Consider the following 72,089-nt stretch of genomic DNA (forward strand, 5'->3'; position numbering starts at 1 on the left):
TAATGCAGCCGGGTTTCTCCATTTTACTGGATACGAGGACGGGGAAGATAGTTGGGCGTGACACTGAACATCGAGGGCTCTGCTATGTGGATGGAGTGGCTCAACACGGTACTGCGAGGCTGACTCAAGGACGGATAGAGGAGCAGACCTGGCTTGGCATCGGCGGTTAGGACACCCATCTTTGGGATATTTACGGTTAATTTATCTAAACTTAGTTCATTCACACCCTCTAAATTGTGAGGCATGTTTCTGGCCAAAAGCCATCGTCACTCATTTAAACTCAATAATACTCGTGTGAAGTCTGTTTTCTCCTTGATTCACTCTGATGTTTGGGGCCCGGCCCCGGTTACTGGTGAAAATGGGTTTAGGTATTTCTTATTGTTTGTTGATGATTGATCTAGAATGACATGGGTATATTTTTTGAAATCCAAACCCGAAGTTTTTGAAAAATTCACCCAATTCTATATCCTAGTACAAACACAATACAAACAATCTATCCAAATCCTTAGATTTGATAACGGGGGAGAATATGTGAACTCCAAACTGTAAAACTTCTTCACCGAAAAAGGCCTCATCCACCAAACCTCTTGCCCTTACACTCCCGAGCAAAATGGGGTAGCTGAACAAAAAAACAGGATCACCTTGGAAATGACTCGAGCCATTATCATTGACTCACATATTCCCAAATCATTCTGGCCTGAAGCCGTTGCTACATTTGTCTACCTCCTAAATCGACTTCCCACTCATATCCTAAACTTCAAACCACCACTCGAAATCCTAGCCACCCACTCAGAAGTACCTTCATCCCTTACCCTTGAACCCAGAGTTTTTGAATGCACAGTCTATGTTCATATCCCGAAGTAAACCCGTACAAAATTCTCACCAAATGCTGTAAAGTGTGTGTCTTGGGGTACGAAAAAAACAAAAAGGTTACATATGCTATGACCCCAAAGCTAACCATCTCCACACTACTTTAAATTGTGGCTTTGTTGAAACAGAATATTTCTTCCACCAACTTGGGAGTCAGGGGGAGGAGAAGAATAACGACTCCCTAAGTTGTCTTCATACACCATCCTCCATCCTAATACCCTCACCTTTAGCCGAAACTCATATACCATCCTCACCTCCGAAGCCAAGGCCAGACCCTGCACCAGACGTCGGACTAACAGAGGAGGTTAGCATAACCACCGAGCCATCCACCTCACATGGTCAGGCCGAAGTGTTCGGTAACTCAACCCAGTTATCTTATCCATCTTCGAATCCAGGGGTAAGTCATCTCAATAATTATCAAGTTAGTACTAACAATGAGAGACAAGGTGATGGAGACAGTGAAACAGATACTGAAGGGGGGTGCAAACGAAGAAAGTGAGCATACTAAGTCAGATGTGGCCACGGAGAAGTATCCATTGCCTCTCCGAACTACAAGGGGTAAACCACCAAAGCGATACTGTCCAGATTGGCGGGGACGAAAGACCAAGTACTCAATAGCTAATACTACCCAAGGACAACTCACAGAGATGGCCCGTTCCTTTGAAGCAGCCTTATATGAAAAAGAGGACATACCTCAGACAGTGGAGGAGGCAAGGAGATATAAACACTAGAGGGATGTCATGAAGAAAGAGATGGATGCCCTAATAAAAAATGGGACATGGGAAAAATGTCTATTACCAGAAGGGAAGAGGCCAGTAGGATGCAAATGGGTGTTCACAATCAAACGACGAACAAATGGTTCAATCGAGAGATATAAAACAAGGTTGGTTGCAAAGGGATACACTCAGACCTACGGGATAGATTATGAAGAGACATTCTCACCAGTGGCCAAGATGAGTACAGTAAGGACATCGCTTACGGTAGCAGCATGCAAAGAGTGGCCTTTGCATCAGTTCGACGTGACTAACGCCTTCCTACATGGAGAACTAAAGAAAAAATTAAGAAGTATACATGGAAGTTCCTCCAGGTTATTCTGAAGAGTTCGGAGAAGGACTAGTGTGCAAGCTAAAGAAAACTTTTTATGGATTGAAGCAGTCGCCTAGAGTATGGTTCGGGAGATTATGCCAGGCCATGTCAAAATACGGCTACAAACAGAGTACTGCTGATCACACATTATTTCTGAAGAAGAGAGGACAAAAAATAACATGTTTAATCATCTATGTTGATGACATGATTATCACATAGGATGATGTTGAAGGAATCGAAAGTCTGAAGAAAAATTTATTCCTGGAATTTGAGATGAAAGACCTTGGAGATTTGAAGTACTTCCTTGGAATTGAAATCCTAAGGTCCAAAAGGGGTATATATCTGAGACAAAGAAAGTATTTCCTAGATTTGTTAGCAGAGACTGGGTTACTTGAGTGCAAGCCAGGGGAAACACCAATTGTGCTGAATCATGAACTGAAGATTGTTGAAGGAGCTGATCTGACAGATCAAGGAAAATATCAGCACCTTGTTGGGAAACTCATTTACCTTTCCCATACAAGGTCGGACATCGCATATGCTGTCGGAGTAGTAAGCCAGTTTATGCACAAACCTCAGAAGGATCATATGGAGGAAGCCTTGAGAATTGTGCGATATTTAAAGGGAACAACTGGGTATGGTGTATTACTTGAAAAGAAGGAGGATTTGGAAGTTGATGGGTATACTAATGCAGATTGGGCAAGTAACCCAAACGATAGGAAATCTATAGCAGGCTACTTCACATTTGTTGGAGGAAACTTAGTAACATGAAGGAGTAAAAAACAGAAAGTGGTGGCCTTGTCAAGTGCAGAGGCAGAGTTCAGAGGAACGAAAAGTGGGATAACTAAATCTTATGGCTTCGGAGGTTGCTCACAGAAATCGGTTTGCCTCCTACAAAAGGAAGTAGACTCTTTTGTGACAACAAGGCTGGAATTAGTATATCAGAGAATCCAGTCCAACACAACAGGACTAAGCACGTGGAAGTTGATTGTCATTTTATCAAGGAGAAGATTGATGGAGGAATTATCGAGCTTCCATTTGTGCGATCCGAGGAACAATTGGCCGATATACTAACCAAAGCAGTGAACACCAAAGTCTTTCAAGAAGTTTTGGACAAGTTAAGTATCGGAGATGCTGTCACTTAACTTGAGAGGGAGTATCAAGAATATGCAAAGGAATAAAATCAATCACTGGGATTAAGGAGTCTATAAACAAGGAAGGAGGATCACTAAATATACGGAAGGGATTTGATATAGAATTAAATAGAAATATATTTTTTCCTTATTGAGCTTGTATCCCTGTCCTATATAAAAGGACGTAATGTATATAAAATATACACACTGAAATCAAAACTCAATTATCTCATACGCTTGTTTACAATGTCTTCAATACCAATCTCGCTTCTCTCGATTACCATCTTTAAGAAAATTTACCTCTCTCTTTGGAGATGCTCTAAACGAACGGAGATACTAATCAATTTCGACAAATATATCCCTGAAGTCATATAGTCAAAAGTTATAGTATTAAGATGTCAAATATATAAAGGCGACGTGACGAATATTACATGATATATCCAGATACGAAGCATAGCGTAATACTGTGATATGTAATAAAATATTACTATTCGTTAATCTGGAAACAGCAGGATATTCTAATTCCAAGAATAATAGATGGTGATATTTGATTGCTTGCAGCTGCAATATATTTTTCTGCAGTCCAAAGGCAAAAGCAGTCAAAAATATGGGGCACTCCTTATCTGTATCTGTATATGCATGCAGCTTCCACGTGTCGTTACCCCACATGAAAACCACCTCATCAAGTAAAATTAAATAACAAAATCCTGCTAGATTAGTGAGTATATTTCATCAACTATGTAATTCATCAAATCAGAGGAAATTAATTAATCTAAGTTACTGGGTTAGCATAATTAGAATCACAATTCCAGATCGTCCAAATTTTGAAATTTTAGAGAAAGAGAGGAAGAGAGAGAGAGATAGGTGACCTAAAATTAAAGAGACAGTAGGTGTAATACCCGAAAATTTGTGGAATTTTATTCTTTTAATTAAGGATGAAATTTTTATGTTTTTGTGTTTAAAATATGGTGTGGAAAATATTATTTGTGTTTATTTGATTGTTGTGGATGTGGTATTTTTCTACCTAGGCAAATTAAAATGGAATTAAGTAATTAAGCTATGAATAAAAACTCCTAATTAACAAATTAAATCCCTCCCTCCCCAATTCTCTCTTCTTTTTCGAAAAAAAAACCTCCCCCATCACCCCATGATTCTCTCAACCGCCCCCACTCCCTCATAACCGATTTCCCTCCCCCTCTTTTCCATTCGTTCTCTCTTCTCGGTCTCTCTCTCTCTCTCTCTCTCTCGCTCTCTAGCTCTCATCTCTCTCGAAGTGTGCTCTCACGGTAAGCTCTCGCCCCTCTCTCTCTCGGTTTACCTTTCCCCATTCATCCCCTTCTCATCATCATCTTGGCTTCTTCAAGGTGTTACGCTCGTACGTTGTAAATCGGTGTAGGGAAAGCTTCGAATTTACGTTTGAACTATCCAAGAAAGGTAACCAAACCCTAACCCTTGTTTAATTCGAAAACTCATGCATATAGGACGTTTTGGATGGTTTAGATGCTGAATAGGGTTTGTGGCTTTGTGATATGGTTGAGCATGTTTTTGGTAGTAACTGGCAGTGGGTTCCGACCCCTTTTTATCTAAGCAAACGATCTCCGTTGGGTACGAATTTTGAACTGTATAAAGGTTAATGTGGCTTCTGTGTGGTGTGTAATTTTCAGCCTCTTTGGATGTCGTATGATTTTATTATGATTTTTGCAAGTAGACTGCGCAGTTTCGCGAGTTGTATGTTTTTGGGAGATGTTTTCATGTGCTTTGGGTGTGTTTCTGAGTGCTATGTTTTTGTGATGAATGTGGGTGTGTTTGACCAAGAGATGGCTCGGGAAAATCAGTGTTTGGTTCGAGGGTTTCGTGTGTGTTGGCCGAGAGTTGTAGGGTTCGGCCTAGGGCAGTGTTGTGGAGAGTTTTGAAGGGATGATCCCAGGTGTCTGGGTGTGTTTTGGGACGGAGAATGTGTGGTGTGAATGTTGTATAGGGTTTGAGAATCGGAAGTTGGAGGAAAGTGAGTGTGCACGGGACGAGCCAGGCGGCCGAGGTGCCGAGCCAGCGGCCGAGGTGCCGAGCAGGCGGCCGAGGTGCCGAGCAGGCGGCCGAGGTGCCGAGCAGGCGGCCGAGGTGCCGAGCCAGCGGCCGAGGTGCCGAACAGGTGGCCGAGGTGCCGAGCCAGCGGCCGAGACACCGAGCCATGTCGAGACGCCGATCCTTTTTCCGAGTTTTTTCCGAACCTTTTCCGAGCCAAGTGAGCCGTTTGCACAGTAAGGGTATGCCAGGACTTGGAGTGCTGTGTTCGTGTGTCGTGTGCGCGTTTTGGGTACGTCGTTTGCGTGCGGGGTGTGTTTCGAACGTGTGACTTTGTGTGTTTGTTTTGTAACATGTTGTTAAGTGTATGTACGTGTAACGTGCTAGATGTTGAAGTCGTCCACGTAGGAATCATGCATTGTCGTTTAAAGTCTCGTCTCTTCTGACTCTAATCATGATACAATTTATCTTTCAAAAGGGTGATCGTTTACGAGGAAAGTGTGGTTGAAGAAGGGAATTATTTTAAAAGCTAAGCAATCGAGGTGGGCTTTTCTACCCTACTTTTACGTGGGTTGTTTTTAATACGGACTCTGTTCCGGAATTGTTTATGGAGGTGAACTGTTTGTCTTGCCAAATGTTTTGATTTGAAACCTATCTGAAGTGGTTTACCACATATGTTTAATCGAATTCGGGTCTGTTGGGCTGCGAACCCTCAGGCTAGTGTACACGAGACTGGGTGCCATCTGAGAGCAAGTTGGCCGGTCTAGATGACCTGGGGTGTGGCCACGCCCCTTGTCACCGTTTGGATCAGATAGTGTATGATTGAGGGAATAAGGGTGGCAATATCGGAAAATGACTGCGCAGTCGAATTTATGAAATATATTTTGGTGTACTTGGGTTATTTTCATTACACTCAAAACCCCAATGTTACACTGTTATGGCATGACAAACTATGATTTTGGCGTGTGTCCACTGAGTGCAATAAGTACTCAGCCCTGCATGTTGTTTTCTTAATGTGCAGGTTGAGCGGCGATGGGGAGGACGGATGTTGAGCAGTTAAAGTCAAAATGCGTTTCACTTTGTTTTGGATAATGTCGTGTCGTCATACCCGGCATTATCTGTCTCTTGATCTTTTTCCGCTGCTTGTAATCCGAAACAATGTTTTCATTTAAACTCTGGTTACTTAAACTTTTGAAATGTCGCTACAGTACCTTGTTTTAAAATGAATTTCCTTTTATTAAATGTCTTTGGGTCAAATATTCTTGTTTTTCCCCTTTCTTCCCCGCTTCTTTACGCCTCCCCTAGTCGCGGTCCACCGTACTTCCTATCCTTAGGAAATGCGGGCGTGACAGAGTGGTATCAGAGCCTAGGTTTTCTCTTTCTGCTCTGGACCCAAAAAATTCTTTTTCTGACTGGAGTAAGTTTTCAAAAGTGTCATTGGCTCAACATCCGACTCATCGCACTCAACCTGAAATGAGGTAATGAAAATTTCGAAATTTTGGAAAGTATATGGAAGTGGAGGAAATTGTGATTTTGGTGTTGAAAATGATTTTTATGTAAAGTTTAAGTAAATGTTGAGACATGTGGAAGGGTACAAAGTGATGTGGAAAAGTTGGAAATTATTTGAGTTATGAACTGTTATGGTGTTATGAACTGTTGATGTATGATGAACTTATATGAAAGCATGTGGCTGATGTGTGATGATATGATGACGTGAATGTTGATGTGAGCTTTTATGTGAGTATGTGTTGGCCTTTTGAATGTTTGAACTTAGACGTGATAGAATTTCACTAGTGCTTCTTGGACCTATGATAGATAAGAGCTTTTGGCCTTTGAACACCAGCGGGTTTGGGTTAGAACAGCGATACGTGCATACACTCTCTCTCTCTTCTTCGGTTATGTACTCTGTTTTTATACGCGAGGCGGTTGTTTCTGTTTTTCTATAGATGGCGCGTATGTTCCGAACCGCGCGACGGAGTGATCGCGATAGACTTAGGGCACAGAGGGTGCTCAGGGATTATAGAGTGTACCGGAAGAAGGATCACGTACCGTTGATCGAGTTCGTGGCACACTTCGACACCCTCTGGAGGGCAGCTCAGGAGTTCGGAGTGACAGAGCATGACGGCATTGAGAAGCTAATAGATTTGCTTCCCGATAGCTGGAAGGAGTGGGCCGAAAGAACGGCGAGGAGGTACACGTGGCATGAGCCCGCTACCGATGACATGGTGGGTGACATGGCTGGCTTTCGGAAAGCCGTGTATTGTGCACTGGTGGACTCTCGAGAGGAGCAGCCCCCACAGGAGGTGGAAGAGAGGGTCGTGTATCAGGACAAGTATGTGAGCATGTACGAGGGTGAACAAGGGTATGAAGATGATTATGAGGAGGCTCTGCCAGGGAACTCCGAGGAGGACGACGACGAAGACCCGGAGGAAGGGCCTATGGATGAGGATGATAGAGTCGTAGTCGAGAATTAGAATAGTTCGTTGTCTTTTCAGTTTTTGCTTTCAGTACGATCTACTCTTGGGAACAATGTTGGCCTTCTTTCTTTTAATGAGAATTTGATTTTGATTTATATCCTATGTGTTGCATCTTATACTACATGAAGGTTTTATAAGAATTTTTGAGAAAGTGGTAATCTTGGATGAGAATTAAAGTAACACTTATGGGTATTGAATCAGAATGCCGCCAAGACGGGGACGTCAACCACGACAAGGACCCAACGTGGAGGCACCACCACCGCCACCACCACCTCCACCCCCGCCTCAACAAGAAAGATTCATAGTTACGTTCTCAAGGCAGAATCCCCCAAAATTTGACGGACAAGGAGACCCATCCAAAGCGGAAGAGTGGATACGCGGCCTCGAGCGTATCTTCAGGGTCATGGAGTGCACAGATAGGGAGCGCATTGCTGGCGCTACCTTTCAACTGTCAGGTGCTGCCGATTACTGGTGGGAGACTCGGCAAAGAACTATGAATCCTGCCCGCCTGGAGGCGCTAACATGGGAGGAGTTTAAGGTGGAGATTGACAACAAGTATGTCCCAAAGACGTACAGACGGGCCAAGGTGGTAGAGTTCCACACGCTAAGCCAAGGCCGAATGACTGTGACCGAGTATGACCGAGCCCTCGCGCAGATGGCACGATATGCGCCCGAGTTGATGGACACCGATGAGAAATGGGCGGTGAAGTTCCGGGCCGGGGTCAGAGATGAGATAAAGGCCGCGTTGGCCTGTCGAGGAGAACTCTCCTACTCGGAGATCTTGACTTGTGCACTGGACGTGGAAGATGCACTCCCTAAGCCAAGAGTTGTGGCAACAACAAACGCGACACCCCTACAAGCTCAGTCAGGCCACCAAGAGAAGAGGAGGTGGGATGGTGACCAGGCTCAGTATGGTGGTAAGAGGCCACAACACATGAGGAACCCACCCTACAATGGCGGGAGACAGAATACTTTCCAACCGAGGGCAAACTTTCCGCCGAGGAACCCTCAATGTGGAAGGTGCTTCAAGTACCACGCCGGGGAGTGTCGAGACCCTAGGTGCTTCAACTGTGGTGGAAGTGGCCATTACTTCCGAAGCTGCCCAAATAAGAACATGGGAACGGGAACGAGACAGAACCAGCTAGGTTTCCGTCCACAACCCCAGGCTTTACCTGCACCTCCACCACAGCAACGCCGCCAAGGATTGCCATCGCAAGCAAGGGCCTACGCCTTGAAGGGGAAACAGCCGGCAAACGGGAAAGAAACCTTTGAGCAAGGAAACTTGGCAGGTATGGGCACACTTCTCAATATGCCTATAGTTGTCTTGTTTGATACGGGTGCGTCGCATTCCTTTATATCAACGTCTTGTGTGGATACTTTGGGATTACATACTGTTAAGACCGAACCCACTATGAGTGTGACCTCACCGGTAGGCGGGACTATAGATATATCCCGATCTTGTGCATGTGTGAACTTTGGAATAGGTGAACTCAGTTTAGTGGCTTATAATTTGCAAGTAATGACGATGGGTAGCGTAGACATAATCTTGGGTATGGATTGGTTAGCGGAGAACCACGTTACCCTTCATTGTAGAGAAAGGGAAATCTCGTTTGAAACCCCCGGAAAGGAGCCGACGAAGTTTCACGGAGTCCCAATGAGCCGACGCAAGTCCATTATCTCTGCGCTGCAAGCCACTACAATGATGAGGAAGGGATGTCCAGCGTACCTTGTTTATTTGAATGGGGAGGAGAAGAAAGACAGGAAGATAGAAGATGTGGCGATAGTGAGTGAATATCCCGATGTCTTCCCCGATGCATTGCCGGGACCCCCACCCGACAGGCAGGTAGAATTCACGATCGATCTGGAGCCCGGATCGGCACCAATATCCAAGGCACCTTATAGAATGGCGCCAAAAGAGTTGGAGGAGCTTAAGGTGCAACTGCAAGAGCTACTGGAATTGGGATTCATTAGACCTAGCGTGTCACCATGGGGAGCACCAGTGTTGTTTGTAAAGAAGAAGGATGGAACGATGAGGATGTGCATCGACTATCGGGAGCTAAACAAACTAACGCTAAAGAACAAGTATCCACTACCAAGGATAGACGACTTGTTTGACCAACTTCGAGGGCAGGAGTCTTCTCTAAGATGGATTTGAGGTCTGGGTACCATCAGTTGAGGGTTCGGCGAGAAGATGTACCCAAGACGGCGTTCCGAACAAGATATGGTCATTATGAGTTCGTTGTAATGCCTTTTGGACTGACGAACGCCCCGGCAGTGTTCATGGACCTTATGAACCGCGTGTTCCATCCATTTCTGGATCGGTTTGTCCTGGTTTTCATCGATGACGTGCTCGTTTACTCAAAGAACGAAGAGGAGCACAAAGAGCACTTGAGAACCGTCTTAGCAACTCTAAGGGACGAGAAACTATATGCCAAGTTCAGTAAATGCGAGTTTTGGCTCAAGGAAGTGAACTTTCTTGGACATGTAGTAACCTCAGATGGAATTCGTGTAGACCCGGCCAAGGTGGAAGCAGTGCAGGAATGGAAGCCACCTTCTACACAAAATGAAATCCGAAGCTTTTTAGGACTGGCGGGCTATTATCGAAGATTCATCGAGGGATTCTCGAAGATAGCAAGGCCAATGACGCAACAACTGAAAAAGGGAGTCAAGATGATTTGGACGCCAGAATGTGAGGCGAGCTTTCAGTTGTTGAAGGAGAAATTGACCACCGCACCAATCCTAGCTGTGCCGGAGCCAGAGACTGACTATGCGGTATATACGGATGCGTCGAAGGTGGGACTGGGATGTGTGCTTATGCAGAAGGGGAAAGTGATTGCATATGCATCGAGACAATTGAAGCCCCATGAGTTGAATTATCCGACGCATGACTTGGAACTGGCAGCCGTGGTACATGCTTTGAAGATCTGGAGACACCATCTCTATGGAGTCCGTTGTGAGATATACACGGACCATAAGAGTCTAAAGTACTTCTTTGAGCAAAAGGAGCTGAATATGCGCCAACGTAGGTGGCTCGAGTTGGTGAAGGACTACGATTGTGGTATAAATTACCATCCGGGAAAAGCAAACGTAGTGGCCGATGCTCTTAGTAGGAAGTCTCAATCTCAGCTGGCCACCTTTCTTACTATCGAGGAGAGTATAATCCAAGAGTTCAGTAAGATGCGCTTGGAAGTGGTGAGAATGCCCGAGACTGTGGAAGGGATAGTAGCCACGTTGGTGATGGAACCCGACTTAAGAGCCAGAATTGTGGAAGCTCAACGGCGAGATACGCTACTAGAAAGGATTCGCTCAGAAGTGAGGACGGGTGAACCCGGAAGTTTCCGTGAGGCAGCGGATAACGGTCTCACCTACAAGGGAAGGTTGTGTGTGCCCAAGGATGAAGGCTTGAGGATGGAAATCATGAGAGAAGCACATGAAACCCCATACGCTGCTCATCCAGGGAGCACCAAAATGTATCAAGACTTGAAAAGACAGTTTTGGTGGAACGGTATGAAAAAGCATGTTGCAGCTTTTGTGGAGAGATGCCTAGCGTGTCAACAAGTAAAGGCGCTACACCAACGGCCCTATGGGAAATTGCAACCCCTCGAGATTCCGGAATGGAAGTGGGAACATATTGCAATGGACTTTGTGATAGGACTGCCAAAATCCCAGCGAGGGAACACGGTGATTTGGGTGATTATAGATCGTCTCACCAAATCTGCCCACTTTGTACCGGTTCGCGCTACTTATGGATCCGACCAGTTGGCTAAGGTATATGTACGGGAGATTATACGCTTGCATGGAGTTCCAGCGACAATCACATCTGATCGTGATGCTAAATTCACTTCTAGATTTTGGACAAGCCTGCAACGCGAGTTGGGGACTAAGTTGAATTTCAGTACAGCTTTCCACCCTCAAACCGACGGGCAGTCGGAGAGAACGATACAAGCCGTGGAGGACATGCTACGAGCCGTGGTGCTTGATCGAGGCTGGGGTTGGGAAGAAGTGTTGCCATTGGTTGAATTCGCGTACAACAATAGTTACCAGGCGACTATCAAGATGGCCCCATATGAGGCCTTGTATGGAAAGAAGTGTAGATCGCCACTTTATTGGGATGAAGTGGGTGAGAGAAGAATTCTCGGACCAGACTCTGTAGAAGAGATGATAGAGATTGTCCAACAAATCCGTGGGAGGATCAAGGAGGCACAAGATCGACAGAAATCTTATGCGGATGTTCGAAGGACCGAGTTACAGTTCGAGGTCGGGGAAAAGGTCTTTCTGAAAGTTTCCCCTTCTAAGGGAATAACTCGTTTTGGAGTGAAGGGAAAGCTGAGACCCCGATTTATTGGTCCATACGAGATTTTGGATAGAGTCGGCGTGGAAGCATACAGGTTGGCTCTACCACCAAGCTTTGGAAATGTGCACAACGTCTTCCATGTGTCACAATTGAGGAAGTACGTGTTTGACCCCACCCACATAGTTCACCAAGAAGAGATGATGGTCCTAAATCCCGATCTAAGCTATGAGGAGAAGCCCGAGGCCATTTTGGATCGAAGAGTGCAAGAATTGAGGAATAAGTCAATTGCTTCGGTGAAAGTACGGTGGAGGAATCATGGAACCGAAGAGGCAACATGGGAATCAGAAGATGAGATGAGAGAGAAGTTTCCAGAGCTGTTTGAGTAATCTAACAAATTTCGAGACGAAATTTTGTTAAGGTGGGAGGAATGTAATACCCGAAAATTTGTGGAATTTTATTCTTTTAATTAAGGATGAAATTTTTATGTTTTTGTGTTTAAAATATGGTGTGGAAAATATTATTTGTGTTTATTTGATTGTTGTGGATGTGGTATTTTTCTACCTAGGCAAATTAAAATGGAATTAAGTAATTAAGCTATGAATAAAAACTCCTAATTAACAAATTAAATCCCTCCCTCCCCAATTCTCTCTTCTTTTTCGAAAAAAAAACCTCCCCCATCACCCCATGATTCTCTCAACCGCCCCCACTCCCTCATAACCGATTTCCCTCCCCCTCTTTTCCATTCGTTCTCTCTTCTCGGTCTCTCTCTCTCGCTCTCTAGCTCTCATCTCTCTCGAAGTGTGCTCTCACGGTAAGCTCTCGCCCCTCTCTCTCTCGGTTTACCTTTCCCCATTCATCCCCTTCTCATCATCATCTTGGCTTCTTCAAGGTGTTACGCTCGTACGTTGTAAATCGGTGTAGGGAAAGCTTCGAATTTACGTTTGAACTATCCAAGAAAGGTAACCAAACCCTAACCCTTGTTTAATTCGAAAACTCATGCATATAGGACGTTTTGGATGGTTTAGATGCTGAATAGGGTTTGTGGCTTTGTGATATGGTTGAGCATGTTTTTGGTAGTAACTGGCAGTGGGTTCCGACCCCTTTTTATCTAAGCAAACGATCTCCGTTGGGTACGAATTTTGAACTGTATAAAGGTTAATGTGGCTTCTGTGTGGTGTGTAATTTTCAGCCTCTTTGAATGTCGTATGATTTTATTATGATTTTTGCAAGTAGACTGCGCAGTTTCGCGAGTTGTATGTTTTTGGGAGATGTTTTCATGTGCTTTGGGTGTGTTTCTGAGTGCTATGTTTTTGTGATGAATGTGGGTGTGTTTGACCAAGAGATGGCTCGGGAAAATCAGTGTTTGGTTCGAGGGTTTCGTGTGTGTTGGCCGAGAGTTGTAGGGTTCGGCCTAGGGCAGTGTTGTGGAGAGTTTTGAAGGGATGATCCCAGGTGTCTGGGTGTGTTTTGGGACGGAGAATGTGTGGTGTGAATGTTGTATAGGGTTTGAGAATCGGAAGTTGGAGGAAAGTGAGTGTGCACGGGACGAGCCAGGCGGCCGAGGTGCCGAGCCAGCGGCCGAGGTGCCGAGCAGGCGGCCGAGGTGCCGAGCCAGCGGCCGAGGTGCCGAGCAGGCGGCCGAGGTGCCGAGCAGGCGGCCGAGGTGCCGAGCCAGCGGCCGAGGTGCCGAACAGGTGGCCGAGGTGCCGAGCCAGCGGCCGAGACACCGAGCCATGTCGAGACGCCGATCCTTTTTCCGAGTTTTTCCGAACCTTTTCCGAGCCAAGTGAGCCGTTTGCACAGTAAGGGTATGCCAGGACTTGGAGTGCTGTGTTCGTGTGTCGTGTGCGCGTTTTGGGTACGTCGTTTGCGTGCGGGGTGTGTTTCGAACGTGTGACTTTGTGTGTTTGTTTTGTAACATGTTGTTAAGTGTATGTACGTGTAACGTGCTAGATGTTGAAGTCGTCCACGTAGGAATCATGCATTGTCGTTTAAAGTCTCGTCTCTTCTGACTCTAATCATGATACAATTTATCTTTCAAAAGGGTGATCGTTTACGAGGAAAGTGTGGTTGAAGAAGGGAATTATTTTAAAAGCTAAGCAATCGAGGTGGGCTTTTCTACCCTACTTTTACGTGGGTTGTTTTTAATACGGACTCTGTTCCGGAATTGTTTATGGAGGTGAACTGTTTGTCTTGCCAAATGTTTTGATTTGAAACCTATCTGAAGTGGTTTACCACATATGTTTAATCGAATTCGGGTCTGTTGGGCTGCGAACCCTCAGGCTAGTGTACACGAGACTGGGTGCCATCTGAGAGCAAGTTGGCCGGTCTAGATGACCTGGGGTGTGGCCACGCCCCTTGTCACCGTTTGGATCAGATAGTGTATGATTGAGGGAATAAGGGTGGCAATATCGGAAAATGACTGCGCAGTCGAATTTATGAAATATATTTTGGTGTACTTGGGTTATTTTCATTACACTCAAAACCCCAATGTTACACTGTTATGGCATGACAAACTATGATTTTGGCGTGTGTCCACTGAGTGCAATAAGTACTCAGCCCTGCATGTTGTTTTCTTAATGTGCAGGTTGAGCGGCGATGGGGAGGACGGATGTTGAGCAGTTAAAGTCAAAATGCGTTTCACTTTGTTTTGGATAATGTCGTGTCGTCATACCCGGCATTATCTGTCTCTTGATCTTTTTCCGCTGCTTGTAATCCGAAACAATGTTTTCATTTAAACTCTGGTTACTTAAACTTTTGAAATGTCGCTACAGTACCTTGTTTTAAAATGAATTTCCTTTTATTAAATGTCTTTGGGTCAAATATTCTTGTTTTTCCCCTTTCTTCCCCGCTTCTTTACGCCTCCCCTAGTCGCGGTCCACCGTACTTCCTATCCTTAGGAAATGCGGGCGTGACAGTAGGTTGTCTCATTCTTTCATTCATGCCCCTTCTGCCAAATAGCCCATTCTACTAAAGTGCCTTTTATCTCTCACAACCCTACTTTCATCATGTTCGTTATAATTTAGGGTGTATTAATTTTGCTTTTTGTAGTACTATAAATTATTAAAATTATCTGTACTATTCTGTTTTGTAGTATTATAATGTACTTCATGTGATTCTAAAGATTAGGTCAACTTATACATAAAGCTACATCTACAAGTTTATGTCAAAATTGGTGAATATATTATGAATGTTCATCTTAAAATTATTATTAGTAACGAATATAAGTTCATTAGGATCATTCAAATTATGGCTCAATATGCTATTAAAAAACTTCAACTAGATGGATTGATCTCCCAAAATAGATCAATTTGTCACTTGAGCTAAACGTCATTGATAATTATGCAGTTTTTAAATTTTTTTTTATCAAAGTACCCTTTAGGGTTAATATAAAACGATTAGACTACGCATTCAAACATCATTATATATCATTGATTTATCTGAAGAACACTATGAAAATTTGTTAATTTTTCATTTTATCTCTCTTCAGTGTAGCATTTGTGTATTTATATTTGATTTGTTTAATATTTTACGGATGCTTGCCGATAGAAAATTGAATTATGCTGTTTTAGACACTAGCAGAATAAATTCTATATTACCCATAATGTTATCAAGAATCTCTTTAATTTGAAGGGAGATATTGTTCGGATTGTTGACTGCAATAGCAGTTTGATATTGTTCGGATTGTTGACTGCAATAGCAGTTTGGTCACTCTCAAAAGACCTCAAATTAACTGGGATTGGACAAAAATTATATACACCTTTCAACTTTCCTTAGACTTCCGATATGGGATGAGTTTGTACTCAACAAACATGATTGATTGGTGTAATGATTCTTGGCCTGACATTAGACATACCAAGAATTCAAATCAAATTGAAATCAATACGATGGAGCTCGAATTCTAGCTACTTGATTGTCCAAAATTACGCCATCTATTATTAAGATTAATTAAATGATTAGAACACATATGTATACGTATTATCATGATTGAAAACAGAAAGAGAGATGTGTTAATCTGGCAAGTTTGAATGATGATGCTAGATGGTGAAAGGGGACAAGAGGGATAGGGTGAAGACATGTGGAGGATATGATGAGAGTGAGATTGCTAATTCGGAGGTAAAAGATAAAGACATTTGTGATGGGGAGACTCATTATTCTGTCCATGGTTTTAGGGCCACTTGCAATTTGCTTTCCCTACCTAGTTCTATTTTTATTTCTTTTCATGTTTGTGGATAATTAATGAATCCAATCCTTGAGTTATGCTTGATATAATTAATGGAGTATATGACGATTGTAATTATATGGTGAGATCATACTTGGTTAATTTGTTGGAATATGAAAATGAAATGGCGATTTATGCATGTCTGTTTTCAATTCTTTTTCTTAAATTGTGGGTTTTTATTCAAAATTATTAAAGTAATGAGACGGAAAAAAAATAGAATAGTGTTAGTTGAATGTGGATAAATAGGTAAAAAATATGAGAGGAAAAGTGGCGAGTCTTATTATTAAAAGGGAAAATAATTAATTTTTATAGGAAAAACGAAACAGAAAAAAGTGACAGAGAATGAAAATACTATTATACTACTTATTTTGTATTATATATTATTATTTTATATAATTATCTGTTAAAAATTAAAATTAATTAAGACAAAAAAATGGAATCGTAAGATATTGTTGGATTGATCAGTAAAAATCATATTTAGTCACTGGGAAAAACTGATCCCTTCAATTTCCTTGAGTTTGTATCTACTAAATTTGAAATACATGATTTCAAACTATCGATTTTTTTATTCCATTTTATATTACTTCTCCAAAGTGCCTCTTAGATCACTGTCAATTAGCCGTCTTGTTAGTTTTTTGCATTTAAAATGTTAGATACTTTCAACACACCAAAAATGGTTCATTTTAGGAAAAAAATCATATGATCAATGGGAGGCTTTAGAACTCTTTTTGTTTGCACTTAATTTCAGTCTAGTATATACTATATAATTACAGCTGCTACACCTTCGTCCAAAAGTATTGGTATATAATTAATTATGTTTGCCCTAGCTAGTTCTTTTTTAATTTTAATGGGGCAACAGCAACCCCGATTCTTCTTTTCAGTAATAATTTTATAAAAGGGGAAGCATTATTGGACTTGAATGGATGCATAATGGCCAATGGCTTTCAAGAAAAATAAATATTTCTAAGTCAGAATGAGGGCATGTTAAAACTGCTACACTGCTACCTGCCAACTAAACATGAATTCAAATTTTAATACTGAATTAGTTAGTTAATTATGTCCTTCAATTTTGATAATCTAAATCTCCACTTACCAGCGACTTGTTTGTTTCATTGCTGTGCAACAGTTCTTCAAATTGTATGGTACTAGAGCAAGGTTCAATTTTCCAAAATATCATAAATGCTAGCTTCCATAAAATAGACAGGCTTGCCAGACTAGCAGCAAATATAAATATAGACATGTTAATAAAGTGGAAGGCTAAATTTTTATCATGATAGAATTTTCTAACTCTAATTCTAAATATTTGGATTTAGGGCTAATTAAAATAACCAATAATGATGAAAATGACACGATCTCTCTAATATCTAATAATAAAAATTACTCATATTTATAGAACATAAAATATTTAATTAGATCAAAATCCTTAAAATTCAGATATAATAAATATCAGTAGTATAAGAAATTAATATAACTTGTGATAAATTCCTAGTTAGTGAAAGATTTAAATAGATTATGATGGATGTTGACATTTAATAAAAAGAAAAACTTGATTTAAGATTACTAAAGTTAATGTCACGCAAAAACACATTTTTTCCAATTTTTTTCTATTATGATATTATACTAGTAAAAATCTAATTTGTATGCACGTTAGATATAAATGGGACTTATTTAATATTTTGTATGGTTATTTATATATTTTGTTAAAATTAATTCGAGCAAGTTTACAAAATAATTCAAAGAATTCTAGAAACACAAACTATCAATGTCCTTAGCAATCCTTCTTTGTAGGAGTAGTTTTTAGTACAAAAATGTAAATTTGAAAATAATATAACCAGATTAGTCTTAACCTAAGACCAGACAACCAATATTAGAGCAGACCCAGATCAAAATTAAAGCACTATTTGACTAAGTTCAAACCCTCACATGTATACACTCCACATAACAATTTGGTCAACTGTGCTCAATCACAACCTTCCATCTGCAAAGAAAATTATTCTTCACAACTTAGGCTCTTATTCTCAAATCTACCGCTGAGAATTTCAATTTATTAAAATATTCGTCAAACCCTATAACCTCACTTCTCTTCAAATCTCTTAATCAGCAAATTCACCTCATCATATTGGTAATCATGATTAACAAACATAGTATGCCAATAAAAGCAAAAACTAGATCTGCTTCATTTATTCACAGTCACTATAAATAGAGGGACTGGAGAAGGCCTCAAATCATACAATCTGAGTCTCAGTTAACACTCACCCATTCCCCCCTCTCCCTCTACCTCTCTTCTTCTTTAATTTCAGCGATTATGTGTGTGTAAAATCTAGAGTGAAAGAAAGTAGGGTGAGACGATATTGGTGATGAGTTGACAGAAGATAGAGAGCACAAATGATGAAAATACAAAAAATATGTATATCAATCTTTGTGCTCTCTATTCTTCTGTCATCACCTTCTTTTCCTTCACCTTGTTTTCTTACATCTCTTAATTTCCCATTAGTACTGATAAAAAAAGAAATTTAATATTAAACCATACCAAATTTTGAATATTGCATCTCTTTCTGATCTAAAAATCTTGGGAAGCATAGTAGTAATGAAAGTATGCTGAAATGCATATAAATTTGTGTTAGATAGAGGTTTGGGGTTTAGTTGTTGTTGACAGAAGATAGAGAGCATAGATGATGAAGTTGCAAGTTATGCATCTCAGTCCTTTGTACTCCCTATACTTCTGTCATCACCCTAAAAAACCCTCCATTAACTATAGAATAAAGTTGTCTTGATGATTTTTGGGTTTTGGTGTGTGTGTGTTTAAAAGATATGGAACTGGGCTACTTCACCACCCAATATTTGTTGAAGAAACATTCTCCCCCCGTCTACCATTTAAAGAGCCATTTTGACTCGTTACGGATTTTAAGAAATTGTTTTATGAAGAAAAAGTAAATGGGGAAAGTGAAAGTTATTTATAGAATTAGTTTTATAATGAATTGTGATTACAAAAAATTAATGAAACGTGAAGTACGTATATTAAAAATAGTAAAGTAAATGGTTATATATATGGTGGATAACCTAAAATGCCAAAAATGTTCCTTTAAATGGTTGCCATAAGTATATCTTTAAATTAAACAGACACAACAGAATTGAAAATACCCTATTTTAGTTTGTTTAGTTTGCTCTTAATGTTTGTCCCTTTTTTCTTCTCTGATTTAGGTAGGCTGTAATTACCATTTTTAGAATTAACTCTTGTGGGAGGTCTCCTATTTTCTTTCTCTTTTCTTCATTTTAAATTGAATTAGGCGATAAATCTTATTTCATTCGTCCCACAAGAATATGTACTGTTTCCTTTTTAGTTCATCACATAAGAATATACACTTTTTCATTTTGGAAACTCTTTTACATGTGAGACTCATTCTACACTAACAATAGTTTAATTAGTATTTATTTCTACCTCTTTCTTACTTTATCAATTTTGCATTAAACTGTTGGTTTTCAGTGATTACTGTGATACAAAGATACACTAATCGGGCGTAATATAACCCAAGTGAAGAATGAAGATAAAAGTACAATAAACTGAATAGAAATAATCAAAACAATAATTGAAACTGTAAACCGTAGATGTAAGCCGAGTCGAGGAGTCCTCTTTCTGCAAGACGAGATAAGCCCCAGTAGTACTCTCGGATTGACGTGTCGTTCCCAAAGATAAAACGGCTTCGTCTTGTTCATTGCAGCACCGCAAACATAACAAGCTCCGGCAAATTGGATGATGTTGAGGGCAGAGTTTCGACGGAACACTATGAAAAGAGAGGGAGAGAGCTATGCACATGATATGCTAAGTTTGCTTGTGGTTATGTAGGGAATGCAAGGGATGCATGCCTATTTATAGGCCAAGTCCACTCATTTGAATTGATGGAGTCAACACTCATTATGAGTGTCATGATGGCTTGATTGTAACCGCCGGGGATTACAAGCCGTTACGGGACCTGGAGAGGTTGATCCTGGACGAACGTATCGAGACACGCTGTGCGTCTAGGTTCGTTCACGACGTGGACTTCATCACGTGTCAGCCACGTTAGCTTTACCGCGTCATACTGACGAGGTGTCATCCCACTTAGCTCGCTGACGTGGAAACGTCGGTGTTTTAAAAAGAACTAGACCAAGTCCAAGGACACGAGCACGGGCTCGAGGCTCAAGGCACGCGGCTCGCGGTAACGGCGGCGCACGCGTGTGGGCTCTACATCCCATCTTAGTCCACTATAATTATTACATGTAATAATTCATCTTGTTAAATATATGTTTAACAAGGTTCTCTCCACCAATGAGTGATAATTAACACTTTTAATTAATCCATTGGTTTTATATCATAGCTCCTTTATAGCTCACAATTGTGACAAACTTTAATTTATAATTTCTCACTCACCGAGAATCGGTTTAGAGAAAATGAATATATTAGGGTCATCTACTCCAAAAGTAGATCATCGCTATTGCATTTAATTTTATAAAATTAAATGTCCCATCATATTTATTATTGGTCAAAGTTCATTGACTAAATACTATTCCAACAATCCCCCACATGAGGGAAAATTGCTAAATGCATATGTATGCAGACACAAGCCCAACCCTCAAGAGGTATATATGCATAAGGATAGGTAGTTGTTGGCTTTGAACCATCCATAGTCAACACCATCGGATACAGAGGCAGCCTAGTAGCGCGATGCTTTGAACTATTCCTCCACGGCGTGCACCAAGACAATGATGTTAACACTTAAATACCTCAACCTCATCCGTTTTCACGTTTTGTGTTCATTGCGGCCTTGGACACCACTTTGGATTCATAAGTGTGTTATATGAAGCGACCACACTTCCCACTTACATAGGCGATTCTTAGTCGAGTATCTTGTCATACTCGGTCTCCTTGAGAACTCAATCTCCTAGAGATCCTTTGGGAATCATTACAAGTCATAGACTTAACCACACCAATAGGCAAGTTTTTCAACATTCTATTGCTCTTTAGAGAATAGATATAGATGAGTGTTTCACACGAACTCTCATAGCTTAGTTTTCCCATTGAACCAAGTTCTTGGGATCTCCAGTCATCATGGTTGGATTACCACTATAACAATTCTTTATGTTGTGGATTTTAAACGCATCCCCTCTAGCAAATTATTCATTTGATCACGATTTAACCATTTGGTGAGCGGATCCGCTAGATTACACAATGACTTCACATAGTCAAATGTAATCACCTCTGTTGTGATCAAATGTCTCATAGTATTATGTCGTCGACGAATATGTCGAGACTTACCATTGTAAAAGCCATTATTTGCCCTTCCTATAGCAGCTTAGCTCTCACAGTTAATTAACACTGGAAGCACTGGCTTAGACCATCATGGAATATCTTCAAGCAAGTTCTTAAGACACTTGGCTTCCTCACTAGCTTTATCTAAAGCTATGAATTCCGATTCCATGGTTGATCGGGCTATACATGTCTGTTTCATGGTTTTCCACGAGACAACACCACCCCCAATAGTAAAGACATATTCACTTCTTTAAAGGGAATCTTTGTTATCAGATATCCAGTTCGCATCACATTACCCTTCAAGTACCGGGGGGTATCTCGAAAATTGTAGCCCATGATTTTGAGTATACTTTAAGTACCTCAAAACTCTTACAAGAGCTTTCCAATGCTCCTTACTTGGATTGATCGTGTAACGACTCAACTTTTTCACAATGCAAGCAATGTCAAGTCTAGTGCAATTAGTCAAATACATACTGCACCCAACGACCCGTGCATAATCTTCTGGTGTAACGGGCTCGCCCTTGTTTTTGCTCAAGTGAACATTGAGCTCTATAGGCATCTTAGTCGACATGCCATCATTGGCGTTGAATCTCTTTAGTACTTTCTCACCATAATGAGATTGTGTCAAGATGATTCCTTCAAGTTTTCTTAGAATCTTCATTCCAAAAAACCACATCAGCTAGACTCATATCCTTCATGTCAAAATTTCTCTTTAACATGGTTTTCGTATAGTTAGTCACTTGGGTGTTACAACCCATGATTAACATGTCATCAACGTAGAGACACACTATAACGTATCCATTATCAGTGTTCTTAATGTAGACACATTTGTAACAATCGTTGATTTTAGATTCACTTGATAACATCACACTATCAAATTTCAAGCAACGATGCTCGTTTCAATCCATAGAGGGACTTAACCAGTTTGCAAACCTCTTTCTCTTGTCCAGGTACTACAAAACCATCAGCCTGTTCCATATACATTTCATCTTAAATTACCATTTAGAAACACCGTTTTAACATCTACTTGATGAATCTCAAGATTGTGCACAACAGCAATCGCGAGAAGCACTCGAATTGATGTAATCCTCGTTACAGGTGAATAGGTATCGAACAAATTGTACCCTTCTTTTTCCTTAAAGCCTTTGACAACCAGTAAGACTCTATACATATCAACTGTTCCATCGTCCTTAAACTTCCTTTTAAAGACCCATTTCTATCCTAAAGGTTTAGCCAATTTAGGTAGATCAACCAACACCCAAGTGTGGTTTAGCAAAATTGAATCGATTTCGCTTTGAACAGTTTTTCTCCAATGCAACTCGTCAGGGCTAGCAAAGGCTACTTTTATTGATGTTGGTTTTTCATCCAACATAAAAACAATGTAGTCAGGACCAAAGGTCTTTGGTGTTCTTACCATACTACGACGTCTTAGTACTGTATCGTTGGATCACACCTTGTTCGCTTGTGCGATTTTGGCGCTTCATCCGCTGATTCAGAACTAATGACTTCATCCTAAATTCTCGTCTCAGAATTGGATGCAACATTTTCCTTGTCTTTGTGAGGAAATGTATTTTTCAAGAAATACTACATTCTTAACTCGATTGTTGTTCCTACGGTCGCAGTCTGTAATTCAGACTTGTAGACAACAAATCGATATGCAATACTATTAATTGCATACCCAATAAAGATGCAATCAACCGTTTTAAGACCGATTGTAACTTCTTTCGACGGAGGAACCATCACCTTTGCCAAATATCCCCGCACTCTGAGGTATTTGTAGGATGGATTCATTCTCTTTCACAACTCATAAGGAGTGATATCCTTACTATTGTTGCATAATTCCTCAAACGGGGCCACATATTCGCCTTCTCTATCATTTTGATTTACTATCCAAGTTGATTCCTGACTTCGTTCTTATAATTTTTGAACACTTCAATTGCTTCATCTTTACTTCTTAAACATAAAGATAGCAACATCTTGTGCAATCATCTATGAATGTGATAGAGTATATTATACCACTTCTAGTTTGCGTGAATTTTAAATCACATACAACAATGTGAATTTTAAAGGGGTTTCATGTTACGTTCAACATAATGAAACAGTAACTTAGTCATTTACGCCTCAAGACAAATCTCACATTTGTTTGGGTATTGACTTTATTTATCTTTAATAAATCTAAGTTTACTAACCGTTTTATAGCATTAGGATTCACATGTCCTAATCTATAATGCCACAAATAAGAGGAAGTATTGGCACTTTCATTACTAGCCAATGACTTTTCAACAAGGCGAATAGCCGATACACTTTGTTTAAAAAGACCCTCGGTTACATAACATTTCCCGATAAGTTTTCCAAACTAAATACACATAGAAATTATCAGACTCAAATACAAGTTTAAACCCTTATTTACAAGTATTGATCCAAAACTAGGTTCTTGTGTATGTCCGGGACATGTAGCACTTCCTTCAGAGTGATTGTCATGTCGGACGTAATCTTGAAGACCACATCTCCAACGCCGACAACTTCCGATTAGGCTTGGTTCCCCATGTTGAGCTTCCTCCCCTCAACAGTCTTGTAAGTATAGAACTTATTTCTATCGGCACACACACGGGCAGTGACGCCCGTGTCGATATACCAACCACCTTTAATCTCGACGTGGTTGACTTCTTCAGTTACTACGGCGGCTATGTTGCCTTTGGCATGTTTGATAAAGTTGGCTCCACCAAGCTTCTTGGTTGGTGGCTTCATCTTTCTCCTGACATCTGGACGGATGCCAAATGTCTCCCGACATCTCCCATGGAATTGGTGGGTGCCTAATGTCTCCCAACATTTTTTCAAGACACAGACGAGTGTCAAACTTCTCCCGATATTTTCTAAGGGACCAACGTGTGCCAAATGTCTCCCGACATTTGCTAAGGCGAACGGGAGCCAAATGTCTCCCCATGTATCCCGACGAACGGGAGACCGACTGGTGTAAAATTTGCTCTCGGCATCTCCTAAGAGACGGATGGTTGCAAAATGTCTACTGACATTTCCTAAGGGACTAGCGTGTGCCAAATGTCTCCCGGCATATTCTAAGGCACTAACGGGAGCGAAATGTCTCCCCATGTCTCCCGACATTTTGAAGACACTGACGGGTAAGAAATGTCTCCCGACATTTCCCATGCCAAAGACGGGAGTCGAATGTCCCTCATGTCTCCGACGAACGGGACACGCCCAACGACCCTATCCATGGGGATGACGGGAGACGCCTCGTTGGACTTCCCGACCATTGACTATTTACAAGGTCTCTCCCCCACATTGGAGTCAGTCGTGTTGATTGCAAAGCCATCAACTCTCGTGTTGGACCCGACGGTCCTAACACTCTATCCATTAGAGGATTCTATGGAGCCACCAAACGTGGAACCATTAGTTCTCGTGTTGGCCCCCTAAGGCCCCAACACACGTGTTAACCTTGAAGGCCTCAACACTTGATCCATTGGAGGATCTCACGGAACCACTAATAGTGGAACCGTCAGTTTGTGTGTTAACCTCGAATGCCCCAACACTCATGGCAATCCCAAAGGACTCAACACACGATCCATTGAAAGATCTCGCGGAACCACTAACAGTGGAATCTTCATTTTACGTGTTGGCCCCGAAGGCCCCAACACCATGTTGACCCCCAAGGGTCCAACACTCGATCCTATTAAGGATCTCATGGAACCACTTAATGTGGAACCATCGGAACCACCCAAGGGGGATGCACCAGCGACCCGAATGGTTAGAAAGCGCCCATGGCGCTTGGTTAATCAAGGGTAATGATGTGGACTTGATGGGAGTCGCGGTCACAACGGGGACCGACGGGGAACATTGGGCATGGCGGGGACCCGATAGAGACCCAGCGGGGGAACATTGGACACGGCAGGGACCAGACAGGGACCCAACGGGGGAATAGTGGGCACGTCGATGTTGGAGTCGGAGAAAGCGGCAACGGGGAACGCAGCGACGGGATCCATCTCCAAGCTATGGTATTAGTTTCGAAAGTTTTAGATTCAATTTAAAGTTTAAACTCCTTCTTCAACGGGGCGTATCTCGTCTTGCGATTGTTGGTTTTCAGTGATTACTGTGATACAAAGATACACTAATCGGGCGTAATACAACCCAAGTGAAGAATGAAGATAAAAGTACAATAAACTGAATAGAAATAATCAAAACAATAATTGAAACTCTAAACCGTAGACGTAAGCCGAGTCGAGGAGTCCAGTGCTCTCGGATTGGCGTGTCGTCCCTAAAGATAAAACGGCTTCGTCTTGTTTGTTTCAGCACCGCAAACATAACAAACTCCGGCTAACTGGATGATGGCGACGGTAGAGCTTCGACGGAAGACTATGCAAAGAGAGGGAGAGTGCTATGCAAATGATATGCTAAGTTTGTTTGTGGTTATATAGGGAATGCATACCTATTTATAGGCCAGTCCACTCATTTGAATTGATGGAGTCAACACTCATTATGAGTGTCATAATGGTTTGACTGTAACCGCCGGGGGTTACAAGCCGTTACGGGAGCTGGAGAGGCTGATCCTGGACGAACGTATCGGGACACGCTGTGCATCTAGGTTCGTTCACGACGTGGACTTCATCACGTGTCAGCCACGTTGGCTTTACCGCGTCATACTAACGAAGTGTCATCCCACTTGGCTCCCTGACGTGGAAACGTTAGTGTTCTAAAAAGAACTAGACCAAGTCCAAGGACACGAGCATGAGCTCGAGGCTCGAGGCACGCGGCAACGGCAGCACGCGTGTGTGGGCTCTACATCCCATCTTAGTCCACTATAATTATTACATGTAATAATTCATCTTGTTAAATATATGTTTAACAAGGTCTCTCCACCAATGTGGGTATTTAACACTTTTAATTAATCCATTGGTTTTATCTCATAGCTCCTTTATAGCTCACAATTGTGACAAATTTTAATTCATAATTTCTCACTTACCGGGAATCGGTTTAGAGAAAATGAATATACCACGATCATTTACTCCGAAAGTAGATCGTCGCTATTGCATTTAATTTTACAAAATTAAATGTCTCGTCACATTTATTATTGGTCAAATTCCATTGACCAAATATAATTCCAACATAAACTTAGGTCGATTCGAAGCGTATATTCTTTTAGGATAGAGGAATATTAAACTATAAGTGCAACTAACTGTATTCGGCTCCTTATTTTTTTTTAAATAAAAAATGTCGCTTTGTATATCGAGTTAATCTCTTTCATTCCAGAGGAAGTTACATTAATTCATAAGTACATTAATATCATTTTTCCTCTAAAGATTTAGCAATGAAGTATATTAGTAGCATTTTATATTTTTTCGCCTGTCTAGCTCTTTAATAAGGAACTCTCCTTACAGATTATATTTCTGCAGGTTTAGCAATGTCCATCTGAGAATAACTTATAAGTAATACTCCCTGCGTTCCATTAAATATAAAATATTTGTTTTCAAAACTGGATTTTTTGTAGTATTGTTTTGTGAATTAATGAAGAGAGAGTAAAGTAAGAGAGGAAAAAAAGTAGAGAGAGTGTAGTTTCTATTTCTGGAAATGTTTCATTTTTAATGAGACAACCCAAAAAGTAAAAGGTTCCATTTGTAGTGGGACAAAGGGAGTACATTTTATGGTATAATTTGAATGGATAAAGATTTAGTAACTCATGGATCATTTAGCTTGATATTTGGTTCAAATGAGCTGAACAAAAGTATTTAATTGTATAAAATGAGCTGAACTTTGAACAAAAGTATTTAAATGTATAAAATGAGCTGAACAAAGGTTATTAATTGTACTCCCTCCTCCTAACTAAGTTGATACAAAACTTTTGGACACGGAGATTAAGAAATTGTGTTGAAAAGTATGAGAGAATGACTAAAATAGAAGAGATAAAGAGAGAGTAAAGTAGGTAACAGAATAAAGTAAGATTGGTTGGATATTTTGTTTTTTATAAAAGGAAATGACTCACCTTAGTTGGGACATTCCAAAAATAAATACGAATCAACTTAGTTGGGACGGAGTGAGTAGTATAATAAAACTTGGCACACTAGATTATTTTTTAAAAAGTCATCAAAATGATGATAACTTAACAATTTTAAATGTTTAAATAATCTTACATAATTACTATCTTCCACCAATTACATGCATATATTATGTAACTCATAAATTATGATAGTTCAAGTGCGGATGCAATTGTATCTGATAACCTCATATCAATTGTTGCCATTTTCGTTTGAACAATATTTCCTGCTGCATATTGATTACTTCCTCCGTCTCTGAAAATTTGTCACATTTCATTTTCTGCATTCGTTTTAGAAAAATAATACTACCTCCGTCCCATATTAATAATTACATTTACTTTTTTGCACTCGTTTTAGAAAAATAATACTACCTCCGTCCCATATTATGAATTTTCTAAGAGGACTGCCCTGTTTCTGGCCGGTTCTGGAAAAATGTCCATAAATATAAACCAGATAGGAATTTCAAGCTAAAAAATAAATCCTCATAAACTAGACTTTTCTTCTTATCTTTTACAATTGGTTTCGTTGGTTTCCGACTTATGAGTCGAGCAGAATGATTTTTCAAAGTTAGCGCTTTCTGCCGTGAATAGTAACTAATAATAGTGAAAGTGATTTTGTTAATTTTATTTGAGTAACCTATTGGGGTGAGATGATTATGAACTTGAGATATACTTTAAATAATGATGGACGGAAGATGTGTGCTTTTTCTTGGAATTGTTTAATACCGTTTTCGTATTGTTTTTATGAATTATTTCCGGTAGATCATCTAGTAGTAAGTGTGACAGCATTTGCCAGATGATTTGTTACGGTTGAATGTTAGATAAAATCCCATGAATCATATGGTGAATGTCTGCTTTGACTGATGCTTACTTGTTTAAGTAACTTGTGTTGCATGTTAATGAGATTGGTTAGATCGTATAGATGTTAAAGCCTATGTTGACTAATGTCTCTTCTTTTCTCTTCTTTATTTTATAATTTATTATTATTTAAAGTTTAATTAATCTATAATCTTAATTCAAGCATGGGAAGGCAACATCTATATTGGATGTGAGAAACATAATATTTCTCACCCGTGCTACACCACATATTGAATTTTTTGGAAAAAATATATATAATATCTAATTACTATGTGTCAAATATTTAAAAAAAATCAGCTTTTCAAATTTGTTGACACTGGTTAGAATATGTTGGATATCAAATAAAAAAAAGTATAAACACACATCATCAACATGTGATAAAGCATATAGTTCAACTGTGAGCATGATTATTAGTAACCTACAACAGGAATGTACCTGCAGAGAGGGGGGGATCAAATAAACTTAAGGATTGGATTTTACTCGAAGTTCACAGGAGAAATTGTGATAGTGTTGTTTGCATCAAATGTTATGGTTCCTTTTACTGCCAGCTCATTTCTCCTGACCCTGAAGATGAAAGAAACAAAGACAAAATCAATAAAAGCACTTACCAATAAAGCAAAAGTAAGTACTGAAATATGATATGGCTTCTTACTTGTATTCCGTATTCCCGGAAATAACAAAATATTCATTCATAAGTTTTGGAAAACTTCCTTGTAAACAACATTAAAAGTAGAATACATTGACTCAGAAACTTCATCATTACAAACCAAAATTTTCAATCCCTCATGACTTGTGACTCTAGACACAGCAACATACAATTGGCCGTGGCTAAAGACAGGTTTTTTTAAAATAATCCCACAATCGCAAGAGATTGACCTTGGCTCTTGTTAATTTTCATAGCATACGACACCGACAAAGGAAATTTTCGACGTTGAAACATGAAAGGCAACCTAGGATCAGAAGGTGTTAATGGCATCCGAGGAATCAACACTTTATGGCCTTGATTATTAGCATTCAAGACTTTAGCTTCTAAAACATGATCACCTAAACGCGTAATGATCAATCGTGTCCCATTACACAATCCGTTAGCATGATCTATGTTTCTTAATAGCATAACAGGAGTAGCAACCTTCAACAACAACTTATGATTTGGTGTACCAGAGCACTTAAGATTATTAAAAAATTCTACCGAATCTATCTCCGCGAAACCATTAGAACTTTGATCAGACTTAGATATGCTATCTGAGCTCAAATAAACACGGTCGTCTGATTGATCCAAAGAAATCATATATTGATCAACCAAGTCAACCACATCTAATGTTGGAGCAAGTATAGCTCGATCATGCGAATGACAACTCAAATCTTGATTGTTCATATATGAAGAATTAATAGATGTAACAATGTTCTATAGAGGATCACCACTATCGGGCAATACAATATCAGTAGGAAGATCAACACTGACTTCACCATCATTTGGACTACCAATAACTCCATCTCCAATAGATGCAATCCACTTAGAAAATGCCTTCAATTTCGATACATCCTCGCCAGATTTAATACCAAGAACTCGCATATTTTTAGTCAACCTCAAAACTTTGCAACTACTCCAAAGATATGATGAGTTAATAGTAGTGTTCACAATATCTTGTCAGCTACCTTTAGGCACAACTGGTAAAATCTGTCTAAAATCACCGCCCAAAACAACAGTTTTCCCACCAAATGGCATCTCCATGCTCAACTCATCGCATACTCTCATAAGGTCACGCAAACTCCGATCAACAGCTTCCACACAGTGTTTGTGAACCATAGGAGCTTCGTCCCATATAATAAGTTTTGCTCTCACAATCAACTCGGCTAATGCACTACCTTGTTTTATATTGTAGATTGAATCTTCATTAGGATTGATAGGAATCTTAAACCGAGAATGCGTTGTTCTCCCACTGGAAGCCACGTTCAAAATAATATCACCTTTTGAACGAATAGCCGCTGACAATGTCTTCCACATGAAAGTTGTTCATCAGTGAACTTCGAGACAAATATTACATGCACTCTTGCCAAGGCTTCCCGGTCATAACATAGCTCATCAGTAATCAATCTATTATTAGAACTTGGCAACGATTGTGTCATTGGATATGGCATCGAATGAAATTCATGCAAAGTTCTTCCACCGTTAACTAACAATTTCTCAATCTCAAGCAATCCTAAATTTTGAATCTCATCGTCCCCCAACAACAAATATACATTAATTTTAAAAGTCCATGTAGTTTAAAAAAACAAAAAAACATTATTATGAACGCATATAAAAGCTACGCTTATAAAAAATAAAATACCTGGATGATGTAAGATTTTGCGTTGTTTATGGACAACATCTTCGCATAAATATTTCCAACAGCTTGTCCACACAATATTTGGCCGTGCAATGGTTTCTGATAGTAACAAACTTACAAACAACAATCGTATTGAATGAGCCGAAGCCCAAAAAGAAGCTTTGGTAATGCCATCAATGTATTCTTTATCATCGTCCAACAACCCCAATGCATAGCAAACATCTCGAAATGTAGCATACTGAATACCATTAACACACTTAATATCTTCATAAGATGTAGCACCACGAACGACATTCAGTAAACATCTCAAGTAATACATATCACCAGAACCAGGAGGAACATAGAACAATCTTACGATAGAATACCTTTGTTTTTGAAGTTTCCAATGATCAGTGTTCCATACAAACTTCGTGGGGAATTCTGCATAAGTGAGATCTCTTCCTTCCACAAATTTCTTATTTGCTTCCATCCAAGCCAAAAATTGGCTTTCACGAACTGAATTGCAATTCACGACGCATTCCAATGGCTCAGAATCTTCAAAAACCACATATTGTTCATTTGGTTGATGAAAACTCAATCTTTCAACAGCCGGATCCTTATATTGAATGTCATATCCTAATATTCTCCAAGCGGCTTCACAGGATGATATGTATCTACACTCATAAAACAAACTAACATCATCCACAATTTTTTCTACACGGTTTGAAAATTTGGGTTTCTTTGCTTTAGACGGTTTGCCCAATCATTCTTCATACCAAAAATATGCACCACAAAATGAACATAGAAATGAAGCATCACCAATATCCCAGAATTCTACAAAACTTTAAACTAAAGTGAGCCAACAAAAAAAATAATTTAGACATCACAATAAAATGTATCACGCGGCGGTATGTCCACCCAAACAACTACTTTAATTTTAAAAGCATTGTAATTATAATTGCAGGAACTAAGCAATTAATCCAGCATAGAGACAACACAAACAATAACCAATTTGAAACTAATACACACTAACAAATTCGAAACTGATACATTTAATTCTGTGAAAATATGAATTAATCGTTTTGCATTTAAAATTGATAAATGAATCATTTAAACTCTCTATATATTACTCTATTTTTTCAAAAAAACGGTTGTTTTTAGTTTAAGTTTTAATATGGCCCGCTTAGGAAAAACAAACGAAGGAAGTTAGGATTAAGCTAAAATAAAAATACGTGGAAAATAATACGTACATTTTTATAAAATGGAAAAATGACTCTGGCCGTGAGACTAATAAATAAAGTAAATTTACATCACACAAAACTAAAAAAAAACTAAAGAATGTATAATTACCACTTCTCCTAATGAGATTTAAGATATTGTTTATCAAAAGCTATAATTTAAGATTGCACTGATGAGACACTTCCTAGTCGAGTTTCATTTCATTGCAATATAATGACCCTATACACTAAAAACCCAAGCCTTGAAACCTAGATCTTAAACCCTTAACTCTAAAATATACTCATCATGACCAATAAATGAACCAAATATCAATAAAATTCTCCTTCTGTCTTAGTTCAATTTTACTTTGTTGATCACTGATAAGGCTAATTTCATGCATCGGTCTAGGGGTTCATTTCATAAAATTCCTGGGTCTAACGCATTGAATTAAGTCAGGTATGTGAAGTTTTTCGCCAGATCCAGGAAAAGAAGAGGACGCTTGCATGGTCCTAGGAAACTGGCGAAAGGGTGAACAATTGGAAGAAAATTGCTAGACGGAGGAAGTCTCGGAGTTGAAGGGTAGAATAGGTATTTCTACGAAAACTCTAGAAGGCTATGTCCGCATCTATAAAAGGGAGAAGCATGCAGGCTGGAGGGACCTTATCGGGTGGAGGCCTCACTAACAGCCCCTTGCTCGATTCACCATTTCCACACACTTGACTCCAAATTCGCGAGAGATTCCAGTTAGCACTTGGCTGGGGTTCACGTTTTAGCTTTCCGAGAGTGGTTCGAGGGTTGTAACACCGTCCTAGTTCAAGGGCGAAGAAACAATTTACATTTCCGTTGCTATTTACACTGATTCCGCCGAGCTTCGCTGTTCGAAGCTCGGTTTTCTTTTGACAACCAATATTTCCGGTTTTATTCCAGATTTTACTTTCGCTTATGTCTATTGTGTTCATTTCTGGTTTGCTGGTTGAGTTCGATTGATTTCGAGTTAGGATTGTCGGAGTTAGTCATTTTTGCAGTTGGTTCTGATTTATTGTCGATACTTGTTGTTTGGATCTGAAGAATGGTTCTGCTTTTTGGATGAATCGGAGGTTGGGTTTTGCTGGAGTTTGTGATTTGTTTGCAGATTGTTCATGATTGATTGAGATTGGAGTAGATCTGTGAAAATCGGAGTTATGGCGTTGGTTTTGCTGTTTGTTGGGTTCGGATGGCTTGGATCTGGAGTGGATTAAGCGTCCGACGTAATCTGAGAAGGAGTACTTGATTTCCATGCCTAGTTTACGTATTTACATTTCATTTCGCCTAGTTTACGTAGATCTGTCGTATCTTCGAGTTATTGTAAGTTTCCGTCGACCAAATCTGTTTATTATGTTTGAATCTGGGCATTTCCTCTGTTTTCTCCATTTGCGAATCTGAATTAGTTAGAAAAGTGCATGAAGATTGTTAGCTGCAGCTTTACCGTACGTTGTCAGGCTTGGATTTCATGGTCCCCACTTTTTATTTCCTTTGTCTAGTGGTTATCGGTAGTTATGTACTCGGTCTAGGAATTGTTTAAACTTTTCTGCCTGTTACTTGGTTTAAGAGTCCTTTGTTCTTCGGTCTAGTATTTACGTTTTGTGCCTACGTCTAGTAGTAGTTAAAATCTCAACCCCTTTTGCGTGGCAGCAGCCATTTTGTCCAAATTCTCTCAATACTAGCCTACGAATCCATCTCTGTGGGATCGACTCCACTTCCCTATACTAATCCATAGTATTCGGGTTGAGGAAATTTAATTGTTGAAGGAGAGTCGTGAGTGCCCAACGACCGAAGCGCCATTCGATCCCTCGAGTTACTGGACCCTGTGATTCAGTTAATTCGGAGAAGCGTGGTGTCTCGACCTAGCAGTTGCTTAGATCGAATTTTGCAAGCGCATAACTCATACGACACACTCACCCGCACGTCCTTCAAATGGCGCCGTTGCCGGGGATGGATGGCGTGCTTAGTGCTAGTGTTCAGAGTCTGTGGTGTAAATAGTTTTGATTTGTTTTCTTTCTCTTTTTGTTTGCAGTTTATGAGCAGAGGCTCAAGGTCTACCTACTGGAGCAACTCATCTGGGTGGACACACGGCCAGTTTGGTTGGCGGGTTAAGGATACAGTCTCTACTGTGACCACCAGATCAGGGTTCACCACGGGAGGCCCGTTTCCGAGTGAATTTACTAGCGCCGAATCTTGGACGTCATCAGGACGCGAAGATCCAGAATCACCACCCGAATCAGAAACAGAGTCAGAAACAGGGGAAGCAGAGGAATTAGTCATGGCGCAGGTGGTAGACCCAGATCCAGAAATCGGCTCTCTCACTGCCCATTTAGATGGAGAACCAGCTCAAGCTATAGTAATGAATCCACGCCAGAGGACTATCGAGATCAAGACAAACGTACTCGGCATCTTGCCGACGTTCTCTGGGCGTAGAAATGAGTGTCCGTATGAGTTCTTAAATGAATTCAGTAAGTTATGTGGTATTCAGAAGAGGCCGAATGATGCAACAGAGGAGGATTATCGCTTACGAGCGATTCCGTTTACCTTGAAGGGGGAAGCTAATACGTGGCTATTGAGGTTGCCTCCGGATTCTATCCGCACGTGGAGGGACTTCAAGTTGGAATTCTTAGATTATTTCTTCCCATCCAACAAGACGAATGCACTTAAGAAAGAAATACTAGAGTGTAAGCAAGATTACGATGAATCGTTGAGTCAGTACTGGTCGAGATTTAAGGGGTTGTTGGATGCATGCCCGAATCACCGGATGATAGAGGCAGAGACCTACTCTCTGTTTTACGAAGGAGCCACTCCCGAGTCAAAGGACTTAATGAACTCCTCGAGTGGGGGAAATTTCACAAGAAAAAGGGGAAGTGAGGCAAGAGAGATCCTAGGGAAGTTGATTGACGCTAAGAAGGCGTACGATAACCCTAGGAATGCAGTGAAAAGAGGATCGGTGCATGCTGGGAGAGAACAAGAAGATAACAAAGTCGAAGCGAGGATTGATAGGCTCGAGAAGGCTCTTTTGAACGCGATTGAAAAGACGATTCCACTGGCTTCACAAGGGAAGGAGAAATCTCCTGGTCCAGGAGATAATCAAATGCAACAATATTACGGGACCCAGGAAGGAGATTATCAGGCCCAGGTCAATGCAATGGGAAGTTGGAATCCCGATGGGAGCTGGAATCCAGGGAGACAGAGAGATGCGCCTTGGAGAAACCATCTGAATTTCAGATGGACTGACAACGAACAGAATCAGCCGGCACCACAACAAAGTCAGCAGTTTGCACCTCAGCCCGAAAGACAAGGTAACTGGTCAGGAAGGAATCAAGAGGGGCAGGGCAACTGGATTAATCGGAACCAAGGAGACCACTCGAGCTGGGGAAACAGGAATCAGAATAATCAAGGGAACCCTTATGTACCACCGCACCAAAGGAATTTCCAAAACAATTACCAGGGCCAAGGAAATCAATACAATAACTCTTCAGGCGGTCAAGGAAACGCTCGTCAGAATCAAGCAAGTGGACCGACTCTGAGTATAGGGCCGGGACCCAGTCAACCACCAAAGTTAACAAAGAATATCGATGATATGGTGCAAGACCTCGTCAGTTCTCAGCAACATATGCAAAACAACCTGCAATCGAACAATGACGTAGTGCACAAGCTGCAAGATGCTCAACAGGAGCAGAAAGCAGCCATGGATATGTTGGCTAAGCAATTGTCCCAAATAGCCACTTCTTTGAGTGACATGCGGGGAAACGAAGGAAAAATTCCGGCCTCAGTAAGGCCACCTGATAGAGCTAATATAAGTCAGATTACCTTGAGGTCCGGGAAAGGATATGAAGGACCGGTGGTGAGAACAAAGGAGGGGACAGATCCTAAGGAAGGCAAGAAGAAAGAGGATACAACTCCCAGACCCAGACACTTGGAGGGAGGAAGTCCCTTGGTCAAGGATGACCTAGAGGAGAAAGATTTGGAAAAACAATTGCCTAGACCGACCGAACCATTCTTCCTCGATCCAGAGCCGGAGTTGGAAGATGAGGCAGTGGGAAAAGAAACTGGAGAGTTATCAGCTGAAAGTTCTACCGGAGCAGGGAAGCGACTGAAACCCTTTCCGAGTCGGGGGGAAGCCAAGAAACAGAAGGAAGAACCGGTAGACTTCATGGACATTTTTGGGAAGTTGGAAATCAATCTGCCATTTTTACAGGCCCTGAAGATGCCAGTATTTAGCAAGTTCATCAAGGAATTTATAGCTGGGAAGGCTAGGCCCAGTGGGAAAATTCTGATAGGCGAGAATGTCTCCGCAGTAATTCAGAAAAGGAAGATGCCTTCAAAATGCAATGACCCAGGTATGTTCACCTTACCCATCTCTATTGGTAATGTGAAAATCGAGCATGCTATGTGTGATTTAGGTGCGTCGATAAACGTGTTACCACTTTCCATATACAAGAAGTTAGTTGGGGTAGGCATGGTAGATACGAAAGTTGTGATTCAATTGCATCTGTCCTGAAGGGGTGCTTGAGAATGTGATAGTCAGGGTACATGACTTCTTGTACCCTGCTGATTTCCATGTGATTAAGATGAGTGATAATGAGTCTGCTGAGTCGGGCGGAGTACTTTTAGGGAGACCCTTCCTACGAACCGCTAAGACTATCATTGATGTTTTTGATGGAATAATTTGCCTTGATTACAATGGGGAGAAATATACATTCAGCATTGATGAGGCAATGAAGAAACCTCTTGACGTTGAAAATTTGCATGCTATAGATGTTATTAACCCTTTGGTCCAGGAATATCTTGAGACGGAATTAATGCAGGCACAGATTGAGAACTCCGAGATGAGTCTTGACATTGATAGAGAGGTAGCCAGTTGGTGTCAAGCAATGAACACAAGTGAGTTATCTGATGAGGAGTTAGCTGAAGCAATTCTGGAATTCTGTGCAAATCCGGAGCTAGCCAGGTCAAGGAATACACCTTATGTGGCGAGTGTGGAAGGTTCTGCTGGGTCAAGGAAGGGAATGACTACGGAAGTAACAGAGAAAAATCCCTTGCCCCAGGAAAAAGATGTTCCCAAGAAAGAGCTGAAAACACTTCCACCAGGCCTAAAGTATGCTTATCTAGAGGAGAACGAAACTTTCCCTATTATTATCAACAGCAGCTTGACCGAGTGACAAGAAGAGGAACTGCTGAAGGTAATCCGAAGAAACAAGAAGGCTATTGGGTGGACACTCTCTGACCTGGTAGGAATTAGTCCAGATTTGTGCATGCATCACATCCGCTTGGAGGAAGGAGCAAAAGCCTGCAGAGACCCTCAACGCAAATTGAATCCTAACATGAGGGAGGAAGTGCTGAAGGAAGTATTGAAACTACTCTCCCTAGGAATCATTTATTCCATACCAGACAGTGAATGGGTGAGTCCAGTCCATATGGTACCCAAGAAGTCAGGAATACAGGTGGTCAAGAACGACAAGAATGAATTGGTGCCCACCAGACTAGTCACTGGGTGCAGGATGTGCATCGATTATAGGAAGTTAAATGAAGCGACCAAGAAAGATCATTTCCCTCTACCCTTCATTGACCAGATGCTGGAGAGGCTCGCGGGCAAGCAATACTTCTGTTTCCTAGACGGGTATAGTGGGTATTTTCAAATCTATGTGGATCCCGAGGACCAGGAGAAGACAACTTTCACGTGTCCTTTCGGCACGTATGCTTACAGGAGGATGCCGTTTGGACTGTGCAATGCGCCAGGCACTTTTCAGCGGTGTATGATGAGTATCTTCTCGGATCTTTTGGAGGACTGCATCGAGATTTTTATGGACGACTTCACTGTGTACGGGAATTCATTTGACTCATGTTTGGCTAGTCTGGATAAAGTATTGAGAAGATGCCAGGAAAAACATTTGGTTTTGAACTTCGAGAAATGCCACTTTATGGTCCCTAAGGGAATTGTCCTAGGGCACGTAGTCTCGGAAAAAGGTATACAGGTAGACCAGGCAAAGATTGAGGTGATATCAAAACTGCCTTACCCGATGAACCAGAAGGAGGTAAGAGGATTCCTAGGGCACGCAGGATTTTATAGAAGATTCATTAAGGATTTTGCGAAGATTGCTCAGCCACTCACTCATTTGCTGCACAATGATGTTGAGTTTGTTTTCAATGAGGAGTGCATAAAGGCTTTTCAACTACTGAAAGATAGACTAGTATCGGCTCCCATTATCCGAGCGCCCGATTGGAGTTTGCCATTTGAAATAATGTGCGACGCGAGTGACTATGCAGTAGGGGCGGTGCTAGGTCAAAGAGTTGACGGAAAAAGTTACGTAATTTTCTATGCGTCAAAAACGCTCAACCAGGCCCAGAAAAACTATGACACCACGGAGAAGGAAATGTTGGCAATCGTGTACTCTTTTGAAAAATTCCGACCATATTTGCTTGGGTCGAGGGTGATAGTCTTCACTGATCACGCTGCGATAAAGTACTTGCTGGCGAAGAAAGAATCCAAGCCGAGATTAATCCGTTGGGTGTTGCTTTTGCAAGAATTCGATTGGGAAGTTAGAGATAAAAAGGGAACTGAAAATAAAGTAGCCGATCATCTGAGCAGGATATTTCAAGGGGAGACCGAGGAAGCAATACCGGACGCATTCCCTGAGGAACATTTGTACTACGTGAAAAAATTTCCTCGACCTACCAGCTGGGAGGAGGTTATGGAGTTAACAGGTCCAGGGGATGACGAAAAAGGGAAAAGCCATCAAAACGCTGAGCCATGGTTCGCAGATCTGGCAAATTACTTAGTCACTGGAGAAGTGCCCAGTTCGCAAGTAATCTCCCGGGCCTAGAAGATGAAATTGAAGAGCGAGGCCAAGTACTATTTCTGGGATGACCCGTATTTGTGGCGAATGGGAGCCGACCAAGTAATCCGGAGGTGTATCCCGGAGTGGGAACAGAGGGATGTGCTGAATCATTGCCATGCCCTAGCTTGTGGAGGTCACTTTGGACCTAGGAAGACAACAAGGAAGGTGTTAGATAGTGGTTTTTACTGGCCTACGTTGCATAAGGATGCGTTCGAGTTTTGTCAGAATTGTGAGAGGTGTCAACAGACCGGGGGAATATCCAGGAGGGATGAGATGCCGCAAGTCCCAGTGATTGTGTGTGAGATCTTCGATGTTTGGGGGATGGACTTCATGGGTCCATTTCCGTCTTCATACGGGAACACCTACATACTTGTGGCAGTGGATTATGTGTCAAAATGGATAGAGGCAAAAGCAACCACCTCGTGTGAAGCTAAGGAGGTAGCAAAGTTTCTTAGAGCTAACATTTTCAACAGGTACGGAGTGCCCAGAGCTATAATATCTGACAATGGGACACACTTCCGCAACCGGACTATTGAAGCTCTGATGAGAAAATATGGCGTCCATCACAGACTGTCTACACCTTATCATCCTCAATCCAACGGCCAGGCGGAAATATCCAACAGAGAAATAAAGGCGATACTGGAAAAGACGGTTAATCCGTCCAGGAAAGACTGGAGTAAGAGGCTTGGAGACGCACTATGGGCTTACCGGACGGCATACAAGACGCCTATTGGGATGTCACCATATAGGCTTGTGTTCGGCAAAATGTGTCACTTGCCCATGGGAGTAGAACACCGAGCATATTGGGCGGTCAAGGAAATAAACATGAGACCCGAATCCTGCGAGGAAGAGAGGAATTTCAGCTGCAGGAGTTGGAGGAGCTAAGGCTGGAGTCATATGAATCGGCGATGTGGTACAAAGAGAAAACAAGACTCTGGCATGACAAGAACCTCCGGGTCAAGGAATTGCAAGTCGGGCAGAAGGTTCTCCTATTCCAATCCCGGCTCAAGCTAATGCCGGGTAAGTTAAAGTCCAAATGGATTGGGCCATACACTGTTGTGAGTTTGCGTGCAAATGGAGCTGTAGAAATCCAGGGAAGTTCTTCAAACTCTACTCCTTTTCTTGTTAACGGTCATAGGGTAAAGGTATTTAGGGATAGCTCGGAGATGTGTGTAGTGGACGAAATGCCACTACGCGCACTCCACGATATCGCCTAATAGATCTGGGAAGTGAGTGTTCTTAGAAATTTCCTAGGTCCAGCATCCAAGAAGTTTTAGCATGACCTGACCTAGGGAATCTTGAGAACACTTGAACATAAATTGTAAATATTCAATCGCTTTCTTTAAATCAAGAAAAACCCAAACAAATCAGAAAAAAATAATCTTCCAAAAATATTTTCGAAATACCAGACTCCTTAAGGAATTTTTTTGATACCGTCATACCCTAGACCCGGGGAGTCTGGCGTTTCAATTTTTAGTTTAATGTTTTTCTCTAAGTGTGAATTTGCAGAAGGAATTCACAAGGGCAAGGAGTTGTGGAGTAAAAATTTTGGAGGGAGTTGGCACAGGTTCGGATTTCAAAAGGAACGTTATGGGGAGGCGTACGGTCGCAAGCGTCATCACCTGCAACCGCCTGCCAAAAAACGTCATCTCTCATGCCTACAGTATAATCGGTTTTGCCTTCTTATTTTCATTACCTATTCTCTCTCCAATATTCACAAACACAAAAAATCCCCAATTTCCTCTCCCATTTTTCTCTCTCTCTAACCCTAATCTGCAAATTCCGCCCCAAATTCTTTACAAAAATTCCACAGAACATCCATGGAAAACAAACAAGGAACCGGAAGCACCTCAGGGTCCGTCGACTCTGGGGCGGCGGCGTTTATGGCCGAGCTATTCCAGAAATTTGGGGGTGCGGAGAAGGCGATGGAGGCATTCGCCATGTTTGCAACCGCAATGGGTAAATCCGTACAGGCTGCTCCGTTTTCTAGTGTACCACAACCGGAGGCCGTCTCAGAACCCGTCGCCGAACCTGAAGCCGTTCAAGAAGCCATCGCCCAGGAACCCACTGCCGTACCAGAGGAGACAGTTGTTCCAGAGACCACCACACAACCAGAGGACATTCAAGAATCCATGACCACTAGCCCGGAACCAACCACCGCAGGGAATCGTGAAGACGACTCAGATTTGGTCACAGGGTTGGAATTGTTGGCTATGTGCGAACCAAGGGTAGACTCTGCAACTGAGGGGGAAATATGTTGAGAGAGATGTTCTGGAACCATCTGGGGAAGTCAAAGATTTTGTTGCTGATGTTAGTATTTCTGAGGGGGAAACCCCTGTTTTGGAAAAATCTGTGGGGGGGGAGGCCCCTATAGTTGGTGAAGATGGGGGCGACGAGGCCCTAATTTCTGAACAAAATGTGGAGGGGGATACCCCTGAGAAACCGGTGGGTACTGAGGCCCACGTCGGGGAAAGATTTGAGGGGGTAGAGACCCCTGTTTACATCTCGGGGGCAACCCCATTGTTGTCCAAGGAGGGAGAAGCCCTCGTTTCTGAAATTAGCCAGGAACCCGCTGACGCCGGGGTGAAGTTGATTGTGGATCTGACCGAGATCCCAGAGGAAACCGACTCGCCGGTCAACCCCAGAGATGCTAGGAGGCGGGCTCGCCGGAGCCTCATTGATGAGATTGATGAAACAGTGGAGCCGACGGAGGAAGAATCGCTGGGTCCAGAGACCGCAGCATCTGAACAGGTGAACTCTCCCAGACCTGGCAGGGGGGAGAGTGATGAGGAGAAGCGTCGCCAAGCGGCTGAGAAGAAAAGGAAGGGGAAACAAATTGCTCCTTCCTCGACCAAGAAGGCGATAGGGAACTCTACTGAATCCACACTTCCGCCGGCAGCTAAGGTACCATATGCCGCAGAAACCGAGAGCCCTTCTGAGTCTAGCAACTCGGAAGAAGAACAGGAAGAGGAATTCAACTTTGAGCCAACCGAAGTGTGGATAACAAACAGCTTGCTAGATAAAATGAGGACGTTTGACGACCCAAAGCGCACGGCCATTTATAAGGAGAAGAGTACTGAGGGGAAGGTCGCTAAGTCAGGAAAGATGTATAGCTCATCGGAGCTCAAAACGATTGCTTGCAACGATGAATTCCGGACTTATATCGACGCAATAGGCTTCGATTGGTTGCTCAAGCACAGTACTACCGAGGTCCCGATTGACCTGGCCCGAGAATTCTTTTCCACCTTCCGATTTAAGTCCACTACCGATTTGGATGCCGAATCCATTAATTTCAGACTTTTCAGTGAGGAACATACGATGAGCATCCGGGAATGGACCTTGCGGATGGGTTTGCAGACGCGAACGGAGGACGATGAGGGCCTGTGGAACGAGAGGATGATTGGTCCACCGAAAATGACGTCGGGATTCAAAGCGCAAAGCGCCTGGGAGTTCTTGACTCACCCGAGGGTGGGTCAGTTTAAAACAAGCTTTTCGAAGGCACACCACATCGAAAATAGGGTCCTGCGATTTGCCCAGACTTTTATTAGTTACAATTTAATGGGAACAGCCAACAACGCCCTGACTACCGCCGATCTATACTTCACATGTTGCATGGCTACGGGGGTAAGAGTTCACTTGGGCTATTGGATAGCCCAAGCCTGCCATCAAGTGACTGCAAATCCTTCCCGGCACCTATACACATGCCACCTGCTCGGAGCCTATCTGCAGAGGAATGTAATCATGAAGATCCATAAGGCATGCCGAGAGGTAAAGACATGTTCGCCCCCAGAGGTTTTTAACATGGATTATTTTTTCAATAAAGGGTTGCTGATCGCACGCGGAAGGGAAGTATGCTTTTACGAGGTAGGGCAGTCAGAGGCTCAGGTGAAACAGGACCCCGATGTGGTGGAAGTGAAGGATACTGCTGACATAGAAGCAGGAGCCAGGATAGAGGTAGAGGAAGTGCGAAAGGAGGTTGGTTGGATGAGGTCAGAAATGAAGATGGTTCGGGAAGAGATTGTGTCCCTGCGGGGAAAAAGTAAGAATAGTACTGAGAGTGTCAGGAAAGATGTCGCTGGAGTACGAACGGAACTGGAAGAAATAAGGACGGAAGTTCGGAAGGTTAGGGAGGAAATGGTGGCCCTCAAGGGGCGCATATCTGATCTTGTGGCGACATCGACCAGATGTACTGGGAAGATGACGGAAGGAGTTGAGTTGATGATGGCGATGACAAAGTGGCTTAGAGCAAGGTTCCCAGAGACACCGAAGGAACTCCCGAAGCCTAGCGGCGATTCTACAACGCCAGGTCAAGGAAGTCTGACTGCGCAGAAGCCACCGCATGCCCCAAGGCCCCAGACTACTCCATCTCCCTCTCGGCCCGTGATATTGAAGACAACTGTACCCCGCCCGACAGAAGAACGACATGAGAAGCCGGAGTTGCCGGCCAGAAAGAAAGCTAAGGTGACCCACCAGACAGCGCCACCAAAGTCTGGCCCTCGCGGGGGCCAGACCCCGAATTGAACCCCCCACGGAGCCAAGTAACCCTTATTTATTTTTTTTTATTTTCCGTTTTGTTTTTGTTCTTATATGCCAGCATGCTCTGTAATTGTACATATGTGTTGCCTTTCTTACACTTAGCCCAACTTTTGGTCTACGTGTGAGAAGGGGGTGTTTTGTTTTTTTTTTTGCATGCCTTGGTTTGTTTGTTGCGCCTTCTCCCACTTAGCCCGATGCTCGGTCTAAGTGTGAGAAGTTTTGCTCTGTATTTGTGTTTGTTGTTGTTTGCTTTATCAGTCTGCTGTTAGTACTTCCCTTTTCCCCCCTTCACTACGATGGCTTGGGGACAAGCTTGAGTGAAGCGGGAGGGGGGGGGAGTAAGTATCGTTTTTGTGTCTTAGGATGTGTGCTTCGCATGAGCTAGCTAGATAATAAGGCGAGATCCCCTTAGTAAGAGTGATTGAAGAGAGAAAGCAGATCAACTTTGACACTTTCTTCCTTAATAAGCCGAATGCGATCTGAATGAAGTTAGGACGATGGAAAACGCCTTAGATAACCTAGCTGTACAGCCCTACTATAAAGTGAGTTATAAGCCTAAACACTTTTAGAGCTAACATGAAAAAAATGGGCTATCACTTGATGCTTAGGGAGTAGAGTATAAAGGAGAAAAAATGGGTTATGGAGGTATAAGCTGGACAAAGTCCAGGAAAAGGAGGTATAAGCTGGACGAAGTCCAGGAAATGGAGGTATAAGCTGGACGAAGTCCAGGGGAGAAATAAACTAAAAATTCGGAGGTATAAGCTGGACGAAGTCCAGGGGAAAGGGGTTATAATACAGGAAAATGAGGAAGAGAAAAAAAAAAGAAAAAAATATAATCCCCAAGGGCAGAAAAAATCGTAGCCTGGCCTAGGGAAATTCATAGGAAAGGAGGAAGAATAGGGAGAAAACTCTCATAACCCGACGCATCAGTGGTATAACTCTAACTTTGGAGCGTTTTGATCCTAACATCCCTGGTGAGGAATGAGTGATCAAGCGAACCTAACAGATGGGAAATCAATAGGCTATCTTGACTAACTGACAGACCGTTTAGGCAGACGAAGGAAGGGGGAAGATTTGAAGACTGTAATCGATCAGATTGAACTTGAGCTTGTGGGGATAGTAGCTTAAAAATTCGAAACTAGTTCATGCTTGTTTGTTTTGTTGTGTTTCTGTTCTTTGTGTTCTTTTCTTTTCTTAGTCTGTAGTTGCTTAGGTCTAGGAGTTTGTTTTGTTTTCATTTTTAGGGTTTTACTTGGTAACCATGCATTGAAATTCGCCTTATTCCTATTTTCTTGTCTTTCATACTTGAGGACAAGCATGGTTTAAGTGTGAGCAGTTTGATAAGGCTAATTTCATGCATCGGTCTAGGGGTTCATTTCATAAAATTGATGGGTCTAACGCATTGAATTAAGTCAGGTATGTGAAGTTTTTCGCCAGATCCAGGAAAAGAAGAGGACGCTTGCATGGTCCTAGGAAACTGGCGAAATGGTGAACAATTGGAAGAAAATTGCTAGACGGAGGAAGCCTCGGAGTTGAAGGGTAGAATAAGGATTTCTACGAAAACTCTAGAAGGCTATGTCCGCATCTATAAAAGGGAGAAGCATGCAGGCTGGAGGGACCTTCTCGGCTGGAGGCCTCACTAACAGCTCCTTGCTCGATTCACCTTTCCACACACTTGACTCTGAATTCGCGAGAGATTCCAGTTAGCACTTGACTGGTGGTTCACGTTTAGCTTTCCGACAATGGTTCGAGGGTTGTAACACCGTCCTAGTTCAAGGGCGAAGAAACAATTTACATTTCCGTTGCTATTTACACTGATTCCGCCGAGCTTCGCTGTTCGAAGCTCGGTTTTCTTTTGACAACCAATATTTCCGGTTTTATTCCAGATTTTACTTTCGCTTATGTCTATTGTGTTCATTTCTGGTTTGCTGGTTGAGTTCGATTGATTTCGAGTTAGGATTGTCGGAGTTAGTCATTTTTGCAGTTGGTTCTGATTTATTGTCGATACTTGTTGTTTGGATCTGAAGAATGGTTCTGCTTTTGGATGAATCGGAGGTTGGGTTTTGCTGGAGTTTGTGATTTGTTTGCAGATTGTTCTTGATTGATTGAGATTGGAGTAGATCTGTGAAAATCGGAGTTATGGCGTTGGTTTTGCTGTTTGTTGGGTTCGGATGGCTTGGATCTGGAGTGGATTAAGCGTCCGACGTAATCTGAGAAGGAGTACTTGATTTCCATGCCTAGTTTACGTATTTACATTTTATTTCGCCTAGTTTACGTAGATCTGTCGTATCTTCGAGTTATTGTAAGTTTCCGTCGACCAAATCTGTTTATTATGTTTGAATCTGGGCATTTCCTCTGTTTTCTCCATTTGCGAATCTGAATTAGTTAGAAAAGTGCATGAAGATTGTTAGCTGCAGCTTTACCGTACGTTGTCAGGCTTGGATTTCATGGTCCCCACTTTTTATTTCCTTTGTCTAGTGGTTATCGGTAGTTATGTACTCGGTCTAGGAATTGTTTAAACTTTTCTGCCTGTTACTTGGTTTAAGAGTCCTTTGTTCTTCGGTCTAGTATTTACGTTTTGTGCCTAGGTCTAGTAGTAGTTAAAATCTCAACCCCTTTTGCGTGGCAGCAGCCATTTTGTCCAAATTCTCTCAATACTAGCCTACGAATCCATCTCTGTGGGATCGACTCCACTTCCCTATACTAATCCATAGTATTCGGGTTGAGGAAATTTAATTGTTGAAGGAGAGTCGTGAGTGCCCAACGACCGAAGCGCCATTCGATCCCTCGAGTTACTGGACCCTGTGATTCAGTTAATTCGGAGAAGCGTGGTGTCTCGACCTAGCAGTTGCTTAGATCGAATTTTGCAAGCGTATAACTCATACGACACACTCACCCGCACGTCCTTCAATCACTTATTCTATTTTGGGGGATTTAGATATGTATTCGATATCTTACACTGGGTCGGCCTACTTGATAATCTTTACTGAGAGTAGAGGTTTTTTACCTGAATCTTGGCTGTAAATATATTTATATGCTCGTATCAAGAAAGTACTTTACAATAGGGCGAAGTGAACGGTAAACTTAAAAAAAATCTTGCTTGCATTCATCCAAGCATCTATTCACCTAATGATATTATTTATTGGAGTCGAAGTAGTGTTTTATTGAAGATATACTTGTATTCAATCTAATCAAATAATTGTGTTTCACATGTGCAGGGAATGTAATAGAATGAATGGAGTACATATACGAAGGCTCAATAAATGAAATGCAAAGCTAGACTCACTAAGATGACCATTCAAGGAATATTTAAAACAATTACATCTCAAATTGAAAGCGGACCTGTGTTGTGAAGCTCCACAGAATTGGATTTAGCAATTTCCTCTTGTGCAGAAGCCGTTTGTTTTTTTTTTTGGTGTAAAGACTTTAGTTGTTTTTCCATTGTCTGAGTTCCGGAAAAAAATATCAGTAATTGTGTCAGTAAAAGTAAACCAAATACTTCTAGAAATGTAATGGCTATTAAAACTAGGGGTGGGTCGGTACGGTATACCGTACCGACCGTGCCATACCGCATACCGTATCGGAAATTACGGTATGACAAAATTCCATATCGATACCGTACCGAATTTTCGGTATACCGAAATTCGGCATGATAATTTTTTATACCGTTACCATACCGTAATAACGGTATACCAGAAAAAACCTATTGTATCCAAAATATTTATAAATGTTTTATATATATATATATATATATATAGGGGAGTGATCAAGATATAACTAATCTTAAGTGTATAACTAGAGAACAAATCCCAGCCACACATCTTAATGGAATAAATATTATTTATTTTAATAATGTAAAATAGGCCAAGGGCATTTTCGGAAATTACTTTATGAAATTCATAAGCTGGAATTGAGAAATTCATCCAATTTCACCGGATCTTCTTCCTCCACTATCTGCGTCACCGCCACCTCCGCCACCGTAGTCTCCGATTTTGGTGGTGCATGCACTGCTCCGAAGATCCATCCGGAAATTTCTCCCGCGTGACCGGCGACTGCGGATCTGGAAATGTCGAATGCGCCGACGCGGTCACGACGGCGATTCCATTTCAGTTTACTCATTGCTATTGTTATGTGTGACATGTTTTCTGAAGCCATGGTTAGAGGTTGAGACCAATTTTTTGTTGAATAAAGTTAAATTAACAAAGCAATGCGGGATTAATTTTGAGGTAATGGGAAATTTTTTCGACAAAAATAGGGCTGTGATTGGTACCATTTGGCTGAGGTGGCGCGGAGCTCGGTTCTGCAGGTTTCTTTTGGACTGAATCTCATATACTTGTCGCCGCTGAGATTGGTGGCATTGACGAGTTTTGAGATGGAATTGCGGCGGCGGCCGCGCCTCGATCGGTACTGATTTTTGAACTTGCAACTTCAAATCAGTGACCGTTTTATGTGAACTTGCAAAAGGCACCGTTTTGCAAAAGAGAGAGTGGAAACTGCAAGTAACAATTTTGAGAAGGGCAGGCAAGGGATGACAATTTCGAAGAGAAGTTGATGAGAGAGATTTGAAACAAGAATGATTATTGATTTTGTATGACATTTTTAGCATGATTTTACTTCACTCTTGTTAACAAAACACATCACTCTTAGCATGATTTTACTTCACTCTTGTTTACAAAACACATCACTCTTATTCTGATTTTACTTCACTCTTATTCTGATTTTACTTCACTCTTGTTTACAAAACACATCACACTTATTCTCATTTTACTTCACTCTTGTTTACAAAACACATCCCTCTTAGCATGATCTTACTTCACTCTTGTTTACAAAACACATCACTCGTATTCTCATTATACTTCACTCTTGTTTACAAAACACATCACTCTTATTCTGATTTTACTTCACTCTTGTTTACAAAACACATCACTCTTATTCTGATTTTACTTCACTCTTATTCTCATTTTACTTCACTCTCGTTTACAAAACACATCACTCTTATTCTGATTTTACTTCACTCTTGTTTACAAAACACATCATTCTTATTCTGATTTTACTTCACTCTTGTTTACAAAACACATCACTCTTATTCAGATTTTACTTCACTCTTGTTTACAAAACACATCACTCTTATTCTGATTTTACTTCCCTCTTGTTTACAAAACACATCACTCTTTTACTTCACTCTTGTTTACAAAACACATCACTCTTATTGTGATTTTACTTCACTCTTGTTTACAAAACACATCACTCTTATTCTGATTTTACTTCACTCTTGTTTACAAAACACATCACTCTTAGCATGATTTTACTTCACTCTTGTTTACAAAACACATTACTCTTAGCATGATTTTATTTCACTCTTGTTAACAAAACACATCACTATTAGCATGATTTTACTTCACTCTTGTTAACAAAACACATCACTATTAGCATGATTTTTGTTTACAAAACACATCACTATTAATAATCCATACATACACATAATTCCAAACATAGAATTGAATCAAGAATAAACCAAATACATATATATAAAATTAATTAAATTAATTTTCATGTACTGGGGAGTGAAAAATACTACTACCATCCTTTGTGAAATTAATTATCCAACATACTCAAGAAATCCCTAATGATCACGAAAATCCTCAGCGGATTGGACTCATCCTTGCTCACATCTCCATGAAAATACTCTGTAATCTCCCTGACAAGCCGCAACACTATGTCTTCATCCCCCTGCAGCTCCCTCAGCTTCCTCTCCCCCTCCTTGAGGAACGCCTTGTTAAAGCGCCGGATGAACGTCTTCCACTTCGGCCCCTCCACTAGCTCTGACCATTCTCTCACCTTCTTAAACGCCTCCACTCCGTCGCTCCACCAGCTCCGGTCGCCGTCGTGGTGTTTGGTCTCCGAAGTGGAAATTCGCTCCCAATTTTTAGTTTTAGGGTGCCGTAGCAAGGGAAAGTCCAGACGCAGCAGCAACGGCGCAGGAAGAATGTAGATTCGTCGAAAGCGTCGGCTGAAACGTCGGATTTCCAGTCCGATTCCGGCGTGGTTGCCTGCAATTGCGACGCCATGAGAATAGAGAGAAGTCGATTCTTCTCTACAGCTTTTACAAAATTACCATAATACCCCCGTCTTGTTATTATGGAGTAAATTTGTGATTGAGGGAACTAATTTCTCCTTAAATTAGAAAATTACATGTATTAATACTAGCCCTTGATTTTCTTGATCTTGTGGCTATGATTTGTTCTCTAGTTATTTGGTTAAGGAGTGTTTGTCATAGATCACTACCCTATATATATATATATATATATATATATATATATATAGGGGTGCATTATTCTCCTATTCATCCCTTAGATCCTTTATTCTTCTAAATATGGGCCGTTAGATATGATTCATCAACGCTCCGGATGGATGCTTGGTTTTAAACCCGTGTTGCATTATAAGGTGGTTTTTGCGCATTATAAGGGTAAACTAGTAAAAACACAAAAATTGAAACCGCCAGAAACGGAAGGTGCGAATTTTAAGCGGGCTATTGATACACACGCTTCCATCGACTCATTCTCTCTCATTCCAAACGTTGAAACTCCCTCTCCACCCTTCTTCCTTTCCATCTCCTCATCTTCCAATAAACGTCAAACCCTAGCCGCCACTACCATCAAAATTCGTCGTTTTCACCGTTCGAATCCGACTCAAAATGTCATCACTCTTCTGGATTGCGTCAAGACTATTGCCGAATGCCTTGCTGATGAACTAATCAATGCGGCCAAAGGTTCTTCAAACAGGTGAGCAACCGTCGATCTCAATCTCAATCTCATCACTTTTTTATTCTAATCTATGATGTCAATTTGTTTGTATTGACAGCTACGCCATAAAGAAGAAGGATGAGATTGAGAGAGTTGCTAAGGCTAAGAAATCAGCGACGTCCGCCGCAAATACACAAACGGTGTTCCTCACTAATCAAAACCAGCGGTGACTCAAAAAGTGTTCTTGTTGATTAATTGAAACCGATAGACGACACTAGACCCCGACTACTGGTCGATTTTATTATGTTAAACACGAACATCATTATCAGTTGTGTGGTTTTACCTTTTTAAGTGGTTTTATTCATGGGAGATTAACTCAGTGAAGTATCAACGTGCGCATTATTTGATTAAAAATTTACATTATTTATGGTCTGGGATGCATTATTTGTCAAGTATGTTGCATTGTGTGTCTGCTTACTAGCTGGTGTGGAAAAATTGGTGACTTGAAAATTAATATGTGCATTATTTGATTGAGGTTGTACATTATGTATCAAGTAGTTGTCATTATTTGCAATGTAGTAGGCATTATGAGAATTATTGTGCATATGAGTGAATTGCTGCTGACCATAACTCTAAAGTTTGCATGTACATTATTTGTTTGAAACTGTGCATTATTCCTTTGGTACTGTACATTATTTATCAGTCGCTTTTGTCATTATCAGTCGTGTGGTTTTACCTTTTTTAAGTGGTTTTATTCATGGGAGATTAACTCAGTGAAGTATCAACGCGCGCATTATTTAATTAACAATTTACATTATTTATGGTCTGTGATGCATTATTTGTCAAGTATGTTGCATTATGTGTCTGCTTACTGGCTGGTGTGGAAAAATTGGTGACTCGAAGATTAATATGTGCATTATTCGATTGAGGTTGTACATTATGTATCAAGTAGTTGTCATTATTTGCAATGTAGTAGGCATTATGAGAATTATTGTGCATATGAGTGAATTGCTGCTGACCATAACTCTAAAGTTTGCATGTACATTATTTGTTTGAAACTGTGCATTATTCCTTTGGTACTGTACATTATTTATCAGTCACTTTTGTCATTATCAGTCGTGTGGTTTTACCTTTTTAAAGTGGTTTTATTCATGGGAGATTAACTCAGTGAAGTATCAACGCGCGCATTATTTAATTAACAATTTACATTATTTATGGTATGTGATGCATTATTTGTCAAGTATGTTGCATTATGTGTCTGCTTACTGGCTGGTGTGGAAAAATTGGTGACTCGAAGATTAATATGTGCATTATTCGATTGAGGCTGTACATTATGTATCAAGTAGCTGTCATTATTTACAATGTAGTAAGCATTATGAGAATTATTGTACATATGAGTGAATTGCTGCTGACCATAACTCTAAAGTTTGCATGTACATTATTTGTTTGACACTGTGCATTATTCCTTTGGTACTGTACATTATTTATTTGGTACTATACATCAGTTGTCATTTATTATGCATTATTTTAATCAATATGTGGATTTTGTAACCATTTTAATGCATTATATAGCGCATATTATGCTTTATTCTGGTGGTAATAATAAAATTCTGATGTTTTATGTTGATGTTTCCATATCAGAGAAGCCGAGATGACTTGACATCGACGAAGTAGTCGATGATGTCATCCCCGTTGCCCGAGCTCAAAAATTTATGGAGCGATTGGCCGAGGCAGGCCCAAGTACGGCTCCAGAACAGGGTGAGCCGAAGAAATCAAGAGGAAGAAAGGTCGGCCATCTCTATTGTCGACGAACCCCATCTGAATTCCTCAATTGCTTAAAAATATTTGACTCCATGACAGAAGGAGGCCGTTACAGAAATTGAGACTCCCGGCACCGATAATCATGACAAAAATAAGTACATTATGTAAATCAGTCAAAAAATAGTCCATAGCCACGATTATGACAAAACATTATTTTTATAACTCAAACTCGTGGTCTTTGGTTATGCTTTTATTAATGTGTACATACTACACCCTAGCCCCTAGGCTTGTTAAACCCTTAGGGAAAACAAGAAACGTGCGCCAAACATTGAAACACGACACAACTTAAATTAAACGTGTCAGGATAAATGTTCATTATATATCACAAATAATGCATTACAGAAACTAAACTACGCATTATACTATACAATATGTACATTATGTATATCAGAAAAAAAATACCTACGCGCTATGCATGTGCAACCCCAGATGAATTACTGCAGCTCGTGTATTTGGACAACGTTTTTTAGAGTTAGAACATACTACACCCTAGCCCCTAGACTTGTTAACCCATACTACTAGATATATATAATGTACGTTTTTGTATAGTATAATGCTTAGTTTAGTTTCTGTAATGCATTTTTTGTGATATGTAATGAACATTTATCCTGCCCCGTTTAATTTAAGTTGTGCCGTGTTTCGATGTTTGGCGCACGTTTTTTATTTTCCCTAAGGGTTTAATAAGCCCAGGGGCTAGGGTCTAATATGAACACATTAATAACAACGTTAACAAAGACCATTAGTTTGAGTTATAAAACTAGTGTTTTGTTATAATCGCGACTATGGACTAATTTTGACTGATTTACATAATGTACATATTATGTAAGAGACGAGCGCCCTTTTTTCCTCTAGGGTTCTTCGGCTCACCCTGATCTCCAGCTGTACTTGGGCTACCTCGGCCAATCTATCCCTGAATCTTTTCGCAAGTGCTACCGGAATTACATCGTCGACCGCTTCGTCGATGTCAAGTCTTAGCTACTTCTCTGATATGGAACAAACAACATAAAACATCAGAAAATTATCATTACAAACAGAATACAGCATGATATGCGCACTTTGAATCTTCACTGAGTTGATAAACCAATATAAACAATACCTCTCATAATGCCTAATAAACTCCACATAATGACAATTACCAGCTACATAATGCACTGCCTACACTAAATAATGCACATATTTAATCTTCACTGAGTTTATAAACTCATATACAAAATACATTTCATAATGCATAATATACTCCAAATAATGACAATTACCTATTACATAATGCACAACCTAAACCAAATAATGCGCATATGTAATCTTCACTGAGTTGATTAACCCATATACACAATACCTCTGATAATGCATAATATACTGCAGATAATGACAATTACATACTACATAATGCACTGACTAAGCCAAATAATGCACATATGTAATCTTGACTGAGTTGATTACCCCATATACACAATACCTCTAATAATGGATAATGTACTGCAGATAATGACAATTACATACTACATAATGCATTGCCTAAACCAAATAATGCAAATATGTAATCTTGACTGAGTTGATTAATAATGCACATATGGATTCTTCCCTGACTTTATCACCTAAAACACATAATACCCTGCGTAATGCATAATTTACCACACACAATGAGAAATTATATATATACATAATGCACTACTCAACGAAAATAATACATATATTTACTGGTACATAATGCACAGTCCAAAATAAATAATGCAGATATATAATTTTGCCAGAGTTTATTCAGTAAAAAACACAACACCCTACATAATGCATCATTTACTACACATAATGACACTTACATATATACATAATGCACTAATCAAACATGCAATTATCCTTGCACACAGTCGACAGATACGATATTGAATTGCACAAGCAGAGCGGCAAATATACCTGCATCTTGGGATGGTTGTGAGCGCGGACGTCCTCGCTTAGGCATATTTTATCTGTCGGGAAACAACCAATTCAAATACCAGAATACATGCTTTCAAACCCAAAACATAAAAAACCCGTCGGATATAGAGAAATTTCAGAACAAACTATAAAACTCATTCAGATACCACAATCCATGCTTTTATACCCAAAACAATAAAAACCCGTCTGAATTTCATGAGCCGCAACAATTTTCGATGTTCCAATTTATTGTTTTCGTGCCTACAAAATCATTACAGCAAAGTCACGTACCTTGTCGCCGGTTGCTGTTCGGTGTTAGCAACGGTGGAGGGTGGGTGCCGTAATCTTGGACTGATTGCTGTCGATTATTTCGCTGCCTACCGAGCGGCGAACGGGAGCTAGGGTTTAGAGAGTGGAGTGTGGTTTTACAGCGTTTAATTAGAGAGAATGAAGAGATGGAAGTTTTAAATCCCAATAATTTCGGCCTTTCCAAATATCTGCGGTTCAATTTTTGCCGGCTGACAATTTTACCCTTATAATGCGTTCACACAGGTTCAATAATGCAACACGGATACAAATTGGTAGCATCAATCTGGACCGTTGCAGCATAAGATCTAACGCCTAATAATAAGAATAACAAGGGATGTTAGTGTTGAATAGGAGAATAATGCTCCCCTATATATATATACATATATATATATATATATATATGTAATATATATATATATATATATATATATTACATTTAAATTTTTTAAAATTTAATATAATATATATCCAAAATATTACATTTAAAGTTTTTTAAATTTTAGAGAATTCTATTTTTTTAATTTTTTAATAATATATATATATATAAATGTAATATATATATTATAACATATTTAATATTAATATATATATATATATATATATAATAATCTATCGGTATACCGCGGTATAGAAAAATTGATACCGTTATCGTACCGAAACACTGCGTTACGGTATCATACGGTACCGGAAACTGCGGTATACCGAAAAATCGGTATTTTTTCGGTACGATAAGTCCGATATTTTGGTATTTCGGTATAATTTTCCACCCCTAATTAAAACCTTATTCATATCACAAAATGTTACAAAACCCCATAACACCTCTTAATTAACCAACCATATATATACAACTTAAAACTATTTTATGGCTATAGCTAATGTCGTGATTGGGATATCTATAAGTGAAAGGGCTTTCTAAATGTCAGGTTTTTTTAAAATTAGAAGAAGAAAAAATATAAGTAGTATTGATATGTGTAGTTAGTCACTTAAAGTCTTAAAATAGTACTATAAGAAAATTAGAAGGAAAAAAATATTAGTATTGATATGTGTAGTTAGTCACTTAAAGTCTTTAAATAGTACTATAGTTTTAGGAGCCCTTTGCATGTTTGTGTGGGAACTCTCATACCACCCAATTCTATGGTTGCAGCTGGAAAGTGTACACGATGTGTAAGAAGCAAACCCGCCCAAGGAATTGCAAAAATGGTATTTAGATATTAGGATTAATATATTCAAATAAATATTCGCTAGAGATTTTTCATAACATTCAAATGAATTATTCATAATATATATTATAAGAAAACTATTATCTAGAGATGTTGTGTATCAGTTTTATTATCTTAAGAGTTTGTTGCATCATATATATGATTAAAATAAAAATATATATATTAACAGTATATTACATAATTATAAATATAAATTTAAAGAGTTTAAAATTAAACCAGCATAGAAATAATTTGTAATTACAACACTTATATAGGTCACTAGAATAAAGAAAAATATCATTCTTAACAACATACCCACTTCAACACCAAACACACTATCAATATGAAATCTATATAAAAATTTAATATAAAACTAAAAAATGTTAGGAGGACATTGATATCACCATAAAAAAAATAAAATGATCAATTACAAAACAAATAAAAAACACATATTCTAAATATTAAAAAAACTTAACAATAGAAAAATAAAACAATAATTAGTAAGCTATAAAAAAAACTTATTTGAAAATAGCCTTAACAATAAAATAATAAGAATAACAAAATAAAGAAAAAGAAATAATAAAACACAAACATAACCAAACACACACCATCAGAGCACTACAACTTATTTCCCTTGTTTATTTGTAAATAACGGTTGACTCTCCCTCAACCTTATTTTCCTCCTTAATCGTCAAATTGTTGATTTATACATGTGTACAAAAATAATGTGATATTTTATGTTCTTCATCATCTTTGTTTCATTTGCCATTTAGTTGACTTTAGGTTTTTTCTTCGCATGAAAACTATGAAAGGGACGAAGTTGGCAACGCCTGTGCAAAGATGCGGTATATTATAGATAGTTAGCATTTGTGATATCTTATTTTGTAAAAAAAAACTATTATAGCTAAGACGAAAAAATTAAAAGAAAGCTAATAAAACATAAAATAAACCAACGTTAAGATAAAAACTTAAATACGTCAGACAAGGAATGATCATCAAATTTAACCTTCTCTCACACAACTCTCTCCCTACAGCCTTCGACTCGTGACTTCGACTCTTCTCCTTTCACTCTCTAATAGGGTATATATATCCACTGCCTTCGTCTATATTGACCGTTGTCAGAGGACTCTCGTCGTCGGCCGCAGGAGTTGAATTTAGCAATGAAATTGATCTAATGTTTACACTAAAAAGATAATATCACAATAAAAGATCATGCATTTATAGACAATTATTGTGGAGTCGTGTATTAGTGGAGAATAATTTCAACAATAATATGAGGTTTCCTTCAGTCTTTGTAATAATATTGGTACAATATTTTTTAATGGCATTAACATTGTATTCCAAGTAACCCACGAATCTCATAATAAACTTTGCATAAATTCCGAGTATTCAATGCATTAATAATTATCCTAATAAAATTTTAGTCGTTACTATTACTATCTTAATTTTTACAATGATTGTGGAGTCGTGTATTAGTGGAGAATCATTTCAACAATAATATGAGGTTTGCTTTAGTCTTCGTAATAATATTGTTACAATATTTTTTAATGGCATTAACATTTCTCAGCTACCTAAATTGCCCTAAAAAGCATCTCTCATTTACCAAATTGCCCTCAACACTCACCTTTTATATTAGTATAGATATATATTAAGTATATGGTTATAAAGATATTTTCATTTTCTAAATCTGGATACATGGATACATAATACTATAAGGGGAATAGTTATTTGTATTAGTTTTGGAATACATAATGTAATGAGAAAAATAATTTAACTACAAAAGCACTCAAAGTCAAATCCTAACACAAATTCATAATTGTTGATTCTTAAAGCCTAAGAAGCTATTTGCAACCTCAGTTTTATTAGATTTTATTTTGCAAAATATATTTTTGGTGTTTACGATAAAATTGGTGTATAAAAATTATTTAAGAAGTCTGGTTTGGTTTACTAATTCAAAATTCTAGTAGTAGCATTTTATTTATGTTTCTATGAAATAGTATTATTTATTTTTACAATTTTATTAAATATAATCAGTCTATTTACACAAAAATACCTATAGTTAATTACCTTCAGTTTAAGAGAGTATAAGTTTTGTATTTTATAAACATGGTCTACGTGGAAATTTTTGGGTGTATATTTGGAATTATGTAGTAAATGGTGGGTAGAAAATTATTCAATACAAATGAATAAAAAAGTGGCACTAATTAACAATGAAACAAATAACACGCTGTAATCCAACTGTGTGGCTAAAAGTAATCATAAAACCTCAAAAATAAAAATATAGAAATGCATATAACAAAAGCTTATCATCCATCACTAATAGCAATGATGGCAACCTAACAATTGGAAAAACAATAGCAAATACCAAAAAACTTAATAAAAAACAGATCCATGGGGGTTCATCTAATGAAAATAACATTCTATAAACTAATTCTTCTCCTGCTTGATCATTAACTTCTTCTGCTCACCACCAACAACAATCGTTTGTCCTAAAATTTCAACATCCGAACATCTTTTCAATGAATCTTTAGCAATCAATTTAGTATGAGTGTCGTTGGTACCAGAGGTAGAGCCATGCAAAACAACGTCCGTTCCAACAAACTGAATAGAAATGAAAAACATTATTACATGGAAGTGTAAAAAAAAGAACATAAAAATAATTTGGGAACAAATCATTACCGGAGAAATCCCTTCCAAAGTGGGAGAAATTTCCAATCCTGAATTTGAACCCCTTGAGTCTAAAGTTGGAGGAATGTACTTCTCAACGATTTGAGGGTCATTACAAATTTTATTCACAGTCTATGGTTTATCAATCTAATACTCATTACTGTTCTTCACATGGATCCTAAATAGTAAAGTTTGCCCCAAAAGTTTTTCTTCAATAATATATTCACCAGCTCCAAGCTAGAAAAAATAAAATATATATATAAAATAAACATGTAATTAAAGGGCCATAAATAATTTGGTATATCACCAAAATACCTCCTCATGGCCAAGTTGAATTAGTGGAGAATCATTTCAACAATAATATGAGGTTTGCTTCAATCTTTGTAATAATATTGGTACAATATTTTTTAATGGCATTAACATTGTATTCCAAGTAACCCACGAATCTCATAATAAACTTTGCATAAATTTTGGATATTCAATGCATTAATAATTATCCTAATAAAATTTTAGTCGTTACTATTACTATCTTAATTTTTACAATGATTGTGGAGTCGTGTATTAGTGGAGAATTATTTCAACAATAATATGAGGTTTGCTTCAGTCTTTGTAATAATATTGTTACAATATTTTTTAATGGCATTAACATTTCTCAGCTACCTAAATTGCCCTAAAAAAACATCTCTCATTTACCAAATTTCCCTCAAAACTCACCTTTTATATTAATATAGATTAGTCTCAGTAGCTAAAATAAAACGTGTAAGTTTTCTAAAGTTGGTTTGACTTTCAAGTTTAAAGTTTAAGTCTGAAAGTTCATAAACTAAGTTTCTTAAGTGCTAGGAGTGGCGCATCCAAGGCTCGAGGATGGACAACCGAACTAAGCTTGAAGAGGTTATTTTGCATTACAGCTTTCGAGGTGGGGTTTACTTTATCTGTAAGCGTAGTGGTTACATGGTTATAATCATTGTTGTGTCGTGTGTCATTCATATGAGCTTATGGGCCCACGAGGGGTCAGATCCACGAGGGATCATATGGGTCGCTGACAGCCCAACCACAACCCACGAGGGGTCAGGTCCACGAGGAACCGATGCTAGTCTCATATAGATGTCAGCAAAGTTGAGATGGTTCATTATGTTATGATTCATTACACAATTGGTTATAACGGCTTGCAGAGTATTCTCCACCGAGTGTACTTGCATACTCACACCCCATTATTGAATGTTTTTCAGGTTAAGGAGCCGGTGACAAGGCATCGGTCAACGGGGTCCACGGTCTCCCAACTCAATATTTGACTATTAACCATTTTGGTATTTTGGGGTAAATATAATTAGTTTAGATATTATTATATTTTACAATTGTGTGATCGATAATGGTAATTATACGAAGGCTATGATCTTGAGATATATCTTTTGATAAAATTTTGCATTTTAGTCGACGTGATTCGGACATGCGAATTATTTTATTTACAAGCAGTTTACAAGATGAAATATATATTATTTTGATAATTTTTTGTTGTAATTACATGTATATGTCATCAAATATATTTGATGATGGGAATCTTTTGTTTAGAAGAAGTATATATATTTTATTAGTATTAAATGATAAAGTTTTATTTAAGAACTAAAATAAAATGTCAATGATGTTTTCTCTTTTAAGTTTAATATCTGATTTAGTATATTTAGTAGCGTTTCTCATTCATTAGGGATGGGCGTTACACTAATGTAGGAGTCTCCTCCATACAATTCGAGATTGACTCCTAAAATCAACGGACCCAAGTCCTCTCTCTAGCTCAAGCATCTCTCGATCACATTTAAAACACGTAGTAGTTGTTGATTATCTAACTAGACTAATCAAGCATTTCTCATTGGCAATATTTAGAACAAGATGTATCAAATTGGTAGTTAAGCAATTAGATAATAAAACCTCAATAATCAACAAAATCAACACAAAGAAATAGGTAAGCATCAAATCAAGGATAAACTCATAGATTCCATACAAACTTCACCAAATCCCTATAAGAAATCTAGCTACTCATGATCAAAGGCAAAACAAAATGAGTACAAAGAAACCAAAGCAAAACATGGATGGAATTTAGAACTAGAATTCCTTATAGGTGAAATTGGAACTAGAACTCCTTGCCTTCAAATCCTCTTAAATATCTTGATTTCTTGCTTAATTTGGTAGTGTGGATGTTAGGGCTCGAATGAATGAGATCCCTTTTATACTTGGAGTGAAAATTAGGAGAAAATGGGCATCTGCCATCATCGCTCAGGAGGGCGATATGTAAGTGTGAAAATGCCCGGCCGGGTATTTCCTTGGCATCGCAATATCTCCTCCAAACGCCCAACCGGGCGAACTTTCTGTTTCCTCTCCAAAACGCCCGGGGCGGCCATTTTGTGGTTGAAAAACGCCCGACTGGGCGAACTCTCTGGAATCAGCCCGTTCGCTCCGTTTTGTTTAACCTGATTTTACTTCAAAACTCCTACAAACTCATTAATTCATCTCATTTGTGATTAAATGGGTGAAAACCTATAATAAGCACCTTAATTCAACAAAATCATGCGTTAATCACCTCTAAAACCATCCTAAGCTATGAGTTTGTCACTTATTCTATTTTATTTTCGATTAATTCATTCAACATAATTTCTTAATGTCTTCCCAAGAGTTTTACCCCAACCTAGTTAGGAAGGAGGGAATAATTCTTAGTTTTCTGTAAATATTCCACAACCTATTTCCGTGCTTTCTAATGATACACAACAGGGTACTGAGATATCTACTCAATATATTAACAATGAAAATCAAATCGAGTCTACGCACTTGAGCGCACATTAGACATCTCAATAGTCAAAGTGTATGGAACCATCTGCATTTTCTAAATCTCAAGATTAATATTAGGAAAAGATGAGCCAAATGTCAGCGTGTATTAATTTTAAGAGTCCAGTACCATTATTTGCACCTAATTTCTAATATTTGTTCTGATTTCCTTTGTTACATTGAATACACACATTCAAATCAGAGAAGAAAAAAAAACAAGTGTGATCAATATAACATCTAACCCTCTCAATTCTTGATTTTGAGATATGACCTAAACTTTATTGTCACGACCCAATTCTCGTTAAGGATAACAAGATTGAGTAATTCGCGACTAATGGGGGATTAAAGAAGCGGGGTAGAAGGGGGGTGAAAATCAAGGAAAACTGGAAGGAATACTAGTCAAATAAACACTGCAAACAAGGAACCGAATATTTGGTTACATGTTCTCAAATAGAATCATTCACCACAACAACCAGATCAGAGTTCGAAGGTGAGACAATAAGCTTCTCACTTAACGAAATAAATGCAGCGGAAAGAGGTCCCTACTAAACGACTTCGTGTATGAAGACACGAATCGCCGAGAAATCCACAAGCTTATTTAATAGCATCGACTCCGATCAATTCCTCCTTCAACTTGACGTTCAACCTGCACATTTATAAATACATGCAGGGCTGAGTACAGGAGTACTCAGTGGACACGTGCCAAAAACAAAACATACATACATAAGTTGTCATCCATCCACAGTATCACACGGGGGTTTTTCTTAAAAGGCCCGAGCATACTAAATTCTTTTGTGATCTTAAAAGTCCGACTGATCAGTCTAAGTTCTTGGTATTCCCTCCCTGTCTGAGAAACCAGTGCCGTGAAGGTGGCCACCTTCAACGAACACCCTCGCCGGCCAACCTCTCTCTAGGATGGCTCACAGCGCTCGCGCGTATAAGTCTGTGTTGGGATTTTACCCACTCTCAGACCCGAATTCGTTATCAATTTTGTTGGCATCGCCAAACTCTCGGCATATAGCCCTCACAGACAGGTATCAAAACAAATATTTTATGGCATGACAACAACTTTAAAAGAGATGATCACATCTTCATTTTTCAGAAAAGATATTTCATAACTTCAAAACATTTGCTTTATATCCACACTATAGTGCTGGATATTAAAAGAAAGCCCACCTCTTGTGCTTATCTTCACTTAATTTCCTCGCTGGGCCTCACTTGGCCCTGAATATTTTTCTCCTTTGAAAAATAATAGCGTAACACGCGAATTAGCACTTGAACCATTTCTCTAAAAAAAATGCATGCATCCTATAGGATAGCATCTATCCCTTAGTCTCGGCTTATAGGATTTCTCTTTAAATCCTAACTTGGCTTTACTGCTCTGCAGCACTTAATTATTTTCTTTACTTCCGTTGGAGAAATTCTATTTTCTCAATAAATATGGATCCTTAAAATCCCTCCTTAAATTCCTTCTTCTTCGGATTTTTTTCTTAAGGCCGCCCATCTTCTTTGTTTAAATTTAGAGGTCCAAATCCTCAATGTAATAAAGTGGCCCACTTATTCTCTCAAAATCCTCCTTGGCCCAGCTTAATTAATTTCATGGCCCTACTCACAATTTCTCCACGTATTAGTTCCGTCGACCCACTCCTCACTTTTCATTCTTTTATTTCCAATTCCCTTGCTCCAAGTAATTAAATAATTTGGCCCAGTGCTTTAAATAAAATTTTCAGCCCATACTCATCTAAGCTACTAAGGCCCAAATTAATTAATTTAGAACAAAAGGCCCAATCTAGAATAAGATACACAAAATGGGTAGCCCATTTCTTTTCACCCATCGTGACTCATTCTCTCTTCCTCACCGCGTCTCTCTCTCTCTCCCCCACTTCTCTCTTTCCAGATTTAGGGATCTCTCCCAATTCCCTAATTTGAGAACCACCGCAGCATCGCCTAATCTCAATTCCTCTCGCCTTTCCCGTCGCCGACCAGACTCGCCGGGTTCCTCCGGCGCTCGCTTCCTCCTCTGCTCCCTTCCTCAACACTACAATTCTACAATTAAGCAATCACCAATTGAAGTAGCAGCAGCTGCCCTTTCTCCGTCGAGCTTGGCCGTTCAGCGCGCAAGGCTGCCGCTTGCGGCGTCGCTCGGCGTCGACTCCAGCAGCTCGCCGCCTCCATCGAATCCTTGCAGCGCCGGTTCTTCCTCACGCCGGCGAGGCTTCCGCCGCCTCCGACGGAGTTACCGACGCGGAGGAGGCATCGCCTCTCTCTCGCTCTTCTCCTATCCGACGAAATCGCCATCCGATGCTCGGCTCTCGCCGGACAGCCTTACACACTAAGCTAAGTCCCCTTTCCCTATCCCCTTTCGCCATTTCGTGATCTATTCCGAGCTATGCAGCAGTTTGCTATTGTCTTGTTATATTAAATCCTTGTTCTTGTGATTTTTGTGCTTTGAGGGGAAGTTGGGCAGTAGCTTGGTGGTATGGGGATTCTTGGCTATGTGTTGTGATTTATGGGAGCATTAGCTCACTGGAGAGATTCTTTACTGCAGTGGCATATGTGAAACCGATTCTTGACTTTTCCTTGATTAGCTTATTGTGGGAAGACTTGATGGTTTATTGTTGTTCTATAATGGATATGAGGATCCTATTGGCAAAACTAAGTTCTTGTGCTATCTTTGTTCTACATGATGCAAAGAGGGTGTTATCGAGGGGATTACCTCGTTCGGTGATTCCTCTCGGCTCTCGGCTGCCCCCTTTACTGCCGCCGCCCCTCACTCTGTCGTCCTTCACTCCGTCACGCTCCTTGCGCGAGAATTTGATAGAATATGGTTGTGGAGTGGGGAAGAGGGCGGTGGTATTTATAGGCAGCTGCCTTGGCCTCTTGTGGCAGAAACTTGGGGCATTGTGATCCCCCTTTTGGTTATCACCATAGCTCCCTTTCGAGCTCTATAAGTATGTTGAACATGCTACATTTGTGTAAGCCTTAGGGCTGTTTGTAGGCTGATTCTCCAGCCTAGGATTGTGTGGATTTACCTTGCTCCTTTGAGCTAGGTGATGAGCTCACTTTATCGAGGCTTTTTTGACTGATTTCCTCTTTGATGATACCTTGGGAAAAACCGACGGGCTGACTCTTACAGCTTTTATTTGGTTTCTTTAGCTATCTTGTTTAGCTTATCTTGTCCCCTTCCACATTTTGGTTTGGTCTTCCCCTATTTTCCAACTATGAGTCTATGCTAATCCCTTTTTTGTGTAAATTGGCAGGGTCCTCGAGATGCACTCGCTGCCACAATTGCTTGGAGCTTCATGGGGATCAACTTCGAGAAGGAAAGAGATGGAGGAAGGGAAGAGAATCTACCCTTGCACTACTTTGGTTTTTATACCAAATTAGGATACTCTCTAGAATTCTATTACTAGAGGTGGAAGAAGGGATGATGTAGTGTAGATGTGTGTAGTCTCCATCACTTATGTAGTATGTACTACTAATGTCTTTATAATTTCACGAAATTGTATCCCACAAATTGTTCTTTCAGCAAAAGTATATTATTTACCTTCCTATTTGCATAAATCTCCTTGCAACTTGTTTCTCTCCACACAGTATTTATTCCGACGTCGGGAGTTACCACGAAAAATTCTACGCTCTCCAAACGAGAATTAATCGAGCTAATAAATCCGACTTAATCAAAATAAAAGGATTAAAAACCCGGGGCGTCACATTTATTGCTACAAATTTTTGCCAAATTATTTGTTGTTTAATTTTGGCGTAATCCTTTTTTTTCAACATGAAAAGTTTCTTAATATAGAATAACAGAGTCAAGCATGTAAACATTGTTACATGTACTTAAGGAACCAATGTCCACAATATCAGAATTACATGTAGTAAGAAACTTTTTAATTCCGAATGAACGATGAAACTAAATTTGTCCAAAGCTTGCATAGAAACCAAATTCAATCTGAAAGACGGTACAATAAAAGTATCCTTTAATTCAAGAAAAACTTGAGTCTTTAATAACAATAGAAAATGTCCCACGGCCTCTAGTTCCAAAGATTTGCCATTTCCCACAGAGATGTATCGTTCACCATCAATTGGTTTTCGGCAGCTCATACAACCTTGCACTGATAACCTTATGTGAGTAGTACCTTCAGAATCTATCGACCAAATATAATTAGGTATTGAATCTAAATTAACCTTAGAACATACCAAAGTAAGAATTATACCTTTCTTTGTGATAAACATGGATTTCACATGTTGTTTAGGCCTAGATTTGACTATGTTATTTAGTTACCTATTTTATACAAATTGGTATTTTTCAATGGTAGTACTTACTAGACTCGTCCTAGGAAACCTTGTAGTCATTCTTTGGATATCTTAATTATGTTTTGAATATAATGAAGTAATGAAATTATATCCTGAAATTCCCAACAACTATTTAATTGCTTTCTGTTAGTTTTAATTGTTTAATTGTTATTTTTTAAAATTTAGTTTAATTTGAACCAAAACAAAGTTTTCCAATAGTATATGTGGTTGAGTATGTGGTAGCAAAAAAAATTGAAATTTGAAATTTAAAACTTAAAACCCAAGAGTTATTTAGAAAGTTGCTCTATAAATATCAGTTGCAAGAACACAGATTCATAAATTACAAAATATTAAATAGATGAGTTAAGATCATGTTATTTTTTTTAAAGTATACTATACTGCTTAAAAAGTTAAGAGTTAACAGAAACTAAATTTTGGAAAGATAAAGAATTAAAATTAAAATTATAAACCTCTTAAAATCAAAATTGTAAATTCAACGAATATTATATCAAATTTTAATGTGTTAGCATGCTACAATGAAATCAGCTGAGAACACTATTATTTTAAAAAGTAAAAGAAAAGGCATTAACTTTATAGCTTTAGAATATGAAACGTGTGAGTTACGAATATGTGATAATTAATTTAAGTGGATGGACCATAAATGAATGACTGAAAGAGGGTGTATTAAATTTTATATTTTTGTAAAATTATTAAAGCATAACTTAAACTAAAATATGGATTATTTTGAAATGATTGTATTATTTTTTATAAATTTGATTTTAACAATTTTAATAATTTTTTATTTAAATATGGAGTATAAATTTCAAAAATAAAAATAATTATAAAAAATAGTAATTATATTTGTGGTAAGACTCTTAGCCCTACAAAACAACCAGCCAACAATGGGTTTTCCCATTGTTGTCAGACGGTGTCTGCTCTCAAGGTTTTGATAATTTAATATAATAATTTATTTTTATATTTTATAGTTTAATACTCCATTCTGTCCAAAAAAATAGTTCCATTTATGGATGAGACACGGGTTTAATTGAGAAAATTGGTAAAGTATGAGAGATATGAGAGAAAGTGGTTAAAATATGAATGAGAAAATTTCTACTTTTAGAATAAAAATGGGGTGGGTGTATAGTCGATATAATTTATATGTTTTACATATGATATTGAAATTATTTGAATCATTCGATTAAAGAGGGTATGTGACGGTCCTGCCCTGACTCTGATATACAATGACAATAGACCTACGGGTCAAAGCAAAAGAGCAAAGAGAGATCTTCGTAGAAATGTCAATATAAAGAGCAAATAGGGGTCTTCGTGAAAAGATCAAATAAATAGAAGGGACCTACAGGTCGTATACAACCGAAATCCTAGGCAGAGGCTAGGTTTGATCCGTCACATAATAATAAAAAGGATATGCATATGGATATGAAATTGTTTATGACATAATTATATATTGTTTCTAATTATGTGTGTTTGATATTTATGTGATGTGAAATTAAAGGTGGAATTTGTACATACTGAGTTATGGCTCATTTAAACCCCTAATAATTTTCAGGATAAGAAATTAATGATGTTTCAGTTAATGTAAGTTATTCAAACTCCACATATTACTATGGTCAGCGAGTGACCCATTTTGGCAATCTTCTCATCCTCGTCATTTTACATGTAGATAAATGTTGATTTTTGAACTTATTAGCGAGTGACTCCACATATTTATTTTGACACGTGTGTTAACCATTTAAAATTTTATATATAAATATTTAAGAATATACATTAGAGGGGTTAGGGTGTGACAAAATTTCAATAAAAATGATAATCTATGTCAAAGGTTCTTTCTTAACATATCTTTATGATTAGTAAATACTTATTAGTTTTGATTCCTCATGTAGAGGAAATAATGTGAAGAATTATGGAATATCATCATAGATGGATACATTTTTTGGTCGGACTCCATTCAGTTTGTACCCCAACATTAAATTGATATAGAATAAGAATCTTGGTAATAAACCACGATGGGAAGCACAATACAACACAAACAAGTTAAAAATGATGCATAAAAAACATTTGTAATAACAAAGGGTAATTTTCGCCAACATAATCCTGCATGCTTTCGTAAAAACAAAAAAACAAAACAAAACTTAAGGTACAGTTAAAAAAATTAATGGTTTCTTCAAACTCCACAAAATAAAAATAAAAATTATTAAAAGAAGGTAAATTATTAGTAATACAATGAATTTATTGAATAAGGTGCTAAGCCCAAAAGACATTAGTTTGTTCATCAGACGACGTATAAGTGATTTTTATGCTATTAAATTCAATTTATTATAATCATCCAAGGTCATTAATAAAGTATTTCATCAAACTGTTACTGATTTGTTTACATTACTTTCGTATTACATATTTTATTATATTATATGCTAATTTTTAAGTTCTTACTGAACGTCTTTAAAAATACTATAAACTCAATTATTGGAATATCTTTTATTTTCTTAAATACATGGTTAACTTAATATTATAAAATCATTTATCATTGATGTTGTTTGATGAACAGATCTATGCGTTTTAGGCACAACACTCCATGTCGTGGTTGGCACCACTGCGGGGGATTCAAGCTCGAAAATTTAATAAAATATTTATTTATCTTTCATTCACATATACTCAACTTTCAATCTAATGCAACTTTCACTCCCATTAGTGACTTCAATACAACTTAATAGTATATTTTGCACATCACATGTACAACTTATATTTATTCATCTAAAAGCATCCACAATAAGCATGAACTAGCCAATAAGCTAGCAATATCCTAGCCAAAAACTTCTCCCGCCACATCATCAAGGACTTTCCACCGCTTGCCACATCTTCAAGGACTTCCCACAGCCTAGCAATAGGCTAGCCAATGCCCTAGCTAAACAAATAAATTAAAAAATATGAAAAATTCATTTTAATTGTTGGTGTTTATCAAATATTAAAAAAATTGAGTGCAAGGAGTTGTAAATATAGAGGTTAAATAAAAAAAATTGCTAGCCTATCGCTCGCCGCGCAATAGCCGGACTTCCCATAGTCTAGCGATCGCCTAATGCCTATTGTCCGCGAACAGCAGCTCGTCCTCCTTCCTCTCGTCCGTCGCGCTCGCCTGACATAATAGCGGACGTCTGCGACGGACTTCCCGCTAGCCGATGGGATGATTGTGCGGACTTCCGCTATTGTGGATGCTCTAAAATGATTGCATATAACAACTTTTTTATTTAAATGCTTATTATTTGTTATTCTATTTTTTCTTTATTTATCTACTTTTTCCTCGTTTAGAGCATCCACAGTAGGACGGACATCCCAAAAACACATCCTGCCACGTCACTAGGACATCCCACTGCACCGCCACATCACCAGGACATCTCACTGCACTTCCATATCACTAGGACATCTCAATAATAGCCTAGCACTAGGACATCCCAATAGCCTAACACAATAATAACAAATTCACAAATTCACAAATACGGAATTAAAATTTCGACACGAATACGATGAAAATGCAACCATTTAATTTCTTAAAAAAAACATACATAGTTCAATAAAAAAAAACATATATAGTTCAATAAAAAAACACATAGTTCAAAAAAAAAACCAAAGCTTCAACCACACGCGGTCACCCGTCTCACTCTTCGGAGTCCCTTTGGCCAGTCCCGGCGGCATCGGAGTCCCCAGAGGCTCCCGTAGCGGCACCCCCGGTGAGGGGTGGGAGCCCAAATCGCGCCTCATACTTTGGATAAGGCCCTCTGGCATCTCCTTGTGTAAAGGGTCATCCGTCACCCTCCACTCCTGTATGACCTCAAACATGCTCATCTGTTGTTGCACGCGCGCGAGGTTGGTGAGACCGGGACTGGGCTCGGCACTAGGAGCTGCCGATTGGACCTCTTGGGACCCGCTGGCGCCTCCCTAGACATCCGCATTGCTGTCTTTTACCCAACCGGGCGACGACAACAGGGAACCGGTAGAGGGGTCTCTTCGGCATCGTTGGGGAGGTCGTGGGAACCGGAACTACTGTTGTACTCACAGGAGATGTTGAGCCTCGTCCGCTTCGGTTAGCTAGTGGCAACACCGCACGAAACTTGGCGGAATCCATCAGCACCACATAGGCGTCCTAGTATTTAAACGGGTCGAACTTCCCAGGCTCGGGATACTGCTGCAACGACAATATTTTCACATCCTCTGTGGTCTGGCCGCTGGTTATCATGCGACTGTTATTTTCGTAGATGCTGGAAAATCAGGAGACCGCAGTCATTATTCGCTCCCATTGCTTCCAGCACTCCTCAGACTTGTGAAACTTCCTGGCCGCCGGCTTGAATATCTCATAGGGTTCCGCAATGCGAGCCCACATACTATCGATTTGCTTATTGCTCGACACAATGGGATCATCACAAACATTGATCCAAGAATTGGACAGAGCCACACACTCCTCCTCACTCTTGACGGTCCTCCGTCCCCCAACGGCCTCCTCCTCATCCCTCGCCTACGAAGACTCCCCTGCCACCCCCTTGCGCTTGCCCTTCTTCTTCGACTTCCCTACCGAAGCACCCCGATGCCTTGCCGCAGCTGGACTCTGAGTGTGAGGCTCCCTCATCGGAGATAGACCCTACTCCTCTAGTGAGAAAGTATCAACACCGGTGAACTGAACCACCTATCAAAAAATCCGATAGACATTGTCCCCAGACGATTGGCGGACCCCCATCTCTACTACCCCCGCAGCGGCAGGCATACCCTGCATCATCCCACTCCCCATTTGGGGCATCATCCCGCTAATACCCGCCATTTGGGGCACCATCCCGCCAGCCATCGTTGTCATCGCGACACTTATGCCCGCCATTTGGGGCATCATCTCCGCTATTTGGGGCATCCCGGAGTAAGGGTAGATATTGTAGTACCCGGACATCATCCCCGCCATTTGGGGCATCATAGCCGGCATTTGGGGCACCCCGGCCATCCCGGTGGCGTTCCCGCCCAATCCAGCCACGTTTCCCCCACCTCCAACGGAGAACATCTGCGTTTGAGATTCGCTCGTGGCAGGAGAGTCATTGTCGTGATCTATTTATCTTCAATAGAAATGAGAGTAGAGAGAGAAACTCGTTAATACAAGTGGTGCAAATGAAATGAAGTGCAACAAGCCGTATATATAGAGTTTTGAAAAAAAATGAAAAATGCTCTCGCCCGTCTTCTTGTCCGTCGCCTGACCACAATAGCGAACGAGCGCACGGACGAGCGCCTCCCACCATGGACCACCTCTTGTCCGTCGTCCGCGAGCCGGCTCCAATAGTGGACGTCCGCTAGCCGCTAGCCGGTCGCGACGTCCGCATCTCCATTTAACTCAATAAATATAAATATTGTACCTAAAATAAACCACTCACACATCCGTTGTACGAAATATATGATTATGAACATGATTATAGCTATAAATGTCTTCAGCTGCGCGATGCGCAGGGCTGAACTAGTTCCCTAGGTGAAAAAGTGGAGTCTCATCCTCCTCCTCTTCCAATCTCTCGACTTCCTTCTCCCTCTTTCTCTCTCAACCGGCAGAACTTGCCTTGCATCAGGCTGTCTCAACCACGCCCACCAGCTTTCCTCGCTGTTCCACCACCGCCCGACATGTCTCGCCGCTTTGTGCCCCCTGGATGGACGTTATTGGTCCAAAGTGAAGGATTTGGCTCCTTTTATGAGTGAATTCGGTCTTATTAAGTATCGAGTTGTAGTTGAGGTAAGCATTTGGTTTTGAAATTTGATTATAACTATTTTTGCTGGTCATCACTATAACAGCGGGCAGTGGGCTCTTACATCACATTCGTAAAATGTACTAGATGTTGTATGTGGCATAAGTGCCATGGAAAATTAGCTCGTATGACAATAAGAAGTACATGGGTGGAGAGTGGAGACTATCGTAAGGAACTCTTTCAGTTTAGTTTATACACTCAGCTAACAGGATTATTAAAATGAATAGTTAATTTCTTGTTTGACTATTAGCCTAAAAAAGAATAGTTCTTGTTAGTTACTAGTTAGTAATCCCACACACTAACCATGTATAGTGTTACAACTTAATATACAGATGGAGTGACTTTAGATTTTGACCAAAAAATGAAATGGCGGCTTATTTGTCAAGACCATTGTTCTCACTAGCTGCTTGTTTAGGTGGTATCTGGTGGGTATAAGGAGATAGGAGAATGCCTATGAACAATTCATTCAGAAAGATATGAAATACAATTACACCTCAATTCTATTCAATAAAAGAGCCAATCCTTTGTATGGATCAAGTTTTGTTGATGTTTTATTGGACATGGTAAAGCTTGGATAGATTAGATATGATGTGTTGTTACATAAAAGCTACATTTTGAGATTTATCCACATTCATCTCTTTCACCTTCTCAATGGTCTTAAACAACTTCTTTCAGATTAAATGGTTGCTCAAGCTCTGTCAAATCCATGAAGTCTCTGAGGTCCCGAAGTTCTCTAAAGTTCTTCAAAATTTAATCGATCAATTTAACCTGGACGATGCATTGGAGGTGAAGAAAATTGAGAAGGTGACTAACCATGACGTCAAAGCTGTTGAGTACTTCCTGAAACAAAAATGCCAAGTCTCATCCAAAGATAAATAAGGTGCACATGTCTAACCTTTGGCCTTGGATGATTTTGAATTTGGTTTTGGTATTATAATGGCAAAACACATCATTAAGTCCTTATACTTTGATGGTTTATTTTTATAGGTCCTTATACAATTTTTTCGTTTTAGTAAATCCTTATACTTTTATATTCGATATATTTCAATCCTTATTTAAAGGAACCGTTAACTTTTCTGTTATAAAATAACACATCATATATTAATTATTTAAATATATTCCACCTAATATCCTAGCTGGAAAATATAAACATAATTAAATATAAAAAAAAAAGATAAAAACAAAAAATAAAAAAAAAACTAAAGAATTCCAAATCCTTAAAAGAAATTTGTTGTTTGATTATTTGAAGTTCAAACATTAATTTATAGTATTTGGTTCCAAATAAATTAGTATTATAACTTCAAATAATCAAACAACAAATTTCTTTTAACTATTTAGAATTC

The 72,089-nt window shown here is 39.6% G+C and overlaps 1 protein-coding gene and 2 long non-coding RNA genes across 3 annotated transcripts; 2 read left to right on the top strand and 1 right to left on the bottom strand.

Annotated features, from left to right (window-relative positions):
* Positions 1-4,335: 4,335 nt before the first annotated feature.
* Positions 4,336-6,315, top strand: LOC121771367. Its single transcript, XR_006044009.1, has 3 exons — positions 4,336-4,520; positions 5,587-5,650; positions 6,130-6,315. It is a non-coding gene; the product is annotated as an uncharacterized LOC121771367 (long non-coding RNA).
* Positions 6,316-12,657: 6,342 nt separating this feature from the next.
* LOC121771371 lies at positions 12,658-14,652 on the top strand. Its single transcript, XR_006044011.1, has 3 exons — positions 12,658-12,838; positions 13,924-13,987; positions 14,467-14,652. It is a non-coding gene; the product is annotated as an uncharacterized LOC121771371 (long non-coding RNA).
* Positions 14,653-28,765: 14,113 nt separating this feature from the next.
* On the bottom strand, positions 28,766-29,862 carry LOC121770416 (ATP-dependent DNA helicase pif1-like). The gene is made up of 4 exons (XM_042167147.1): positions 29,709-29,862; positions 29,166-29,651; positions 28,942-28,999; positions 28,766-28,853 (listed from the first exon to the last, which is right to left on the bottom strand). The coding sequence occupies exons 1-4, from the start codon at positions 29,860-29,862 to the stop codon at positions 28,766-28,768; spliced, it is 786 nt and encodes a 261-aa protein (XP_042023081.1).
* Positions 29,863-72,089: the final 42,227 nt, after the last annotated feature.

The sequence above is a fragment of the Salvia splendens genome, chromosome 16, assembly GCF_004379255.2.
Source record: "Salvia splendens isolate huo1 chromosome 16, SspV2, whole genome shotgun sequence".
NCBI classification, from domain to species: Eukaryota; Viridiplantae; Streptophyta; class Magnoliopsida; order Lamiales; family Lamiaceae; genus Salvia; species Salvia splendens.

Excerpts from the sequence above, each read along its gene's own strand:
- LOC121770416 (XM_042167147.1), bottom strand. The coding sequence starts at position 29,862 with ATGCGAGTTCTTGGTATTAAATCTGGCGAGGATGTATCGAAATTGAAG. Across the intron at positions 29,652-29,708 it reads TATTGTATTGCCCGATAGTG|ATTTGAGTTGTCATTCGCAT; the intron begins GTGATCCTCTAT and ends TGAACAATCAAG. Across the intron at positions 29,000-29,165 it reads GAAAATTAACAAGAGCCAAG|GAAGTTTTCCAAAACTTATG; the intron begins GTCAATCTCTTG and ends GTTGTTTACAAG.